The sequence below is a fragment of the Herpailurus yagouaroundi genome, unplaced genomic scaffold (assembly GCF_014898765.1).
Source record: "Herpailurus yagouaroundi ecotype Mexico unplaced genomic scaffold, PumYag 159, whole genome shotgun sequence".
Taxonomy (NCBI): domain Eukaryota; kingdom Metazoa; phylum Chordata; class Mammalia; order Carnivora; family Felidae; genus Herpailurus; species Herpailurus yagouaroundi.
Genome location: NW_024412400.1, coordinates 44,151,135 through 44,223,223, shown reverse-complemented (window position 1 = coordinate 44,223,223; position 72,089 = coordinate 44,151,135). Strand labels below are relative to the sequence as shown.

The 72,089-nt window shown below is 38.5% G+C and overlaps 2 protein-coding genes and 1 non-coding gene across 5 annotated transcripts in view; 2 read left to right on the top strand and 1 right to left on the bottom strand.

The window, feature by feature from the left end:
* The window catches only part of TM4SF18 (transmembrane 4 L six family member 18), a 26,668-nt gene extending 4,395 nt beyond the window's left edge, over positions 1-22,273 (top strand). For 2 of the 3 annotated variants that reach the window (XM_040480455.1, XM_040480453.1), the window contains 3 exons: positions 15,126-15,268; positions 19,300-19,480; positions 20,239-20,950. In XM_040480455.1, coding sequence (XP_040336389.1) covers positions 15,126-15,268; positions 19,300-19,480; positions 20,239-20,253 — 339 coding nt within the window. In that variant the 3' untranslated portion in view covers positions 20,254-20,950. Of the gene's footprint in view, positions 1-15,125; positions 15,269-19,299; positions 19,481-20,238; positions 20,951-22,020 lie in introns of those variants that run through there. The other variant, XM_040480454.1, reaches the window with a different exon arrangement.
* Positions 22,274-32,145: 9,872 nt separating this feature from the next.
* On the bottom strand, positions 32,146-32,218 carry TRNAK-CUU (transfer RNA lysine (anticodon CUU)). The gene has a single exon. It is a non-coding gene; the product is annotated as a tRNA-Lys (tRNA).
* Positions 32,219-40,862: 8,644 nt separating this feature from the next.
* On the top strand, positions 40,863-70,677 carry LOC121033815 (ceruloplasmin-like). The gene is made up of 19 exons (XM_040480452.1): positions 40,863-41,051; positions 42,407-42,657; positions 44,087-44,299; positions 44,807-44,977; positions 45,791-46,033; positions 48,675-48,840; positions 50,623-50,753; positions 51,110-51,250; positions 51,763-51,974; positions 53,655-53,805; positions 54,440-54,652; positions 55,761-55,968; positions 56,994-57,127; positions 58,741-58,869; positions 60,721-60,827; positions 61,777-61,978; positions 64,509-64,648; positions 69,653-69,815; positions 70,517-70,677. The coding sequence occupies exons 1-18, from the start codon at positions 40,897-40,899 to the stop codon at positions 69,809-69,811; spliced, it is 3,126 nt and encodes a 1,041-aa protein (XP_040336386.1). The 5' UTR covers positions 40,863-40,896; the 3' UTR covers positions 69,812-69,815; positions 70,517-70,677.
* Positions 70,678-72,089: the final 1,412 nt, after the last annotated feature.

The window sequence follows — 72,089 nt, the reverse complement described above, 5'->3', positions numbered from 1 at the left end:
AGTGAATTAGATGATTGTTATCCATACTTTCTATGAGTTATCTGTGGCTCAAAGGGCACATGTGATGTATTAACTAAAAAGAACTTTACTAGAGGCCTGGCAGGCATATCTTGCAATGGCAGTTGCCCACCTTGGCTGAACATTGCAATCATCTGAGGGCTTGGAGTTGGAATCCAACCTCCAGACACCCTGACCTAGTTGGTCCGAGGTGCAATCAGATTTTAAAGTGCAGTCAAGATGGCATGGCCGGCTTTCTTTGACAGATGTCTTTGGATGACTAAAGTAGCTGCTAAATTTAGAACTGTGCTCCTGGTGGAGAAGAATTGAAAACTTGAAATGCACTCTGTGCACGTGCATGCACATATGCACTGTGTGTATGTGTTTTCTTAACCAACTGACTCGGCATCCCCCTGTAGCTGCTGGTATTGTGCTTATGGAAACGCTTGCAAAATGGCTTAGGTGAAGCAGTAGATTCAGGTAAACATTAACCTATGATACTCAGGGAATCTCTAGAAAACAAACCATGTGCCATTAAGTTTGTAATAAAAATAAATGTGTCCATTTTGCCTTGACTCACTTTTAGCATTTCCGGCACAAATGGATGCTATAAACAGTGTGGAGTCTGGACAAGGTCTTAAAATGAAATTGAATGAGATGACTGGCATCTCAAAGGGCAGAGCACGGGGAAGGGAGGAAGCATTCCCTGGATTCTCTGCTTAGCTCTTTCAAGGTAGGCTCTCGAATAGGGTCCCAGTTTATATGCCCCCGGGAGTCAATACCTGATGGAAAAGAGAGAAGTTAGCCTGGTAGCCATTAGAGCAAGATTTCTATTTAAGGAAGAGAGGAAGCTGCTACTGAAGTCCAGCCAAAGTTATCACGACGACACTGGGCAACGTTTCTCCATTGTCAATAGAAAGTAGAAATACAGAGTTTTATGTGAAACTTCTCAGTTATGTTGGTAATTAATTGTCATTTAAATTAAATAAAGCACATCTTGGAGGCTAAATGTGAGTCTGCACCAGTTTGCAACTGCTGAAGTTCTGTGATGGAAATTGATTCACTTTACAGTGGAGAAAAAGTTTTCCTCAAGTTTCCTTCCTCCTTAACAAAAACATACCTCCATTACTCTTTATTTATTAACCAAAACACATGCCTGTTTTTATTTATTTATTTTTTTAAATTTTTTTTTTTCAACGTTTATTTATTTTTGGGACAGAGAGAGACAGAGCATGAACGGGGGAGGGGCAGAGAGAGAGGGAGACACAGAATCGGAAACAGGCTCCAGGCTCTGAGCCATCAGCCCAGAGCCCGACGCGGGGCTCGAACTCACGGACCGTGAGATCGTGACCTGGCTGAAGTCGGACGCCCAACTGACTGCGCCACCCAGGCGCCCTCACATGCCTGTTTTTAAAAACAAAATAAAACACATCCTTCCTTTTTTGTATACAGAGTTGTATACTACTACTTATAGTAGTTTTTTTTTCGTGGTTTTAATTACATATATTCACTAGAATTCTTAACTCTTAGAAACCTTAATTGCAAGGGAAAACCAAGAAGTAAGCAATTGTGAAGTGTTGTATATCAACATTCAGTTGATTGGCAAATTCATGAATATGCTATTTCATAATTCCTTTAGTTTGCCATTAATAAAACATATGCTTTGATTTTTATTTTATTTTATCTTTGGCAAAGGGCTGGCATAAACTTGTGGTCGTGATTTGATTAGCATTATTTTTTAAAATTTAATTTATTTTTTTAAATTTATATCGAAGTTAGTTAGCATATAGTGCAATAAAGATTTCAGGATAGATTCCTTAATGCCCCTTACCCGTTTAGCCCATCCCCCCTCCCACAACCCCTCCAGTAACCCTCTGTTTGTTCTCCATATTTAAGAGTCTCTTCTGTTTTGTCCCCCTCCCTGTCTTTATATTATTTTTGCTTCCTTTCCCTTATGTTCATCTGTTTTGTATCTTAAAGTTCTTGTATAAGTGAAGTCATATGATACTTGTCTTTCTCTAATTTCACTTAGCATAATACCCCCTAGTTCCAACAACATAGTTGCCAATGGCAAGATTATATTCCTTTTGATTGCCAAGAAATACTCCATTGTGTATATATACTACCTCTTCTTCATCCATTCATCCATTCAATGGACATTTGGGCTCTTTCCGTACTTTGGCTATTGTTGATAGTGCTGCTATAAATATGGGGGTGCATGTGTCCCTTCAAAACAGCACACCTGTATCCTTTGGATAAATATCTAGTAGTGCAATTGCTGGGTCATAGGGTTGTTCTATTTTTAATTTTTTGAGGAAACTCCATACTATTTTCCAGAGTGGCTGGACCAATTTGCATTCCCACCAGCAGGGCAAGAGAAATCCTCTTTCTCCGCATCCTTGCCAACATCTGTGGTTGCCTGGGTTGTTAATGTTAGCCATTCTGATAGGTGTGAGGTGGTATCTCATTGTGGTGTTGATTTGTATTTCCCTGATGATGAATGATGTGAACCATTTTTACATGTGTCAGTTGGCCATCTGGATGTCTTCTTTGGAGAATTGTCTATTTATGTCTTTTGCCCATTTCCGCACTGGATTATTTGATTTTTGGGTGTTGAGTTCAAGAAGTTCTTTATAGATTTCAGATACTAACCCTTTATCTGATATGTTGTTTGCAAATATCTTCTCTCATTCTGTCGGTTGCCTTCTAGTTATGCTGATTATTTCCTTCGCTGTGCAGAAGCTTTTTATTTTGATGAGGTCCCAATAGTTCACTTTTGCTTTTGTTTCCCTTGCTGCTGGAGATGTGTTGAGTAAGAAGTTCCTACAGCCAAAAAGAGGTTTTTGCCTGCTTTCTCCTTGAGGGTTCTGATGGCTTCCTGTCTTACATTTAGGTCTTTCACCGATTTGAGTTTACTTTTGTGTATGGTGTAAGAAAGTGGTCCAGGTTCATTCTTCTGCATGTAGCTGTCCAGTTTTCCCAGTCCCACTTGCTGAACAGACTGTCTTTATTCCATTGGATATTCTTTCCTGCTTTGTCAAAGATTAGTTGGCCATACATTTGTGGGTCCATTTCTGGGTTCTCTATTCTGTTCCATTGATCTGAGTGTCTGTTTTTGTGCCCATACCATACTGTCTTGATGATTACAGCTTTGTAATACATCTTGAAGTCTGGGACTGTGATGCCTCCTGCTTTGGTTTTCTTTTTCAAGATTGCTTTGGCTATTTGGGTCTTTTCTGGTTCCCTACAATTTTTAGGATTGTTTGTTCTAGCTCTGTGAAGAATGCTGGTGTTATTTTGATAGGGATTGCATTGAATATGTAGATTGCTTTGGGTAGTATTGACATTTTAACAATATTTGTTCTTCCTATTCAGAAGCATGAATCTTTTTCCATTTTTTTGTGTCTTCTTCAATTTCTTTCATAAGCTTTCTATAGTTATTCAGTGTATAGATTTTCCACCTGTTTGGTTAGATTTATTCCTAGGTATTTTATGGTCTTTTGTGCAACTGTAAATGGGACCAATTCCTTGATTTCTCTTTCTGTTGCTTCATTACTGGTGTATAGGAATGCAACCGATTTCTGTGCATTGATTTTATATACTGCAACTTTGCTGAATTCATGAAATTGATTCTAGCAGTTTTTTGGTCGAATCTTTTGGGTTTTCCCTATAGAGTATCATGTCATCTGAGAAGAGTGAAGGCTGACCTTCTCCTGGCCGATTTGGATGCCTTTTATTTCTTTGTGTTGTCTGATTGCTGAGGCTAAGACTTCCAATACTGTGTAGAATAACAATGGTGAGAGTGGACATCCCTGTCTTGCTCCTGACCTTAGGGGGAAAGCGCTCAGTTTTTCCCCATTGAGGATGATATTAGCATTGGGTCTTTCATGTATGGCTTTTATGATCTTGAGGTATGATCCTTCTACCCCTTCTTTCTTAAAAGTTTTTTTTTATCAAGAAAGGATGCTGTATTTTGTTAAATGCTTTCTCTGCATCTTTTGAGAGGATCATGTGTTTCTTTTCCTTTCTTTTATTGATATGATGAATCACATTGATTGTTTTGTGGATATTGAACCAGCCCTGCATGCCAGGTATAAATTCCACTTGGTTGTGGGATTTTTTTAATGTATTGTTGGAGCCAGTTGGCTAATATCTTGTTGAGGATTTTTGCATCCATGTTCATAAGGGAAATTGGTCTATAGTTCTCCTTTTTAGTGGGGTCTGTGTCTGGTTTTGGAATCAAGGTAATGTTGGCTTCATAGAAAGAGTTTGGAAGTTTTCCTTCCATTTCTGTTTTTTGGAACAGCTTCAAGAGAATAGGTGTTAACTCTTCCTTAAATATTTAGTAGAATTCCCCTGGAAAGCCATCTGGCCCTGGACTCTTGTTTTATGGGAGATTTTTGATTACTAATTGATTTCTTTGCTGGTTATGGGTCTAGTCAAATTTTCTATTTCTTCCTGTTTCAGTTTTGGTAGTGTATATGTTTCTAGGAATTTGTCCATTTTTTCCAGATTGCCCATTTATTGGCATATAACTGCAAATAGTATTCTCTTATTATTGTTTTTATTTCTGCTGTGTTGGTTGTGATCTTTCCTCTTTCATTCTTGATTTTATTTGTTTGTGTCCTTTTCTTTCTCTTTTTGATCAAACTGGCTAGTGGTTTATCAGTTTTGTTAATTCTTTCAAAGAACGAGCTCTTGGTTTCATTGATCTGTTCTGGGTTTGTTTGTTTGTTTTTATTTTGATAGCATTGATTTCTGCTGTAATCTTTATTATTTCCTGACTTATGCTGGTTTTGGGTTTTATATGCTGTTCTTTTCTCATCTCTTTAAGGTGTAAGGTTACGTTGTGTATGTGAGACCTTTCTTCCTTCTTTAGGAAGACCTGGATTGCTATATACTTCCCTCTTATGACTGCCTTTTTTGTGTCACATAGGTTTTGGGATGTGGTGTTATCATTTTCGTTGGTTTCCATGTACTTTTCCATTTCCTCTTTAATTTCTTGTTTAGCCCATTCTTTCTTTAGTAGGATGTTATTTAGTCTCCAAGTATTTGTTATCTTTCCAAATTTTTCTTGTAGTTGATTTCAAGTTTCACAGCATTGTGGTCTGAAAATATGCATGGTACAATCTCGTTCTTTTTGTACTTGTTGAGGGATGATTTGTGTCCAGTATGTGATCTATTCCGGAGAAGGTTGCATGTGCACTGGAGAAAATTGTATATTTTGCTGCTTTAGGATGAAATGTTCTGAATATTTCTGTTCAGTCCATCTGGTCCAGTGTGTCATTCAAAGCCATTGTTTCCTTGTTGATTTCCTGTTTAGATGATCTGCCCATTGCTATAAGTGGGGTGTTGAAGTCCCCTACTATTATGGTATTATTATCAATGAGTTTCTTCATGTTTGTGATTAATTGATGTATATATTTGGGTGTGCCACATTTGGAGCATAAATGTTTACAATTGCTAGGTCTTGGTGGCTAGACCCCTTAACTATGATACAATGTTCTTCTTCACCTTTTGTTACACTCTTTATTTTAAAGTCTAGATTGTCTGATGTAAGTATGGTACTCCGGCTTTCTTTTGTTGACCATTAGCACAATAGATGGCTCTCCATCCCCTTACTTTCAATCTGAAGGTGTCATTAGGTCTAAAGTGGGTCTCTTGTAAACAGCATATAAATGGATCTTCCTTTCTTATCCATTCTGTTACCCTATGTCTTTTAACTGGAGCATTTAGTCCATTGATGTTTAGAGTGAGTACTGAAAAATATGAATTTATTGCCATTATGTTGCTTGTAGAGTTGGAGTGTCTGGTGGTGTCTCTGGTACTTTCTAGTCTTTGTTGCTTTTGGTCTTTTTCTTTTCCTATCCTTTCTTTTCTCTTATTTTCTTTCTTTCTTTCTTTCTTTCTTTCTTTCTTTCTTTCTTTCTTTCTCTCTTTCTTTCTTTTTTTTCTGTCTTCTCTCCCCTCAGAGATTCACCCTTAAATTTTCTTTCAGGGATGGTTTAGTGGCCATGAAGTCCTTTAATTTTCATTTGTCTGGGAAACTTTTAATCTCTCCTTCTATTTGGAATGACATCCTTACTGGAGAAAGAATTCTTGGCTACATATTTTTCCAATTCAGCACATTGAATATATCCTGCCATTCCTTTCTGGCCTGCCAAGTTTTTGTGGATAGGTCTGCTGCAAACCTGATCTGTCTTCCCTTGTAGATTAAGGACTTTTTTCCTTTTGCTGCTTTCATGATTCTTTCCTTGCCTGAGTCTTTTGTAAATTTGACTATGATATGCCTTGCTGATGGTCTTTTTTGTTGAATCTTATGGGAGTCCTCTGTGCTTCCTGGATTTTGATGTCTATGTCTTTCCCCAGGTTTGGAAAGTTTTCTGCTATGATTTGCTCATATAACCTTTCTACCCCTTTTTCTCTTCATCTTCTGTTACCCCTGTGATTCTGATGATGTTCCTTTCTAATGAGTCACTGATTTCTCTAATTGTCAAATCGTGCTCTTTTGCCTTAGTCTCCCTCTTTTTTCCACTTCATTGTTCTCCATAAGTTTGTCCTCTATATCACTGTTTCACTGTTCTGCCTCATGCATCCTACTGCTGTGGCATCCATTCGAGATTACAGCTCACTTAGAGCTATTTTTTTATTTCATCCTGACTAGATTTTACTTCTTTTGTCACTGTAGACAGGGATTTTAATCCATTTTTGACCCCAGCTAGTATTCTTATTGTTGTGATTCTAAATTCTGGTTCAGACATCTTGCTTGTATCTGTGTTGGTTAAGTGCCTGGCTGCCATTTCTTCCTGCTCTTTCTTTTGGGATGAATTCCTTCATTTCATCATTTTGAAGGAAGAAAAGGAATTAATAAGGTAAAAAAATAAAATTAAAAAAAAAACACCTGCCCCCCCCACACACAAAAGAATCAAATAAACAATGTTAGATCCTAGGTGTGTTTTGGTATGGTTATTAAAAGGAGTTTTATCAATTAGAGAAAAAAGGGGGTGGGAGGAGGAAAAACGTTTGAAAATTTGAAAAAAATGAATACACTGAAAGAAAATGAAATGATGGAAGTAAAATAGAATTTGAAAAATTCACAAAAAAGTAAAGAATATAGTGAAAAAAAATAAAGAAAATATCTTTAATGAAAATTAAAAATAAAAATTTTTTTTTCTCTTTCTGTATTCAAGAAAAAGAAAACAAATGAAAAAGAGAAAAAAAATTGAATAGATGGACCAGTGAACATACTAAAATGCAATTGAAATTGCATCATTTTCCCCTAGAAGTCAAACTATGAAGCAATTTATAGTCCATGAACTAAGCAGGCAGAGAGATTTGTGTTCCTGAAGAGCGAGGTTTGCCCAGTTGTGTGGGGCTTAGTATAATGGCTCCATCCTCCACTAGATGGCGCTGCTTAGCTTACTGGGGTGGATTGTTGTCGTGGGCTTGTAGGTGTATATGCCCATGCGTATGAGGGGTGAAAATGGCATCACCCATCCAGCCAGACTTCGGGGATAAGTCTGTTCTCCCCAATCAGCAATCGCACACCTGTCCTTTGTCTCCGGCTTCCATTCACTCCCTGCTTTTACACTGTCCGTAACCAAGCGCGGTCAGGTTTCCAGGAGGCACCTCCCTCCTGAATTTTATCTCAGATGCAGCTGTGTCTCCCGACACCTCACTTCTGAGGGACCGTGGCTTTGACCTGCTCAGACCTTGTGGGGGAACGTTCACGGAGCAATGGCCAGGTGCCGACCCCACCCAGGAACGTTCATGGACCATGCTTCTGCCAATGCCCAGAGACTGCAGCTGGGTGCCAGCCCGCCCTAGAAAGTGTTCACGCAACCATGTAGCAGCAGCGTTTCAGGGATTATGGAAAATCTCAACACATGGCTGGCACCAGGCTTCACTGTTAACGACCTTGTTCCAGCACCAGCGAATGTAGTTGCTCTCCAGGGTCTCCCGACACCTTTGCCTGTGAGGCCATGGGGGAAGGCACACAGCCTCCACCATATGTCCTCCTAGCAGGGGAACCGCCTCTTTTCTATGGCCTGAGGACCTTGCTCTCTGCTCCTGGGGATTCGTCCTTCCCACCAGAGCACCACGTGGTATCCACTGCGGAGTTTCAAACTCTGTGCTCCCCTTGTTTATAGAGTCTTAGTGGAATTTAAACCCTCTCCTTTCTCCTTTCTCCCTTTTTAGTTCAGTCCCTGCAGCTGTTTCCACTTTTTCTCCTGCTGCTTTTCACGGGCGGTGCTTTTCCCATACTCCCTCCCCCTCCCTCTGGAAGCAAAAACAGCTCCCTGCCCTCCATGGCCTCTATCTCCCCCAGTTTACCTCTCCATGCAGCGTACCTGCTGAGTTCTGTGGTTTGGGTTGTGCAGATTGTTGTGTTAAACCTCAAATCAGTTTTCTAGATGTGCAGGGTGGTTTAGTATTGATCTGTCTGTATTTCATGGATGCAAGATGCAAAAAAAACCTTCCATGCTGTTCCCCCATCTTGGCTCCTCCTCTGCTATTTTATAATGTCTAAAGCATATGTTTCCTCATAGTGTGATTTTTCAGTGTGGCACAAGACATTTACTAACAGACCCAAATATCTTTAGTTCCTCCCTAATAGAAAGAGAAAAGTAGGTAAACTTATGTTCAGTAAGCAATGTTTCAGTAACTTATTTTGTTTGCAAGTGATGTACCTATTCAATGAATTACCATCATTTAACTTGACTTAGTGTAACTTTAAGGTTTTAAGTTAGCAAAAAGATTTTGGAAGCTAATTTAAAACCGATGTACTTTATAAAACCTAATCATTATTGAAAAATTCAGTATTAAACTTTTATCACATATGTATTTAACTTGCTCTGAACACTTAGGTTACTTAGATTACTCATGAAGATTTCCTGACACAATAGACAAAGTTAGCTATCATTTTAAGTTATTTTCTGGTTGACAAATTTTGTGAATTATATATATATTAGGCAAGCTTCAAACACCATAGAAATGAAACACCTAAAAAGTTGAACATGCATTTTCTCTCTTTCTCTCAACTGCTGTGCTTGACATACATTCAGCAATTTATTTTTACTGTAGGCTTTTGTTTTAGGTTGAATTTATGGTTCTATATTCTTAAACACACAGTAGAAATAACATAAGTTTCTTTGACTAGTAATCCTAGATAGAAAAAAATTGTATGACTGTGTTATGTTTAATGATGACAAGTCTAAAGATATGCTTGTTAGGTTTTGTCCCCAACAATTTTTAAACTAGCTTTATTTACCAAGGATTATCCCAGATCTTGTGAACTTAAATTTTTTTTAGATTAGTCTCTGTGTTTCTGAGAGTTTTAAGAATACTTAATTTATATGAGAACTCATTTATCTCTACTCCAATTAGAATAGAACACTTTTGAGAGATTTTATAAATTGTTTTGGTAATATCATCTGAAGGTAGGAAAATATCACACATCTGTAACATACACATATAGACATAAAGAAACATATAGACAGACACAGAGATTGTACAGCCTTTGTTTTGATACAAAACTCACTAGTTTATAAAAGAGTCCATATTGTGTTTCTGGTAGAAGAAATCATGGCTACCAGCTCAGTTAGCTATAGCTTTTTACTAACATTTGTGGAGAAGACCGTTAAGATTTTTATCTGCCCTTGACAAATCATTTTATGAAGTCTGCGGACTAGATTTGGGGTGAAGGAATTTCTATAGCAGTTTTTTTTTTTTTAAACTCCTCCCCTACCTCCAGGCCCTCTCTCCCCCACCCCTTCAGTCCCAGGCAATTGTGAGCAGTGTTTTAATTATCTCCTGGGATGTTTACATTTCAAAGACATGGTAAGAGTTATAGCTCCCAGGGATAGAGAATATAGAATCCCTTTCAGAAGGAGTTTGGGGGCATATTTGTCTATTATTAAGAGGTCTAGAAAAATTACTATTTAGATTTTTTCCTCTTTTACTGAAGCTTGGGGCAATTCTGTTTCCAGTGTCCTGATCTTTTACAACATCTACAGGCATTTCGAGATGAATAGGTTTGGGAATTGGTAAGGATAGATAGGTGGAACTTTGAATTGCTTTTAGCTTCTAGTTCCATAAAGACTAGATTTGTAGGGCAAGGAGAGTTGGTTTTTAATTACTGAAGGAACTGGGCCACAGCCTGAATGTTATCAAGGGACTGGCCCACCCATCCAACTACATTATCTTCAATTTGCTTCTTTATATCAGGCAGACAAATTTCAACTAAGGTGGAAGTAAAAAAATTTCTGTGTTCTAGATTTACAGTGGTGTATCTTTCTAATATTTTCAAAATTATTTCACAAAGCCTTCAGCATCCTTTCTTTCCCTCTGAGGGCCCCATTTCAGCTTAGGAGAGACGGCCTTGATTCTAAGTGTCTATCAGGATCTGAATATGAATTTTCAGTTTGGCCAACTTCTGACCATAGAGCCCCTTAAAAAAATTGTTTCAAATATTTAAACCGAAAGTAAGTCCATCACGTGACTCAAAACCGAAAGTAAGTCTATCAAGTGACTCAAAACCAAAACCAATACTTAACCATGAATATAAAAGATGTCCCCAAAGAGGATGCAAAAGATATAGTCCTCGCAAGATCCAGAACCACTCCCAAAGGCAGCAATAGCAAAGACATAGACACCTCCTCCTGAGAGCTGGTGGACAGTTGGTAGAATGCTAGCCACAAGGGGGGTGCAACCCAATTTCTTTATGGTGTATTCTTGGGGGCCCGATCTGACAGTTGATCATCTCCAAGGACTGACACTTGCCTGCCTGACAGGCAGAAAGCCAAGCCAAGTTCTCAGAACTCAAATAAGAGACAAACAGGAAAGTGATAGCTGTTCCTGGGAGGGAAAGGATCAATAACTAATGGATGACTTGAAACCAGATTTTAACCAGAGTTACAATCCAAAGAACCAATTCTGACTATGTTTTTCTCCTGCCAATCTGAGTCTGAAAAGGAAAAGACTCCTACCACCTTTGCTTGACCAGTCCCCCACAGGCAGAGATCCAAACAACTGACATGGCAAGAATTCTTCTGTGGATTTTGTCAGAGATCCAGGATCTCTAACTGTAGCTCCTGAACTGAGCAAGGTGTCCCTGGCCAGTGTGCCCTGTGTTGGGTGCCAGAAACTGTGGGGGAGAAAAGTTTTACTCAGCTCTCTTACGGTTCCCGGCTCAGTCTGAAAATTAAAACTGACAGATTAACCAGAGAAAGGCATACACATTTTATTAAGATTTTACATGTACATGGGAGCCTTCACAAGAGAACGAAGACCTGAAGAAGTCAGAGTAGCAAGTTTCTATGCCTTTTACATAAAGAAACAGCAATGAATTTGTGAAGAATTGGTAGGGGCACCTGGGTGGCTCAGTCGGTTGGGCAACTGACTTCGGCTCAGGTCATGAGCTCACGATTTGTGGGTTTGAGCCCCGTGTCGGGCTCTGTGCTGACAGCTCAGAGCCTGGAGCCGCTTCAGATTCTGTGTCTCCCTCTCTCTCTTCCTCCCCTGCTCGTTCTCTGTCTCTCTCTGTCTCTCAAAAATAAATGTTTAAAAAAAATTTTTTTTAAAGAATTGGCAAGAGTGAGGGGTTTGGGCTAGGGGTAGTAAGTGGTGAAGAAGTAACTAGGAAGATAAGGTTTAGTTTATCAAGGTTTGTTTATACAGGTTTCTTGGCCCCAAATTCCCTGTCTCTGCTGATAAGAATGTCTTCCTTCCTCCTGGTACAGAGAGGGTAATAAAACATGGCAGTTTTATGACCTGTTTCAGCGAAGAAGGGCAAAGAGGTTAGGAGCGGTCAGAGTGACCATCCTGCTTCCGTCATTTTCTTGAACTCCTTCAGTTTAAGGTATTCACTATGCTAAGGTGCCATATTTTGGGGGTGATTTGAGCCCTATTAACTTATTGCTTGCTCTTCATTCTTCTGTGGAGCCTCATTTTCTACCAAAATGCTGTAGGTTGTTATCCCTGGAAGCAACTATCAGCTAAATCAAGGTACTTGGAATAATAGATAATATTTTAATTCTATTTACACTTTTCAAATAATTTTTATATCCACTCTGTCCTTTAATTTTGAAACAGTCCTGTTACGGAGTTACTATAATCATCTATATCATTTACATTTTATAGAAGATGAAACTGTAACTCAGAGAGATTCTAATTCTGGATTTATTTTGAGGCTTATCTGGGTTGTGTAATGGTATGCACTCATTAGACTGTACCTTATATATGTACACACACATACGTATTATTCTATGGTTGCCAGTTTCCCCAAATGAAAAAATTCTTCACTGATCTTTCCAGTGAATGTCTTAAGAGCACATTTGGTAAACAAGGAGCTCAATCTTTTCAAAACATCCTTCTTCCTTTTTGGAAGACTGCATCAGTGAATAGGTAAATTTTCTTTATAAAGTTTAACAAACAGTAATCTACTGTTAAAAAAAAGGGTAAGTGTGTTTATCGCATCCCATGATGGGGCAACATTCTATTAAAGTCAATATGAGGGGCGCCTGGGTGGCGCAGTCGGTTAAGCGTCCGACTTCAGCCAGGTCACGATCTCGCGGTCCGTGAGTTTTCGAGCCCCGCGTCAGGCTCTGGGCTGATGGCTCAGAGCCTGGAGCCTGTTTCCGATTCTGTGTCTCCCTCTCTCTCTGCCCCTCCCCCGTTCATGCTCTGTCTCTCTCTGTCCCAAAAATAAATGTTGAAAAAAAAAATTAAAGTCAATATGAAAAATATAATTTGAAAGATATTTTAATCATATGTGAAGACATCAGTGAAATAATACCAAATAGGTAAAAAAGCAGAATTGTTCTTTTCTTATGTTTTTAAAGTATATTTTTCTGATTTTCCATAATGAGCATGTATTAATGTTATTAATCGGTAAAATAATGCTAACTTACTTGAAATATATATGATTTGAGATTACTTTTGTTCCAAAAAAATCACAGGGTTGTTTTGCTCAGTTTTCCTGGTTTTCAGTTTTTGAGTTTATTGTTAACTAGCTTGGCTGTTCTACTCTCACTTGAAAGCAACATTTCTAAAACTAGATTAAATTGTCTCCCAAACCAAACTACCCTTCTTGGCATCCCTATTTCTGTCCTTTTTGTTCAAGTTCCAAACTCTGGAATTTTTTTTTTTTTCAGTCCATCTCCAGCTACCTATTTCCATCCCAATGTCTTTTCTTTAGCTCATCTCTTTGTCACCTTAATTTAAAGTTGTCTCCACATGGAATCCTTATCTTCGGCTCTGTCACTTCCAGCTAGCATGCTGTCACTGCCAGAGCCATCTTTCAAAATTATGTATTTGCTCACGTCACTTCCTTGCTCAAAAACCAAGTACATGGCTTGTTGGAAAAAGAGCTATTCTGGGTCTTTATCAATTCAAAATGAACTTGGTACATTTTGTTTCAGGAAGCAAGGAGGTGCTCAAGGAATGATAGGGGTATCTCAAAGGATACAGGAATTGACTTAATAAGATGTTCCCACTGCCATACTTGGACCAAATGAGCATCTAAAAGAATAATAACAGTTATGAATTAAACACATTGAATTAGAAAATCCATGAGTCCACAATAATAGGAAGTTAAAAATGCAGAAGAAACGATAGAATTAGAGAAGCAGCACCCTGCAATCAATCACTGTGATAACTGGTAATCAGTGGATATGAGGATCATCAGTGGATGGTAAATCCATTAGTTGAAATGTCCTTAGGGAATAGCATATGACACAGTCTCAAAGTATTACCGCACAAATTACTAATTGCAAGGTGGCATATGTTTATAGATCTGAAAAACATCACCTTAACCAACAGATCAAAAGCATCACCAATTGTAGTGAGAGGCCCATAATGTATGCACATCCATTAGGTGTTCTTGACAAAATGTTGAACCTAAGTTTGGTTGTGAGGAAGCAATCAGAAAACCCCAGGTTGTGGGACATTCTCTAAGGCAACTTGCTGGTATTCTTCAAAAACAGTTTAATATTCTAAAAAACTAAAAGGCAGCAAGACTAATGTAGATTAAAGGAAACTAAAGAGATGTAATCCTGTGTGTAAATTTTCATTGGGTCCTGTACAAAAAAGTAAAAAACAGTTGCAGAATAGTAGAATATCTTTATTTTGGGGAGATATGTACTGATGTGTTTAGGTGTGAGATATCACAATATCCACAACCTATTTTCAAGGGGTAAAGCAACAAAAATGTGTAAATAAATAAAGATATGTGCATGTATATGTGCATATACATACAGAAAAAGGGAGAGCAAGCAAAAATGGTAAAATATTCACAGAAGGTGAGTCTAGATAAAGAGTATACAGAGGTATATTGACTATGCATTCAGCCTTTTGGTAGATTAAAAAAAATTAATGAAATGCCACTGGATATAACAAGTTGCACTCATTTTGTAAGCAACTCAAGGGCTGAGTCATGTCCAATAACCTCATTTCCCCAGCATTAGCACCCCATGTCAATCTGGTCTTCATAAACTTCTCCCCTGTGATGCTTGATAGGAGCCCTCTCTTAGGTCAGACCAGTCTACTTACGCTTACAACTCTGCTTGTACCCATCCGCCTATGAATACTGCTCATTCTCTCTACTCAAATGAAAACGTTCTCCTCCTCATCAATACCATCCTCATCTGAACATAAATATGGTCACCTAGGCTGACACCTGCTGTTTCCCCCTCATATTTGCATAAGTGAAGATATTCACATATCATCCTCACATGAGAAAAGCAATGGTCATAGCTTGATTCTTAGAGAACCCACCCTACCTAGAAAATAACATCTTCAATAAAGAAATACAGGTTGATTGATCACACACCTTCACTGCATTAATGTACGATCATAATTTTGATATCGAAATTCCATAAGAAAGGAACAAATTTACTAAATTAACTAGTTTCCTCTGTGGAATGCCGAGCAAAAAGTCATTTTAAAAACTTATTTTAAACATTAGGTGCTTTTGAATTAAGTGTTTCCATTTTTATGTGGACATTTGGTATTACACAGTCTGCAGTAGGCATGGATGAGTAGGGGAAGGTACCTATCTGATCATTTATCCACAATATCTCCTTGTCTCATCCTATAGCATTAACCGTCTTCTTCTATGTTTAATTTAGACACTGCTGTCAATGATTTTTTCTTCCCTTGGAATTGCTTTCTCTGGATACTGCCTGGTCATATCTGCTCTGGGCCTTGTTCAGGGTCCATACTGCCGCACTCTCGATGGCTGGGAGTACGCCTTTGAAGGCACTGCTGGACGGTAAGGAATAATTCTCCAAATCAAGAGGCTCAGAAAACCAGAAACACCTGGCTTCATGCTCCTGCTCCCTTTCCATGATAACTTTGGGGTTCCATGTGGGTACGTTAGGGCAGAATTTTCCTATTAGGTTAATAACACACAGACCAATTTCCTCCTACACAGATCTCTGGTTAGATGGAGGGGTTTTTTTTGCCAGTCTTTTAATGTCCTATGCATTCACTATTTTGAGGCTGATGTGGAGATATCCAAATGAAATGTGTGTTTTTCCTATACTTCAGAACAAAGCTTTGTGGTTATTGTGGTCTGGCAACTGCTGGAGCCTGGGACTTGAGTGGTTGTAGCAACTCAATCTTGTTTTGTGGCCAATTTGTATGTGTGGTCCGTTAGAGATGGGAAGGGGCTTGGCTGGGAAAGAATCACAGTACCCATGGATGATGTTACCCATGCTATGCCATCAAGGACAACACAGAGATAGAACTGGGCATGGTGAGCAGCAAAGTGCAGAATGAGATCCAGGGACATGACCAGGTGCAGGAGTTTATGGAGTAGCCAGGAGATTATCTAGCATGTATTGAAGAAGAGTCTAGGGCGGTAGCCTTACTTAGAGGGCTGGTGGTTCAGTCAGGTGTTGAGGAACCCAATCCTAGATCGAAGAACACCTCACACTGACATTGAGCCTACCAGCACCTGGTTTATTGACCTGCCAGCACCTGTAGAAACAGCTCTAGAGGAAGCAGGCCCCAGTCGGAGATATAGGAGAGGTTCATTGAATCTCTCCCTGTCTCATCTTGTGCTCAGAATTCTAATGGTATAAATTGAGGGAGTGTCAGTATCACTCCATAGGGAAGTTACAGTTTCTTCTCAACACCATGTGACTGGGTCTATTGTTCAAGGCCCACATTCATTTGAAGGCTTACATGCTCACCTAGGCCTGCATTGCAAAGCTACTTCTGTGCCCATAGTCGCCTTCATTCATTCTGAAGCTTCTAGTGCCACGTGCTTGAGCAGAGCTCTCTTTCAGGTCAGGGGAACTAGAAAATAACTCTGAGCACTCTTGTGGGACACAAGGGGCTTAGGAAAGGGGACCTAATGTAGAAAGTCCCACTGGGTGCAAAAAATCATTTTTTGTGCCGTCATCCCCTGAACTTTCCTCCACACCCAAACCAACGAAGACTTCCCTTTCAAAACAAGAACCTCAGACTTCTCACATGCCTCTCCATTACTCTTTAAAGTTGCCCTTGATAGTCATATTCATCCAATCCCAACTATATACAAATATTTGGAGGTAAAACATCGGCAGCCATGAAGGGAACTTAAGTCTCTGGTCTCCTAAAGAAATTTACAAGGCTTGGCAAATTCTGGGTGAAACAAGTGTTAATGTTGAAATTCTACAAATCAGTTATTGATTTGCACATTTATGCAACAAATATTTATTGAGCACCTACTATGTTCAGGTCTTGAATTAGGTGCTAGAGAGTCAAAGATAAATTACATGGGTTTACTTCCCTCTAGGAGCTCAGACAGACCTTACCGAATAGAATGCTAAGATGGGAGCTTTTTTGTAGCAGACGGTCTTCAATGCTTATACATCTGGGTTCAAGTCTTCTATATGCTACTTACAAAATCTATGACTTAAACAAATATCCCTAAGCCTCTGTAAATGGGAGATCATGATCATTTCTATCTCATAGAACTCACAATTAAATGGAAGGAAAGCACAAATTAGATTTCATAAATGCTTAAGACATGCCAGCTTTTATTACTAACATCATTACCCTGTGTAATCTTTTATGCCACATGAGGTCCTCCACCTGCCCAGGTGGGGTGGGGTGGGGGGCAGTAGATACAACCACTGACATGGTGACTGGTAAGGACCCTGAATCAGTTTCATTCAACAGGTATTTGTTGATCTTTGCCATATACCAGGCACTGCTTTAGGTCTTAGACCTGGCTATTCAGGGGTGCATAAATCACAATGAGGCTCTCAGAGTACACAGTTTAGTGAGGGAATAGATATAGATACAGATAAGATAAAATTACAATATAATAAAGTAAAAGTTGTGATAGAGTCGTATATGGAGGTTGTGGAGGAAAGGACTATCAGAAAAAGTGTCTCTATTCCTTCCAGACCCTGCTAATGCACTTACGAGCCTGTGGTTTACACAAAGAATAAATAGCACCATAGTCCGGGAGAAAAGTCAAAGCCCTGCAAATCATCTTGCTTAAAAGTGTTGGGTGATCTGTGCATAGCATATACTGGGAACAGTCTAGAGTAAGGATCTTGAAGGGATTAGCTTCTCTAGTGGCTGAGACTGAGTTAAGAGTATGAGGGTGTATGAAATGGGTCTAGGGTAATAGTAACAGAAAATTACATCTGTACCATGCTTTACAGGCTCCAAAGCATTTTTTACACACTTTTCAACAAATATTCATAATAACCCTAGGGTTAGATATATTAAGCCCATTGTCCAAATAAGCCTCTAGAGGTCAGAGAGGTAAAGTCTCTTGCTCAAGATCCTACAGATTCAGGAGTTCCATATTGAATACTCTTTGCCACTTGAGACCTAAGGGCCATTAGCAACATCAGGAAATTCTCAGAGTGCTTCTGAGTGTCCTGGAGCATAGAGAGTAGGAAATAAAGAGAGGAAACAGAGAACGAAAGAAATAGGAGAGAAATGGAGGGGGGAGAAGGAAAAACTAAGAGAAGAGAGAAGTCATGGTGGTAGTGTTCCTCAAAATGCAGAATTCATCTCTTTCTACCACAGATGCTAATGGTCACGGCCACTTGTCCAGTACCCAGGTTGCCTTAGTTGCTGTCTTAAGGAAAAGCATATTGCTGTTGACAAGACATTTATAAACAACTCTGTCATATAAATAGGTTTGATTATTTTTGTTTGGGGAATTTTCTGAGGAGGCCAGTTTTCCACTTTGATTCAGTTGAACAGTGTCACCCTTAGGACAAGTGCTGATAGCCATAGCATATCTGGAAGTGAGCAAAAGTCAGCAGGGTAGATTCAGCATGGTTTTAAGATTATCTTCATAGTGGTTTAATTCTCATAATCTAGTGCAAAACTAAACTAATTGAACCTTTCAATCTTTTGCATTCCCACCTCAGAATCTAAATCTTAGCAGCAGTCAAGCAGCAATGTTCTAAAGTCACCCTGTGGACTCCAAACCAGGAACAGTAGTATCACTGGGAACTTAAAAAATCTTGGGCGCCTGGATGGCTCAGTCAGTTAGGTGTCTGACTCTTGATTTCAGCTCAGGGCATGATTTCATGGTTTGTGAGATCGAATGCTTTGTTGGGCTCTGCTGGGACAGTGTGGAACTCTCTACTTCTCATTGCCCCTCCCCCACTCGCTGCCTTTCACAAGTGCACGCTCGCTCTCAAAATAAATAAAAACCAAATAAAAAAAGAAAAAAGAAAAAAGAAAAAGAAATGACAAATCTTAAGCCCCATCCAGACCTTCCGAATCAGAAATTCTGGGGTGTATCTCTGTAACCTGCATTTTCAGAAGCCCTCCAGATAATCCTGATCTATGCTCAAGTTTGAAAACCAGTTTGAAAGGTCTTTGGGACAGAGTCTAGGAATTTCTAGCAGCATTTACCTTTGCTATTTTGCCACATGTGTGATTTTTGTATCTAGCACAAGCTCAGCTTTGTCTCTGACAGCCCAGGCTAACTTCTGGACTTTTAGGGAAATGAACGATCTTCAACTTTCTTGGTATTGACACATGCTGCCTTTTGTTACTAGTGAACTTATCCATATGTGCTTGCCTTCTAACTGAACTAAAATGGTCTCTGAGGCAGGCATCATGTTTAAATAAGCATAGCCCAATGCTATGCATACTATATATTCAATATATATGTGTGTGTGTGTATATATATATATATGAATGATTTTTTAAATGTATTAACATTTAATAATATTATATATTTCAATCATATATATTAATTTCCCAAACAGACCAAACATCTGTGGCCTTCTTGCTTGGACCAATCTTGCTGACCATATCCCTCCTCTCTGTCAGTTTCCTTACAGATTCCAGCATCTGGATTCAGTGCCTGGAACCTGCACATGTAGTGGAGTGGAATATCATTTTATTTTCCATTCTCATAGCACTCAGTGGGCTTCAGGTGATTGTTTGCCTCATCAGAGTAGTCACTCAGTTATCCAAGATACTGTGTGGAAACTATTCAGTCATCATCCAGGTAACAGATCATTAGTGACACCTGTACGTCTTCCATTTTACCCCCACTGTCCAAGATTCAGTGACTCTTGTTAAATGGTTTTTAGACTCCCATCATTTTCTTTCCCTTCCTACTGCCCTCATCTTTACTCAAACTTTAATATTTCATTTTTTTTATATTCCAATGTGTCTCTTGGCTTGCCTGTATGAAATGAATCAATGGAATAGTTATAAAATCTGCACTCAGTGTTTAGTGGTGAAAACAGCAGAAGTGTTTTGCATGAGCAACATTTCAGTGTTCTGTGTAGAAATAACCCAAAGCACAGAGAAGTCTTACTGTTTATTGAGAATTTCCCTGTTCATAAGATAACTGAAGGCTCATAACATTATCCCATTGAAATAATTTCTCTTCTGAATGCTGCTACATAACCTAATAACTATTCTTTATACTGAATCATTAGCAATTGATTTTAAAGGAGAGAAATCTGTTTTTATCCCTTCAAAACTGCTTCTGCTTCATCTACTAAAATATTGATGTTAATTTAGTTTGGTTGAAACTGCTAAAACTACCCGGCAAGTCCCAAGTGAACAGAAATCATGAGTGAGTAATCTTGCGTCTTATTTAAAAATAACTATACCTTCCTGGTAGTTTCAAATAGATATTTTCCAAATTCATCATGTTTTGAATATAAACTATAATTTTAAGTTGCTACCTGGATTATGGATCATTAATCAAGCCAAATTTACTACTTTACTCACTTTATTTTTCTTTTTTCATAGCCTGGAATTATTTGAATAAGGACAAGAATGTTTTCCATTATCAAGATATGCCATCTGTTTTTCTCATATCTACTGTATAGACTTAAGGGCAATATTCCAGTGATGATGTTTTCTCCATTTGGTGTTTGTTGTGCCTGCTTATGAAATTTACATTCCTCACTGAATGTGCCAACTATGCTACCTTTCCATTTAGAATATTTTTCTAAGCAATACGTGTCAGGATCTTCAGAAATGTTTATACCCTTTGGTCAAACAAATCCATTTCCAATAATCCATACTATGGAAATAAATAAGAATAGAAGATAAAACTTTATGCAAATATAAATAATACAAAATTATTTAATATTCTGGAAAATTAGAAATATCCAACAGTCTAACTTTAGGGGAAGAATTAAATAAAGAGTAGTATATTAGTTGTAATATTATAAAGTCATTACAAAATATGTCACACAATCATTACAAATTACATTTTTAAGATTATGAATACTGTTAATTTACAAAACAGATTATAAATTCATGTTTATAGTATACGTATAACCACCTAAAGTAAACACCAAATAATCAAAATTTACAATAAAAACTAAATCTAGAAGGATTTTCAGAAAAATGTTAGCTGTCATTGACTTGGATCATAGGTGACCCTTCCTACTTTTCTATATTTTCCAAATTTTCTTTATTATGTTTTATCATTAAAATACATTTTTAAAACTCATATTTTTACTATTAAGATTTTTTGCTTTTTTCTGTTTAAAGATACTGCGTTTTTCATGTTTTCCTACCTTGAGTATCTACAATATATCATAAAGTAGTACTTAATGTTCAGTAAGGAAAGTAGTGAGGTAGAAAAGACAAAAAAAGTTTTATATAAGCCTATATAATCTTACTGAGCTGTTAGCCTAATTTTCTCATTCCTGATGATGAGTGTGGTGGGCTACAAGAGGTAGCCTTGAAATAAATGATCAGTTGAGGATATGCTCAGTGGGTTAAAGAAAGTGACCATTGATCAGTTGATACCTATATTATGGGCAGTTACCACTACTTGCATTTATAGAAAAAAAATTAAGTAAAACATTTAGAAACTTTCTACCTATACTTACCATGACTTCTTGGAGAACAGCAGCCATGTTTTATATTTCCCATCATCCATAGGACATAGCATAAAGTGGGCATAGTAGACACTCAGTGTTGGATATTCATGTCAGGCCCTTCTGCCCTTCATCGTTGCTCTGCTGAACACCTGTCTCCAACATAGGCCCACCAGGCCATAACACTTCTGCCACTTGCCCATTGCTCTCCTCCATGAACACTGTCAACAATACTCTGTCAACACTTGCTCTGTGCCAAAGCTGGGCAGTAGCCTGGAGCAAAGGGGAAAATGCTTCTCTCTTTGGTGCCTGCTCTGCCTACATCCTCCTTTGAGGGCAGCCACCCTGTCCACAGCCTTTGCTGATGTAAGTAAGCCTCCTGAAAGCAAGCCATGTTGTTTATCAGATGACCTCCATGCCCTGGACCCAGCAGAAGGAATTGGGATGGGCACCCAAGCCGTGGGCAGCCTGTTGTTACCATACTGGCTTTGACTGAGCCACGAGTGAAACACTATCCAAATGAGATTGGTGGCCATTCTTGCTTGAGAATCTCAACTAGGAAGCCAAGAATGAAGCAACCCAGTCACTGCTTTCAGGAAAATAATTAAAGGATGAGAAAGGATGCCAAAATACTGAGAGTATCTGATTACTCCACCAAGCCCATAAACTTGTCATATCCAGCACGCTCTTTTCTTAGGTCTCCCAATGACTCCTCAGTCCTCTTGTAAACAGACTTCTGGAAGGTCAACCCCACCAGTTTGTCAGACACGTTCAGACTGTCTCAGTCTTATTCAGATTCAATACAGCATCATACCTTGAGTGGACCATGAGTAGACAGACGTCAGCTGAACGACTCCACCACAGAACTGGAAACATTGTCTAAGAACAGGGGTGCAGCCAAATGCAGTACAGTGTATGTATTATTAAATTATTAACACAGCCATCCAAAATTTTGTTTTTATTTATTTTTTTAATGTTTTATTTATATTTGAGAGAGCACAAGCAGGGGAGGGGCAGAGAGAGGGGGACAGAGGATCTGAAGCAGGCTCTGCTCTGACAGCAATGAGGCGATGTGGGGCTTGAACTCACGAACTGTGAGATCTTGGCCTGAGACAAAGTCGGATGCTCAACCAACTGAGCCACCCAGGTGCCTCCCCCAGTTTTGTTTTTAAAGAGCATTTGCTAATGACGTACTTTCAAAGGAAAAAGCTGGATACAAATCTATGTGGGAAGTTTGAGCTCAAATTTTTAAATAACCATCTGATTACATGCAGACATGTATAAAATTTCAGATACAGACCAAAAAAGACAGGAACAATACCTAAATGTTAACAGTTAAGAATTATCCCCTAATGATGGGATTATGATTTATGTTTTTTTTATTTGAAATTTTCATTTGAAAATGTATTTCTTAAATAATGAGAAAAAAAATCTCATTTGAAAAGAAAGTATCCTCTCATCCTATCTGTAAAATCTGTTTAAGGAGCTGAGAATAGAGAAACCCTAAACATGAAGGCATGTGTGTGATAGCCTTTTTTTTTTTTTTAACTCTTTTCATTTTTCTAATTCTCAGAGAGACTGACTATTGCTAGCTGATTTTAATTAGGAATGAATTCTGTTTTATACATTTATGCTTTTATATTTGCAATTTCTTATTTCCTTTGCTTCAATCTCAATGTAATTTTTCTAACTTCTTAAATTCAATGCCTAGCTTATCAATTTTCAATCTTTCTTTTTCTCTTCTTAAAATAAGCATCTAAGACTTCGTACTTTTTCTGTACCACTTTGGTTGCATCTTCCAAGTTTTGAAATGTTGTATTTTCCTTATTACTTAGTTATAAATATTTTCTACTTTTCTTTATGATCTTTCCCTGTCTATGTGTTTTTAAATGTGCTTTTAAAATTTCCAATTATGTGAGTTTGGGCTTTTTTTTTTTTAATTGATTTCCAGCTTAGTTATATTGTGATTGTACAATGTGGTGTATATTATTCTGATACTTTGAACATTTTAAAAATATGTTTTATGGTTACTATTTGTAAATATTTTATTTACTTTTTTTAATTTTATTTTTTAAAATTTACATCCAAATTAGTTAGTGTATGGTGCAACAATGATTTCAGGAGTAGATTCCTTTATGTACTTTAAAAGTATATGTTTATCCAAATATTGGGTTCAAGATTCAATAGTGTCCATTAGGAGAAGTTGTTAATTTTGTCGTTCAGATCCTTGGTTTCTTTTCGGCTGTTTGCTTGATCTATAGTATCTATGAAGATTAAATGGGTGTATGTATGTATACTAATTTGTATAATCTTATTTGCATATTATATATAATATAAATATAGAATCTATTTAATATATATTATTTATCATATATTATATTATAATTAATTATATATTAATACATTAGTATATTATAATTGATATATATTTATTATATGATTATATATTATTATGTTCTATATTACTAATATATTATCTATATACTATATATTATATTATTATATATAACAATTATATCTATTATATATTATTATATAGATATATAATTAAATATATAAATACATACATATCTCAGAAAACAGTGTTTGGCACATGGATACAATTTATAAGTAGTCTATAACGTAGTGGTTTAAAAAATTTTTTTTAATGTTTATTCATTTTTGAGAGACAGAGTGTGAGTGGGGCAAGGGGCAGACAGAAATAGGGAGACACAGAATCTGAAGCAGGCTCCAGGCTCCAAGCTGTCAGCACAGAGACCAGCACTGGGCTCAAACTCATGAACTGCGAGATCATGACCTGAGCCAAAGTCAGACGCTTAACCAACTGAGCCAACCAGGCGCCACTATAATGTAGTGGTTTCAAGATGTACTCTGGAGTCAGAATGCTCAGATTCAAATCTGGGCTCTGCCTTATTAGCTGTGTGATCCTGGTCAGGTTTATTTAAGGCATTTGTGCCTCTGTTTCTGAATTTGTAAGGTAGGAATAAGAACAGAGCTGTGTACATTTTGAGTTGGTACATATAAAGCTCTTAGAACCAGGGTGACTCAGAACCCAGTGTAGTTGGAGCAGATTTGCAATGGCTAGGATATGGAAATACCACAGATACAACAGAATGGGAAGGGAGTGAAGAAAGGTCCTAAGGTTCTAGGGAGAGAATAGGGTCAGAAGTCTGGGGAGGGAAAGGTAAAGTAGGCAAAGGTAAGAGGCAGGCATTGTTAGGCTAGAGAAAGTGCAAGAGAGGCGAGCACTTCATTTTGTCGTTTTGACGCATGTTTGGAGAGTATAAACATAATAGCCATCAGAATCTGATTCCTAAAACCCTAATCTCTTGTGTATATACTTCCATCCCACTGAAAAGGTACAAGGAGGGGGTGTCTGGGTGGCTCAGTAGGTTAAACATCTACTCTTTATCTCAGCTCAGGTCTTTATTTCAGCTCAAGTCTTGATCTCAGGGTTGTGAGTTCAAGCCCCACGTTGGGTTCCATGCTGGGCATAAAGCCTACTTAAAAAAAAAAAAAAGCTACAAGGAAAGGGTACAACTATGAAAACTACAACTATTTATATTTAGAATGACTCCTGCTAGTTCTGCTTCCTGCTTTGTGAGATGAAGCTGGGAATTAGGGACAAGATTCCAGTCCCAGAGGAACTGGGATACCTGTAGGAAACCAAGGTAAGAAGTCAAGGTTGAGTGTGTGTAATTGGGCAGATAGGGCAGGACACACAAACCTGGCTACTAAAATCCTTTTACTAGATGTGGTGCCTGGCTACCCTGGCCAGAGCCAGCCCATGTCTGACCCAAGGAACAAAACCAGTTCAAATCAAATTTTTTTTATGCATTAATATGAAAACACACACATGCGCACACACACACACACACACACACACACACACACACAGAATCTGATTTCACTCCTGCCTGAAATCACACTAAATTTATAATAAAGGTTTTTTTAAAGACATAAACCAACAAATGTCAGAGATTAGGGGAGACAACAGCAGTAAAATTACAGAAGCTACAAAGCATACTGATAAAACATAACTGACAAAACCACCTTAAAAAAACATGAAAATGGGGCGCCTGGGTGGCGCAGTCGGTTAAGCGTCCGACTTCAGCCAGGTCACGATCTCGCGGTCCGTGAGTTCGAGCCCCACGTCGGGCTCTGGGCTGATGGCTCAGAGCCTGGAGCCTGTTTCCGATTCTGTGTCTCCCTCTCTCTCTGACCCTCCCCCGTTCATGCTCTGTCTCTCTCTGTCCCAAAAAGTAAATAAACGTTGAAAAAAAAATTAAAAAAAAAAAAAAACATGAAAATCCCAAGCATTAGGAGTAGGGGTGGTAAGCTGAGAGCCAGCATAATTTACATGTCAGAATCTTCAAAAGACTCCCAGATGGATAGCACCAGATACATCTGGAACTGGGAGTAAAGGAAGACCAACGAGAAGGATTGGTTGAGTCCCTGTATCCCTCTCTATGTCACTGGAAAATGGCAGACACTTGAAAGTTTATCCTCTGGAAAGGGTACAATAGAGGGTCTCTGAGTTCACCAAAGAGATGGATATTACACCCAAACTAGAGAGATTAAGTGACTGTTACATCCTGAATGAGGGATATTGAGACACACCTGCCCCAAAGCCCTTTTAATCCACTCAGATCTCAGAATAACTATTAGCCAGAACTTTCCCTTCCAAGTTGGAGCCTCTTGTAGGGAGTCTGGCCAGTGCAAGAGGAAAACTTAGATACTAACTGTGGTAGGCTGAATAATAACCCCCCAGAGTGTCCATGTCCAAATCCAGGGGACTGTGAATATGTTACCCAGAAATGGACTTTGAAGATGTCATTAAATTAAGGATTTTAAAAAGGGGAGATTATCCTGGATTACCCAGGTAAACCCAACATAATCACAAAGGTCATTATAAGAGGGAGACAAGTATCACTTTCAGAGAAAGAAGATACAAGGACAGAAACAGGAATCGGAGAGGAGAGAAGCTGCCAGGAGGGGGTCAATCAAGGAATGCAGGTAGCCTGCAGAAGCTGGAAAGGTCGAGGAAATGGATTCTCACCTAGACCTCCAGAAGGAACTTGGGCCTGCTAACCTCTTGATTTTATAACAGTGAAACTGATTTTGGACTGTTATTCCCCAGACTTGTATGATAATAAACTTATATTGTTTTATGTTACTATGTTTGGAGTTATTTGTCACCACAGCTATATGAAATAATATAGTGGCATTTGCAATGCTTCAATAAATGGCTCACCCAGTTTACCCAACAATGAAGTTCAGAGTCAATAAGCACACACTCAACTTCCAATTAGCTCTTCCCTTCCTTCATAATCATGAGCAGATAGGCAAGGGCCCTCACACATCTGAGGAACACGTCTTACATGAAAGATAGAGACTTTTGTTTTGGTCTCTATCTCTATCTAAATGAGGACCGATTCAGAGGAAACCAATTTGGAAAGAAGAAAACTTTAAAAATATATATATAATGCATTCCTCAGGAAGATGAGAAGATTTTGTGTTCATGAAGGAAGACAAGAATTACATATTTTTTATTTTTTATTTATTTTATTTTATTAAAAAAAAATTTTTTTTTCAACGTTTATTTTTTTGGGGACAGAGAGAGACAGAGCATGAACGGGGGAGGGGCAGAGAGAGAGGGAGACACAGAATCGGAAACAGGCTCCAGGCTCTGAGCCATCAGCCCAGAGCCTGATGCGGGGCCCGAACCCACGGACCGCGAGATCGTGACCTGGCTGAAGTCGGATGCTTAACCGACTGCGCCACCCAGGCGCCCCAAGAATTATATATTTTTTAAAAGCATTCAACGAACAACAACAAAACTCTTAGAAATTAAAAATAAGATAAGCATAAATGAAAAACTCAGTATAAGATTTGGAAAATGAAGTCAAGGAATCAGAGACTAGAACAAAAAGAATAAGATTTTTTTAAGTGAGCAAAAACTAAGGAAAATTAGAAAACTAGTCAGTGTAAGAAGTCAACACCAACTGATAGAAATTTCTGGAAAGAAAGAACAGACAAGATGGAAGACAAAAATAACAATGCAAGAAAATTTCATGAAACGGAAGAGCATGACTATCCAGATAGAAAAGTTATTCCAAATAGAGTTTTAAAACCCCTGATTGAAAGAGGATATTCTACAAGCTTTCAGAGGAAAAACGGAACAGGTCACATAGAAAGTATAGGGAATCATATTGGCTTTAAATTTATATAGCTAAATTAGAGAACAACTGGAGCAATGCCTTTAAAAGGAAGGAAATAATTTTGAAGGAAATTATTTCCATGATACATGACATTTTCTATGAGTAACTTCTCAAAATATCACCTTCCTGGAGAATGCACTCCACCAAAATGAGAGAATTCTTCCTCCTTGAAGAGGAAGAATTAAGATTCAGGAAACAGGAGATAGAACATAGAATAAAAGTGAGGGGAATTCCCAGAAAGGAGGAAAAGTGTGTTCCAAAATAACACCTGTTCACCAGGTGTAGAGCAATAGTCCCCTGGAGCAGTATGACTTGAGACACAAATATACATCAAGGGCAGTGATCACAAAGAGCCCTGATGCAAACATACTATCCTTTAACTTGAGGACAGTATGCCCGAGTGAAATTTGTATCTATACCTGGTCTGGCTTACCCATGTGCGGATGATGTTCCTGCTCTCCCTTCTGTTGTCCACTCTTTCAATCAGCTGAGGACCCTCAGCACTTCTGCAGAGTGCTCCTCTGCCAGCTCCTAAGAACTGAGAGGCCATGGGACTGTTCCACTTATCTTCTCCCAAGAGCCTTCAGCCAAAAGTTACACAGTTGCCCTTTTTGAACACAAATGGGTTTATGTTTGCTATTAATTTTTTTCTTCAAAAAGAAACAATATATTGTTTAAGAAATAGATATCTTAAATAAAATGATTACAGAAAAGAGCAGCTTACTTTCCAGAGAATGAGCTGTGTTCACCTAGGCCAATTCAAACCTCTCCCTGCCTGTTCCTGGGTCTTTGACAATAAGTTCTGGATTTCATACAAAATGGTTTTTTGGAAGTCGGGGGAATTTTAGTTCGAGGAAAGTCTCAAGCACAGCAGGGCAGGAACTTGCATTAATATTGAGGTTTGGTGGCCTTTCCCACTTTCTCCAAATTTGTAAGCAATCATACGTGCAACCTAGATCTTGTCCTCCATATTCTTCCATGTGCCCTGAGGTATTTGGGCACCCTTAGGAACTCTGGTTCTGGTGGAGTTCATAACTTGCCCTCTCGGCACTAAGGTTAATATATTTGAGTGATTCTCAAGATTTTTATAAAAACTTATTTTTATTTATAGACAAAGTTGGGAGCCTGAGATCTTTAGAGAACAACTCAATATAGCTTCTGGACTACCCTTCATCCCTTTTATTTTCTGTGAGAATCTGGTTCTCTGTTTCCAGAACCACTGTATCTAATGTCGAGATACAACAGAAGATACTCAATGGAAATTGGAACTCCTTTAGGCTGGGAGCTGTGGTTTCGTCTGCAGACCACGGACATAGATCCCTGCCGAATGAGTACCACTGAGCAATCTTGGCCTCAGGGCATCCAGGTAAAGCTATTCCTGAAGGGCCTAGAAAAAAGAACCCTGGAAAATCAGCAAAATGTGAAAGCTTCCATTCCAGGGAGCAGGAAGAGGTACTCTAGCTGAGTCCTGCAGCTCTAGGGAATCCATCGGGTCCACCGTGGTGGAAATCTCCAGGAGTACAAGTGCTGACTGTCATGGAGGAGTCTTCCATCAGCTTCTCCAAACTGGAAAATGAAGCTCCTAGGAGTCATTTGGTGTTCGTGCATACGACAGGGCACATCTCACTGCTTAACCTCTAAGTTTAAAGCCTACTCTTCCCCTATTTTGGCAGAGGCAGCAGTATCCAGCCTAGGGGAAAGACAGGAAGATGGAAGAGGAACATTTGCAGGAATCCTGGAGGCAGTACCTTGCGTCAGCTTTTATAATACGACAACCCCCGAAGGATGAGTTCTTTTGTACCTGAAGATCTAAAAGGAGAGCCAAGGGGAAAGACTATGGCTGACTCAGAGTTCAGGGGCCCAGATTATAGCTTTTTTTGGAGCTCAGTGATCAGCAATAGGGTTTGATCCCTTATGTTAAAGAGTCATAGTAAAATCATTGAGTAAAAAGTATGTTTGGGGAATATGATAATTATTTGATCTCAAAAAGCACTTTTGAAATTGTAAATTACAAAGGGGTAAAGATACCTTTTTTAATGGAGATATCTGACATCACTTTCTCTAAGTGACCCAACTGAATGTAGGAGGCACGTCGGTGCCTCTTGCATTTCCCCTAAGTTCACCCCATAGGGCCTCTGCAGATAGTTCCAGTATAGGCAGACAACTTTCTGCATCTAACTGAATATATTCTCTGGATGAAGGGACGTGCTTATACAGGAAACAGGGAGGCCAGAAGTGCCTGGGAGTTAATACCCCAGCAGTGACCTTCAGGTGAGTAAATTTCATAACCTCCATGCTTTTCGATCTGATAGTTCTGAGGGGGTACTATTCAGTTTTTCAAAGAATCCCCAGCCCACTGAATCCCAGCTACCCACAGCATTAACTCACTTTTTGGCTTCTTTCCCTTCTTTGATTCACTTCCCAGTGCCAATTAAATGTAAATATTGCAGGATTTTAAAGTCATTGAAAGTAATGGAGAACTGCTCAAATCACACACAAGGTTTTGACAAATAAGGATTTGGCAGGTTAGGTTAGCAGATGTTTGAAGAAAAGTAAAAAAAAATTATGACAGGTTATATGTGTCAAAAGAATGATTTGAATATGATAGATTAAGAGATGCCCTTAGGGGGCGCTTGGGTGGCTCAGTTGGTTAAGCGTCCGACTCTTGGTTTCAGCTCAGGTCATGATCTCATGTTTGTAAGTTCAAGCCCCACATCGGGCTCTGTGCTGACAGCATAGAGCCTGCCTGGTATTCTCTCTTTCCCTCTCTCTCTGCTCCTCCTCTGCTCTGTCTCTCAAAATAAATAAACTTAAAAAAAATTTTTTAAAGGATGCCCTTAGTATTCCCTTCAATATTTAGCAAAATTACCCTATTTGTAAAGGTACTACATATATCGAAAGTGAAATGAAAGAATCTATATTGTGCTCTCTTAAAGCTTTGTTGACAAAAATTATAACATTTAAATCCAAATAACACTTGATTTGCTTTTGCCTCATCCTAAGATTTTGTCCAGACTTACAGGCCTAATCAAAATTGTGTGTTAGTGCCAGGGTGCAGGTCATGATCCCAGGGTCATAGGATTGAGCCCCTACATCGGGCTCCAATGAGCATGGAACCTGCTTAAGATTCTCCTTCTCTCTCTCTCTCACTCTCTCTCTCTACCCCTCTCCCCCAGTCATACTCTTTTTAAAATAAAAAATAAATAATTTTAAAAATTGTGTTAAATATTAGATTAAACCATGTAAAACTTATTTTTAGAAATAAAAAAGTAACATTTAAACTGATATAAAATAAAATAAGCTTATTTTCCCAATTGGTTTCATTTCTTTTTTTAAAAAAATTAATGTTTATTTATTTTTGAGAGAGAGAGAGAGATTGAGAAAAAGAGAGCGTGTGTGAACAGGGGAGGGGCAGAGAGAGAGAAGGGGACACAGGATCTGAAGCAGGCCCCAGGCTCTGAGCTGTCAGCACAGAATCCAACATGGGGCTCAAACCCATGAACCATGAGATCATGACCTGAGCCAAAGTCAGATGCTTAACCAAGTGAGCCACACAGGTGCCCCTATAATGTAGTGGTTTAAAGATGTACTCTGTTTTCTTTGAAGAATTCTGATCTACAAAATCACAGTTTGCTCATTCTTAAAGATATTAGGGGAACCTGGATAGACAGGACTAGCCAACATTGTACTGTTGTGGGAGGGAAAAAAGTTTTCTCATGCACAGTTGTGTCATAGTTGCACCTGAAAGTAGGAAGTAGGAACATTATGAAGGATATGCAATGTGATGTCCCCAGAGCCATCAGTTCCTGGTTCCTTCAAGTCACTATCTTATATCTTAGTCTGAAAACCATGAGCGAAGTAGGTAAAACAGTGAGTCAAAGTGACATACAGTTTTATGAATATGGAAGGATCCTTTAAAATACTGTGGCACAATAATTTGTAATGAAGAGGAAAATGCTTGAAGTACAGAGAGGATAATCTGATTTTTCAGCATAGCACGTTGCTTATGAACTTGAGCCCTGGAGCCTGAATGGCTGGGTGTTCAAATTCTGGCTCCGTCTCTAATTGGCTGTGCAACCTTGGGTGGGAGTCTTACCTTCTTCCTTCTGCTTTACTTGTCTCACTCTTGAGGTGGTAGAGATTAAATGAGTTAAATTCCTCAAGTGCTTAACACATGTAGAAAGCAGTCCAAAATTGTCATTATTGTCACTCCTATTGTTTTTCCAGGTCACAAAGCCAGTTTCAGGGTATTCTACAATGCGTTCATTCAACAAACATTCATTAGGCACATACTGTGTGCAAAACACTGTTCTGGATGCTGAGGATACATCAACAAACAAAACCAACAAAAATTTATGCCCTAATGGAGTTTACATTTTGGTAAGAAGAGACAGACAACAAACCTGATAAATAAGATTTGATAGTAAATTGGAAGATAAGTGCTATGGACAAAAGGAAAAGTAGGGGGAAATCCCACGTGCTGGGGAGAGGGGAGGTGGAGCAGGTGTTGATATTAAATCATATGGTCAGGGTAGACCCCACTGAGAGGGTGACATACATACATACATACATACATTTATTTATATTTTAAGTAGGCTCCACACCTAACGTGAGGCTTGAACTCATGATCTTGAGATCAAGAATCACATGCTCTACCAACTGAGCCAGCCAGGCATCCCAAGAGGGTGACACTTAAATTAAAACCTAGTGGATGTGAAGAAAGGAGCTATGAGGATACTTGAGGGGATGCATTCAGGCAGAGGAAGTGTCAGCGCAAGAGGCTTCTGTTGCAGGTGTGGCTGGTAAGGCTGAGGAGCAGCAAAGAAGCAAGCCTGGTCAGAGCAGAGCAAGCGAAGCAGAGAAGAGTGGAGGTGGGAGAAAAGAGGTAACAGGAGGTGAAATCCTTAAGGAGCTTTGAAAGTCATAGAAGGGACTATGGATTTTATCCTGCAGGAAATGGAGAGCCATTGCAAGGCTTTGAGAAGAGGAGTGACCTGATGGAATTTATATTTTTAAAGGGTCACTCGGGCTGTGTTAAGAACAGACTGGAGGGAGGCTAGAGTAGAAGCAGGAAACTATTTTGGAGGCTGTTACAGTTCCCAAGAGGGACACAATGAATGGCTTGAACCAGGGAAATGTTAGGAGAGGTGGTGAGAAGTGGCCGGATTTTAGATTAAGTAAAACCTTGGATTGCAAGTAAGTTGTTCTATGAGTGTTCCACAAGATGAGCAAACATTTCTAATACATTTTAACTTGATAAATGAGTGGTGTCTTGGAATACAAGTAGTATGTGACATGGAACATCACATGATCACGGATGAGCCAATGATTCTTCTCTCTCTCTTTCTCTCTCGCTGCAGGATTGTGGGTGATCATCTCCCATGCTCAGATGCTTGGTCTCAGGCTGCGGCGTTTGGCAGAAATCAGTGATTTTTTGGAACATTGGAAGGTGCCCACTACTGGTACTAGTGTTTTTCTGTTTGTTTGTGGGTTTTTTTTTTTGTTTGTTTGTTTGTTTTGTCACTTCAGAGCACCTATGGAAAGTCCTTTGCTTTTCCATGCAAGAGTAAGCTTAGAAAGGCTTTGCTTCATTCTAGGTCAGGCTGCCTGCAGGTAGACCCTTTCTTCTGCTGCCTCATTGCCAGTTACATTAAATACAGTATATGACAAGAGTTTATGAATACTGTACTGTAGTCAACATCTGTGCGAACGCATACAATGGCTCTATGCAGAAAAAGGTTGAAAAGAAAGGAGGTAAAAAGATGGAGCTGATTACAGTGGAAGTTAAGAAGGAAATCATCAACAAGTGTTAACAGGGTATGCGAGTGGCCGAAACTGCAAGATTTTATAAGAAGTCTACCTCTTGCATCTCGTCTGCAGAGGAGGGGGAGGAAAAGGCAGAGGAATACCTCACTTCAAATGAGATTAGGGAGATGTGTAAAATGTAGGAAGCAGTGCAAAATTTTGTAAGAAAGCATCACCCCAGTAAGGCTGTAGCAGTGAGAGCGATGAATCTGTTTAACGACAATGCAATGTCACATTTACGTGAAATCCTCAAAAGGAGGCAAAATCAAGTGTCATTGGATAGGTTCCTTGTTAAAGTGGCACGAAAAGGGAAAGATTCCATTAAGCCAATCGATAGCAGTGATTCCGTTAGTGATAGTGAAAGTCGTCCTACACAATAACCCTCCTCTCTTTTGTCTCCTTCATACCAGCCATGAAGGTTTTCAAAGGTAAGTGCAGGTTAATTTTTCTTCATCTTTTGCATTTGCTTTATTATTTTGTATTATATTAAATTATTGTATCATTTTTATAAGAATATTTTGGGGTTGTAGAATAAATCATCTGAGTTTCCTTTATTTCATGTGGGGAAATTCGCTTTGATAGGCAAGTGCTTTGGATTACAAGCATGTTTCTGGAATGAATTAGGCTCACAAACCAAGGTTTTACTGTGTACTTTGAACAGGTGACAAACTGAATGTGAAATGTGAAGAGGAGAGGAGATAAGGCTGAATCCAACGTTTCTGACCTGGCTTAGAAGGCTGAAAGTGCCATGAACTGAGATGAAGAAGGCAGTGAATAAAATGGTTTTTGCAGGATGAGCAAGATCGGTTCAGTTTTGTGATTCTTCTTCTTGTTTCTCTACAGGTAAGATATTCTCCTCTTTCTGTCTTCTTTCAAGATGTTCTCTGTAGATTGAGTATGATATGCTTAAGTATAGGGTTTTGTTTTTGTTTTTTGGTATTTATTCTAGCATTTGTTTTCTGAGCCATTCGGATTTGTAGCTTAGTAGTGTCTGTCACTAAATTTGGAAACTTCTTGGTCCATATTACTTTAAATATTTATTTTAGTCCATTTCTTTCATTCTTCTTCTGGCCCTCCAATTTTGTTACATTTAAAAATTATCTCATAGTCCTGGAATATTCTCTGTGTGTATGTGTGTGATTTGTTTTTTTGTTTTCATTCTTTTTTCCTCTTTGCATTTCAGTTTTGGAAGTTTCTATTGACTGATCTTTAAGCTCACTGATTCTCTCCTTGGCTGTGTCCAGTCTAATGAAGCATCAGAAGCACTTTTATTTCTGTTATAGTATTTTTGATTTCTAGTATTTTCTTCTTCTTCTTCTTCTTCTTCTTCTTCTTCTTCTTCTTCTTCTTTTTCTTCTTCTTCTTCTTCTTGTTATTATTATTATTTAGAATTTTCATCTCCCTGCTTGCATTACTTCTCTAATGGGTTCAGGAAAAGTTGTTGATTTCCAGTTTGTCCAGTGTTTCTTATTGTAAGGATGGTAGTGATGACATCCAAGCTCTTAACATGTTGGAGCTAAAAATGAAAGTCTTAGAAATTCATATTTGGGCATATTGATATCGAGATGTCTATGAGGTTGTTGTTACTCAAAGTATGGTTCATGAATCTGCAGCACTGGCATCCCCAGAGAGCCAGCACAGAAATGCAGAATATTGAGCTCTACCCCAGACCTACAGAAGCAAAATTTACATTTTGAAAGATCTTCAGATTTTTATGGAGATTCATCTGCATGTTTGAGAAGTGCTGTATTAAACAATTAGGCAGAGAGGTCCAGGTTGGAGACATAAATTTCTGAATTTTAGTCATGTTGACAATATTTTATTTTATTTGGAAATTTTTTTCTTAATGTTTATTTTTGAAAGAGAAACAGAGCATGAGGGGGGAAGGGGCAGAGAGAAGAAGACACAGAATCTGAAGCAGACTCCAGGCTCTGAGCTGTCAGCACAGAGCCCCACACAGGGCTTGAACTCACCAACCGTGAGATCATGACCTGAGCTGAAGTTGGTCACTCAACCAACTGAGCCATCTAGGCACCCCTATAATATTTTAATAGTAGCTTTGTCATAGACTTTTTTTCTAAGGGAGATTAGCCTCAATGTACTCCAACCAAACCACAGGAATTTACCTATAATTGAATAAGTCGTGTTTATTGCTCATTGCAATGTAAGACAACACATACCATGGAGAACCACGGAGTATCTCAGACAGAAAGTGTTACAAAGGACTTATAGGATTGGTGCTTGTGTTAGGTGATTTAAGGGATGTTTAAAGAAGTAGGGCTTTAGGGGCACCTAAGTGGCTCAGTCGGTTGAGCATCCAATTCTTGATTTCAGCTCAGATCATGATCTCACGACTGAGATTGAGCTCTGCACCTAGCTGAGGGTGGAGCCTGCTTAGGATTCTCTCTCTCCCTCTCTCTCTGCCCCTCCTCTATCTCTCTCAGAATAAATAAATAAGCATTAAAAAAAAAAAAAAAAGAAGCAGGGCGTCTGGGTGGCTCAGTCAGTTAAGCATCTGACTTCGGTTCAGGGCATGATTTCATGGTTCATGAGTTTGAGTCCCATATTGGGTGAGCTCGAGTCCCACTTTGGGTGAACAAGAGCCCCACTTCAGGTGAGCCTTGCTTCTCTCTCTCTCTTCCTTTCTCTCTCTCTCTCTTTCTCTGTCCCTTGTGATATTCTTTCTCTCCCTCTCTCTCTGTCCCTCTCTCACTTGTGCCCTCTCACTCTCAAAAAAAAAAAAAAGAAAGAAAGAAAGAAAGAAAGAAAGAAAAGAAAAAGAAAAGGAATCAGGGCTTTGCTCTATATTGGATGCAGTATTGGTTCTATGATTCAATATCTTAACAAAGCAGTCAGTTATAGCCAGGATAAGAGAATACTTGGTTATTTTAAAGGTTTGGGCAATGTTTGTGTTTTTCATGTGTGTTCAGACATTACTTTGGAGTGGACTTGTTTTTGTCTTGATCCATCATAATCACAGTAGTGTTGTCTGATGTACTTTTCTCTTTTTTCTTCATTTTCAACATCTTCCCACTATTTCATTCTATGCCTTATTTTGTGGGCGTCTAGTCCCTCATGGTGTCTACCCCATACACTGAAAGCTTGTGGTTTACGTATTTTTAACCTGAGAAGGACACAGGGCTCTAGCCTAAGTGTACCTCTCTGACCCAGCTACCAGTTGCTCTACTTATTTAACTCTTATCTGGTTGATAGTTGCCCTGAGTTGCCCAGAGTACCAGGCGGGGGGACGGGGGGGGGGGGGTGGTTAGTAGTGAGAGCATCCATTAGGCTTTAAGGGCTGGGTTTAACTGACAATAACACCTACTTGCTTTGGTAAGTTCCTTACTAGAACCAAGTTCTAGTTTTCTCAATTACAAGGAGCCTAACAACTTTCCTTTCAGGATTTGCTGACACAATTAGAGTTACTGTTTAGAAAGTGACTGAGGTTGTGACATTCAACAAATGGTGGCTATTGGTAGAAGAAACAGAAAGAATGGAAATGGGTGGAAAAGTTGCTAACATCTACCCCATTGTCTTTAAACTCCCCATCCTGCCCCCACATCATTTACATCCCATTGGTCTACCTTGTTGGAAGATACAATTAGAGTTTTATATTCTGAGCAAAACTTAGCATTTATTGATTAATGTAGAAGTACATATGCTTAAACTACTGAAGCCAATTCATAAGGTCACATGGAAGAAATATTTGACTTAGAATCCCGTGATTTCTATTTGAACCCTGCCTGGCACCATAACTTGGAAGTGTAAATTCTGTGGCAAATTACTAGGCCCTCTGAACTTTAGATGCTTCATGTATTAAACAGGTATAAGGGTTGGGTTGAGGGAGAGTGTTTTGAAGATAACATTTTGAGGAATACTTTTAAAGGTATTTTATATATTGTAAAGCTTTTAAAACATAAGGTGCTATTATCATTAGGTCCCTGTGCATATTTTCATGTGCTCTATTTATTCTTAGACTTATTTTTAGCTGTGGAATAGAAAAACCAGGAAGGAATCCAAATTTTCCTCCGAGGTGTTTGAGCTTATACATTTGAGCCAAATTCAATAAAGCTTAGCTAAGTAAGTTGCCTTATGTTCTTGGGATACAAACCAAGAATATAATCAAATAATGGTTACCAACTTCAAATACTGCTGTATCAAGACGGATATATTGAGGACTATGCAGGAAGAGAAGGGCAGAAATTTTTATTTTGCCAATCCATAAAATATAACATTATCTAAGAAAAAGTACCTCCTTCCAACCTCCTGCCTACCCAACCACCACCACTACCACCACAAAAAAAAAAAAAAAAAAAAAAAAAAAAAGCCAGTTTCCCTATTCATTTGTTGAGAAGAAGAAGAAAAAAGAATATTTACCAACACCATTTTCATTGTCTGAGGGGAGGATGTTTAACTTTCTTTGACAGACTAGAAGCTACGTCCTCACTGGACCACCAAACTTTGATTATTATTACCCTCATGTTACAGATAAGGGGACTTGGGTTCAGTATGATTATGCAACTCATTCCAAATCACACAGGTAATAAATGGTGGAGTTGGGAACTGGAGATAGATTTATTTGATTTGAATACACTAGACTTTTCATTTCTTAGGATACTTACTGAGTTAAAAAAAAAACAACAAAAAAAAAACAGTCAGCTGAATGGGTCTTCTATTATCCACCTTCCAGAATAAAATTAATGTTTCTGGGAGGATGAGGAAAGAAGTCACAGAATTTCAGGATAAAGAGACATTAGAAAAACCATTTAAGGGATCTTGCCACCCCTACGTGATGGGTAGATTCTTCCACAGCAACTGGTCTAGACCACAGGGAAGGTCCTAAGGTTCTTCCATATCCAGAGCTAAATATGTGAACCAACTATTCCAACCCATGGATTTCCTCCTTGAAACCATAGAGCCTATCTTAAACTCTTCTCTCTCATAAGACCCACGTGTCTGACCCATGTCTGGATCTTCTCTTCAACCCTTTCAACTGTTTCTCAAAGGGTGCCACTTGTGAATCCTTTCCTCTTGATTTTTCTATGGGCAGTTTCTCCACACACCGAGGTCCCACCAGGCCCAGCTTTTCTGAATTCCTTCCAATGTCTTCTGGTGACCTTAAAACCTACCAAAGCAGTGGACTGTTTACCCAACTTCCTTTTAATGTTTGTTTATTTATTTCTGAGAAAGAGAAAGAGAGAGACAGAGCTCAGGCAGGGCAGGGGCAGAGAGAGAGGGAGACACAGAATCTGAAGCAGGATCCAGGCTTTGAGCTGTTAGCACAGAGCCTGACATGAGGCCCCAAACCCATGAGCCATGAGATCATGACATGGGCCAAAGTTAGGTGCTTAACCAACTGAGCCGCCCAAGCGTCCCAGCCCAACTTTCTTTTAAAACTCACCTAAGAATTCACAAATGTGAATAAGTTTTGTGATACAACAACATAGAAGTTTTGATTTTGGTAGAATTTAGCAACTGTTGCTTGTGAGGAAGATTGATAGCCTCTTTAAAAAAAATTTTTTTTAATGTTTATTTGTTTTTGAGAAAGACAGAGCATGAGTGGGGGAGGGGTAGAGAGAGAGGGAGATACAGAATCTAAAGCAGGCTCCAGGCTCTGAGCTGTCAGCACAGAGCCTGATGTGGGGCTCAAACTCCTGAACCATGAGATCATGACCTGAGTTGAAGTTGGACGCTTAACTGACTGAGCCACCCAGGTGCCCCTATAGCCTCATTATTTTTTAATGCAAGAAAGAAAAAATGCAAATAGTTTGATTTTTAAAATCAAGTAATATAGAAATGCATTCTCCTTGTAAGAAATAAATATAATAATCCTATCTCTTCTCAGTGCTGTATGTGTGTTTGATATGTACCCCTCCCCCCCTTTTTTTTTGGCACTTTCTTAAGTTAGTATAGACATCAGTCTGCACACCCAGGAAAAATATACTTTGATCTTGTATGTTTTAAAAAATAAAGAAATTACATTCATGATAAAAACATGTTGCACTTAAAATGAAAGAGTATACTTCTAGGCAGTGATATGTAAAGGTGTCTCAAACATGTAGTTGAGAAATAAGAGCAAGCTGCAAAATAATACATGTTATATGATTGCAGTGCCTTAATATTCCTAAGTGTGCGTTTCTAAACCTAAGTCAGAATACCACTCTAACTGTTGAAAGGGATTGTGGCTTTCTAAATGGAAAGTCTCAAACAAGGTCTAATAGTAACAGATATCCCAATATATGATGACACATAAATCAATGGCAAAGACTCCTGTTCCTTTCCTTACTTACTGTAACTGTGGCAAAGGCACTCTATTTATTTGTTCCAAAAAAATTTAGCATTTATTCCTTGACATTTCTAGAGGATATACAGAATAATAAGAAGAAATCTGTACAATTTACAATCTGTTGGGAGTAAAGAAAGTACATGAAAATTTAAACAACAGTACAAAACTGTGTGGTTAACTACCAGGCCTGGACACTGTAGCTGGTGAATTCAGAAAGAGAGAGGTGTCTATAGGCTGAAATAATCATGGCAGTCTTCACTGAGGAGGTAAAATCTCAGGAGGCTTGAAAAATGGGAAAAATTTGGATAAGACGAGGAAGGGAGAGGGGAGGGAGGAAATATCAGGCTGGGGAATGGGTGTGCATATTATCAGATGAATTCAGAAAGCCCACTCTAACAATGGGGAGGAAGAAGGTAAATAACATTTGCTAAAGGCTGACTGTGTACCAGGCTCCTCATGTGTCCCCAAGGTCCTCTATAATGTGTGCTGTTTTGTCTAATTTTCACAACTTCCTAATTGGGAAAGTAATTGTTACTATCATTTGATAAGTGAAGAAATTGAGCTCCACAATTACACACAGGTTACACAGCGGGTAAGTGGCAGAGTTAAGTAAAATGCAAACTCAGAGCTGTCTGATCGCGGTGCTCAGGTATTCCTCCTCACCCTGCTCTGTGTCCCTACTCAGTCAACTTCCCAGAGAGAAGGGATACTGAAGTCGAATTATGGAGACGAACTTGGAATATCAGATTGGGAGCTAGATTATGGATAGTCTTCAATCTTAAGAAATTTGAGAATGATGTAAAGTATTAAATGACAAGGAATTTAAATTAGCATCTAGAGGAACAAATTATTAAAATTAACGTATAATGAAGAATCGGGGAATGGTACATAGATGGACTGGAACAGTGGGAAAGTGGAGGCTGGAGAGTAAACTGCAGATAATTCCAGTAATTTAGGAATAGATAACAATTGTCCCGGGATGATAGATGATCTGGGTAGCCTATGTACCCAGTAATTCAAGCAAGCTCTAATACTGGCCAAGAATCAGTATTCTCTGTTGGTTGTGCAACATTTCACCCAGCCTGACTAATGAAAACTAAATGCATTTAGAACCAAAATGACGTATGTGTAGATGAAACACATGATGGACTCTTATGCAACCCTGATTTATGTAAATGGATACAAATAAAGGAAGAAAGCCTGGATTATAAAAGAAAGGCAGGCATCACTCATTTAGCCTCTCCAGGCTTCGGGTTTGAAAATGAAGGCCCTTTTACCATTAATGTTTCTGTTTTTTGTTAGTTCTCCAGGTTGGGCAAAAGATAGGCACTACAGCATAGGCATCAAAGAAACTACTTGGAACTATGCTCCTACTGGTAAAAATATGCTCAATGGGAAGCCTTTTTCAGAAGATGAGTAAGTAATACCTTTGCAGGGAAAAGTTGCTATCAGAAACAAAAGTTGATAATTGTTATTCACTGATAAAATGCTGATGAAAAATTTCCCATGTTTGACCCTTTACGGGCACATTTGTTATTAGAACCACTTCCTTTTGTTCCTTTGTTTGCTTGTTTTTTGTTTTTGCATTTATTTATTTATTTAGCTAAGCATGGCACGGAAGACAGATATTGATAGAAATCAAAAATCATTCCTTTAAAAATTTTTTTTAACCTTTACTTATTTTTTTTTAATTTTTTTTTTCAACGTTTGTTTATTTTTGGGACAGAGAGAGACAGAGCATGAACGGGGGAGGGGCAGAGAGAGAGGGAGACACAGAATCGGAAACAGGCTCCAGGCTCTGAGCCATCAGCCCAGAGCCTGACGCGGGGCTCGAACTCCCGGACCGCGAGATCGTGACCTGGCTGAAGTCGGACGCTTAACCGACTGCGCCACCCAGGCGCCCCAACCTTTACTTATTTTTGAGAGACGAGAGAGACAGAGCACGAGGAGGGAGAGGGGCAGAGAGAGAGGGAGACACACAATCTGAAGCAGGCTCCAGACTCTGAGCTGTCAGCACAGTGCCCGACACGAGGCCAAACCCACAAGCTGTGAGATCATGACCTGAGCCGAAGTCAGACGCTCAACTGACTGAGCCACCCAGGCACTCCGAAATTATTCCTTTTAGAATTGTCACCACTCTTGCCATCATGGAACATTATTTCAGGGATCATCTCTAATTCTGTGATTATCATCAACTTTGTGTGGTGCTCAAGATACGAAACAACATTCTTTCTTCTGATATGGAGGGTGTGATGGAGATTGTAAAAATTGCAGCTGTCTTCTTGACTTCTCTTTTCAAATAATTGGGAGGAAGAAATCTAGAGGTTATGGACGGGGTTCTGATTTACCATGTTTGTTGGCGAAATGACCCTAAGTCTACCAACAAATATACAAATCCATTTAAACATGTAAATAATTCTAAGTCATAAGAATTGATCTAATGCTCGAGATCTAAATTACCCTTCAAGTGAGGTTAGACACCTTCTTGTGGCTTAGTACAAAAAATTTGGTAAGTCCCTCAAACCAAAATGCCATGTATATTACTTGCTACATTTGTATTTGATCTCTTCATCACATACTCCAAACGTTCTCCTTGCCTACAGTACCTTTTTTTTTTTAAACTTCCTTAGCATTTTCTCTAGTGTCTTGAATTTTGTCTATCAAAATCAGACTGCAAATCTTCTTACTTCTAGTTTCAGTTGATTTAACATTTTTTCTTTCCTGTCAAAATATGTTAAAGTTCTTGCTTTTTGTTTCTTTATTTTTTACAGAGAGTTTCAGTCCTATGTATATCTACAGCGAGGCCCAAACAGGATAGGATCTGTTTATAAAAAGGCTTTGTATTTTCAGTATACTAATGACACATTTCAAACGATCATTGAAAAACCATCCTGGTTGGGATTTTTAGGTCCAATAATTAAGGCAGAGACTGGAGACTTCATTTATGTACATGTAAAAAATTTTGCTTCAAGAATCTATAGTTTCCATCCTCATGGACTCAGCTACACTAAAGAAAATGAAGGTAAGTGGATTCTCTTACCTTACATTTCTGAGTTGTTGTTTATGGAAAGTATGAGCCCATTACATCAGGGAAAGCAGGGTAATTATCAACTAGGGGTCGTTTGGGATGAATGCAGACTCTTACTTTTGATGTCTTTAAAAAAATTTTTTTTAATGTTTATTCATTTTTTGAGAGAGAAAGAGAGCACAAGTTGGGGAGGAACAGTTGGGGAGGGGCAGACGGAGAGGGAGACACAGAATCCAAACAGGCTCCAGCCTCTCAGCTGTCAGCACAGAGCCTGATGCAGGGCTCGAACTCACGAACCGTGAGATCATGACCTGAGCTGAAGTCGGACGCTTAACTGACTGAGCCACCCAGGGGCCCCTGATGTTTATATCCAAGACAATCCTTTTTCATTTTCTCATCTTGAATAAGTGACTACTCTTCTGCAATTCCTGGGAAAGAAAACATACTTTTCACTAATAATAATAACACAAACTAACTATATTCATGGCTTAATGGAGAAAGCATGGGTCATGTTCAATTTTTTTTTTTTTTTTTTTTGGGTAGGAGACACTCATGAGCAAATGTTAGGTGAGCAGAAATACTATTCTACCCCCACCTCACTTCACTTCCTAATGGATGAGGATTAGCCTCTTGAAAACATCAGCATCAAGAGCAATCATTATTTTCCAGACAGTATCTTGTCTCCCAAACATCAACACTCACAGTTGCCTAATGGTGCTGGAAAAAGGAAGGGAAGAAAAAGCCAACAAAGAAGGTTTTGTGTTCAGCGTGGAGAAAGGAGGGTCTTGAAAGACGGGTAAATGTGTGAGCGGTTGACCATGCTTCCAAATCTTCTATTGAATGGAGGAATTTTATTCATAGTTATGAGGGCTCCAGCCTCAAGAGATAAAGATCTGAGGCAAAATTCTAGAAAAAGAAGAAAGAAAGAAGAGAAAGCCTCCAGATTCAGAACTGGGGTGATAGCTCAGGGTAATGTAAGCTATGCAAAGGGCCAATTTTGCACTCTAGTGGACTGCTTGGAGGACACATGGATGCTTCTCGATGCCTGGGGTCCCAAGTCTAATTTGCAGTGAAGAGAATAGGGAAGGCAACTCAGGAGCCCAGACTTCTGTATCGAAGGTCTAGGCATATAGTAGATGCACAGTAAATATTTCTGGAATTCATAATAATGGTGATAATGGTGTGCAATTATGCTGCTTGCCTCATTCCACTTTAGTCCAGAAACTGGACAAGCCGGACATTCAGGTGGATGCCAGTTAAAGAAGAAGAGACAGGAAGCAGGAAAGAGGAGGGGAGAAATGCTCACTTGATTCTAAAAATGCAAATTAACATACATTTATGGCTTAACAGAGAAGCATGAGTCACATTCAAAACAGTGCTGCCCAATAGTTATTGTGACCACAGTGCAGATTATGTTTTCTAGGTGCTCTCTATCCTGATAATACTACGGGCCGGCAAAAGGAAGATGATCGCCTGGAGCCAGGGGCACAATATACTTACAAGTGGTATGTAGAAGAAAAACAGGGGCCTGGCCCCAATGACAGTAACTGTGTGACACGGATTTACCACTCCCATGTAGACACTCCAAAAGATGTGGCTTCCGGTCTTATTGGACCAATTCTGACTTGTAAAAGAGGTAACATATTTTTTCAAATCTCATTGTAGCAATAGAACCAGAATAAGCGGGATCTCCCTCGCTCTCCTAGTGGAATTTTTCTATCAAATGAGCTCCCTTTTCCTGCTTTGACCTTGATTCTCCCTCCAGTCGAGAAAGTAAAGCTGCCCTCTCAGACTCTGAGCACTAGATGGCGATGGTGAGTCCGAGGCCTCAGTTCAAGTTCAGTGACGCAAGTTGGTCACTAGATGGTAGTCAAACCCGGTAAACTTCACTTGGTGCCACCTTTTCACAAAATGACTGACCCCTTTCTCCTACAGAAATATGTTGAATCAGCAGAGTGGAAGAAAGTAGGAAGATGAGAAGCTGTCTGCCTATTCCTTGCATGCTTTGTTCCTTACGGTTCTGTCTGTAGATGTGCAAGATTTTACTTTTATATTTTAAGTTGAATCAGTTAGAATCACCAGTTTATCTCACAGCAAAAATAATTATTGCAAAGAGCAAGTTTTGTTGTTCTTTATGTTTCAGGCACACTGGATGGAGACACCGAAAAAAATATCGACAGGTCTTATGTTTTGATGTTATCTATAACTAATGAAAACAATAGCTGGTATATGGATGAAAACATTAAGAAGTATACTGAATCCGGCAAAGTAAATACTAGTGATCCTGACTTCCAGGAGAGCAATCAGATGCACTGTAAGATTAAAGAAAACTTCCTTATTCATAATATCCTGTGATTCTAACTTCTGTGGTTCTATTTAGTGATTTCCTTTTGTTCAAGTTTGTGTGGTTGAGTCTACATTTTCCAGTTTTTCGCCCAGGGCACACTGGTTGATATGCAAGAATCATCTAGTAAGTCTTGCTGGTTTGCAAAGTGTCGTAGCACATAAAGTTAGGTAGGTGCATATGTCTTCTATAGTCTGATATTGATCAAAAGTGCATGGGAAATACATAGGAAGGATGTAATTTTAAGGTAATAAAATATTATGAAAGAACAAAAACATAACTGACCAGATATTTTACGAAAATGTGTTTCTACATAGGATTTTTCAGAAAAGATGCTCTCGTTATCTCAGTCACCTCTATCCTTGTTCTCTTCCTTCTGGGACTTAGCTTCTTTCTATTCTTTTCTCCTCAGCTGTACTCTCTGCCTTCCAGCTTACCTTCCTCCTCTTTCCTCTAATCTCTGTGCTTCTAACACTTCTGATTATATAGATATATAGATATTGATAGCCTCTTTGTGTGTAAAACATAAATCAAATCCTCTGGTAGATTATGTGTGAGAAGAACGCTGACATGGTGAGGTTTGTGTAATGAGGAAATGTGCAGAATGTACAGCATGTGGTCCTGATCTACCATGTGTGATAGACCAAGGCACATTTGTTTTCCTGGCTTAGTTGGTAGAGCACGTGACTCTTGATAATCGGGGTCGTGAGTTTGAGCCCTGAGTTGGGAGTAGAGTTTACTTAAAAACAGATCAAGTAAAATAAAGTATATGTTGGTTTTCAGCAATAAACGGATACATGTATGGAAATCTGCCCAATCTCACCATGTGCTCAGAGGACAGGGTCAAGTGGTATATTGTTGGCATGGGTGGTGTGCTGGACACACACCCCCTCTATCTGCATGGACAAACTCTGATATCTCGGAATCACAGGAAGGACACCATCACCGTCTTCCCTGCCTCGCTGGAAGATGCCTTCATGGTGGCCAAGGGCCCTGGAGTATGGAAGCTGGGATGCCAGATATATGGTAGGGATTTATTACCTTTAAGTAATATAGGTTCAGAGAACTTTCAAGGTTACAACCCACCACGAATGCCTTATCTTCCAAATGGAGAAACTGATTTCTAGGGAGGTGATGGCATTGCCTTTTGGAAAGTCGGTGAAGGGATTAGAACTGGAACAAAGGTGTCTGACACTTAACTCCATAAAAACGAACCCTTTTAGATAGACTAGGATGTTTTGTTTTGTTTTTACAAAAAAAAAAGTTTTGTATTTATTCATTGGTGAGCCTTATGAAAAGCCTGAATGTCATAGCACATATTACCGTTTGTCTGTTTGTTTTTTAGTTGAGAAAACAAGTTTCAAGAAGTTAAAACACTTGCACAAAACCCTATAAGAAGAATTGCCAGGAATTATGTAGGATCAAATGATTCTAACCCAGAACTCAGGAAACCTACATATTTTCATTTATTTACCTCTTCATTCACAGTCTCCATTGAATAACACGATGGCCAGTTATGATGTTATTAATCTTTTCTATTCTTAAATAGGATCAAACTGTACACATAATCTTGCAAATGTTTTGTTTTACCTTTCAATCAAAAAACATTGTTGTTATTAGAACTGAAGAATTTCACTTTTCTTTTTTTGTACAAAAATGGGGTTTACTTCTCTGATAAAAACCCATCTTTTTCTAAGTCTCATCCTTTGGTTAGCATCATGCTTCAATTAATTACTTAAAGAAGTATTTATCAGGATTTGTTATATGCTGTGGCCTTCCTAGGGCTATGGGAAAGAGAACCCCATGAAGTTCCTGTAACTCAAGGATCAACTTTAATGATTAGAAGTTTCTCACTTAGAGGGGCACCTGGGTGGCTCAGTTGTTTGAGCATCTGATCTCGGCTCAGGTCATGATCTCACAGTTCGTGAGTTCGAGCCCCACATCGGGCTCTGGCTCTGCTGACAGCTCGGAGCCTGGAGGCTGCTTCAGATTCTGTGTCTCTCACTCTCTCTGCCCCTCCCTGGCTCACACTCTTTTTATCTCTTTGTTTCTCAAAAATAAATGAAAGTTTAAAGAAATTAAAAAAAAAGTTTCTCACTTAGAAAGGAATATCATTTTCAGGTGAAAATGTACACTCAGCCCCACTCTTCCTAGTTATTTACTTTGCAGACGGTGTCTTCAAGTCAGGTCTGGCCCTCAACTCTGCTGAAAGAATAGGGTTGGCCCTAAGCACAACTGAAGAAATTTCTTAGAGTTCTTTGTCTGATTTGATTGACTCTATAGCTTTTCATGTGTTTAATCAATCTCTTTCTGAGTCCTAGAATTATGTGTGGTTTTAAAATTTTACCTCCACTCTTTTAAAAGTGTTTAAAATTTATTTAAAATTTTACTTTATGTTATTAGTAATTACAAGGATACATGGGTAGACTTTTGCTGGAAAGAAAGGAAGGACAGAAAGGGGAAGGAAAGAGGTGGGGTGAGGATTAGGTGGGAGACAGCAGGCAGAAAGAGTGAAAGTCTAATGTGATGTATGTGGGCCAGCTCGTGCTAGCTCAAGAGGGCTGAGAGTTAAGTCAGCCAACTGGTAAACTCTTGGTAACTTCAGACTGCCCACAGTGGGAGTGTTTAGACCACAAAAATTAGCAAATAGATCAAATGTTGTGTTTTTTGTCTGTAGAGCGTTTAAGAACACACCGTTAGTCCAACCCTCCCATCACCATCCTTGTCCCTCCCAGACATTACACCCTGGGTACAAATACTTGGAAACCTGTTTCCTATGCATTTTCACATAATGTATATGAACATGTAGAAACAAAAATACATAGCTATATTTTGTGTTTTGTTTGACATAAATAGTTCATATTGCATATAATTTTCTACTATTTGCAATCTTTTCTATGACATTTCTTGAAATTTTCCTATGACGTTCCCCATACATCTAACTTATTCTTTTAAATTGTTGTATAGTTTTCCATACTGGGAATGTATCCTGAATTGTTTAACCATTTACCTACTGATTGGCATTTGAATTGCTTCCACTTTTTTGGCTTATCACCAATTTTATAATTTACACATTTTATTTGTATCTTTTTATGTATATGCAAATATTTTTCTTAGTTGGCTACCAATAAGTGAAATTATATACTGGAAAGTGTTTAATTTCAACAAATTCTGTCAGATTGCCTTCCAAAAAGTTACCCTAATTTACACTGCCACTGACAGTGCTCTGAAATCAAAGCACAGGACTGATGCCTTCATGGAAATGTTCCTGCCTTGATTTTCTTTCTGCCTGCCAACTAGTTAATCTAATAAATCAACTAATTCATTCGTGACTGATGGTAGTAATTTTATACCCATGAGGAAAGATGTTTTTGGCCAAATAGACTCTCAAATTCTTCTTGGTACACAGGTGCCATCTTCTTCTAGGGTTTGGTCCAATGGTGATTATTATTCTTTGGTAATATATGTTCCTCTAACATTCATCTTTGCATCCTGCTTTTTGTACTTGCTTCATACATTTTAGGTTTTTACACAGAGTCTGGAAGTAAAATGCCTTGAGTTTCTCAAAAAAGGAGATGTTGCAATATTGTTGACTAAAATACAAAATATATATGGAATAAGAAAAATGTTTTAATAACATTCTCTACTTGGGCTTACTGTTTTTCAGATAGCATGCAGGCCTTTTTCAATGTAATGAATTGCCACAAACCTTCAATAGATGTTACTGGGACACATATTATACGTTACTATATTGCTGCTGAAGAAATTGTTTGGAACTATGCTCCATCTGGTATAAATCTCTTCACTAAAAAAAATTTAACAGCCGCTGGAAGGTAATCATTCAGGGATTAAAATATTTATGATTAAATAAAGATAATTGAACTTTTTCATAACCAGCTACTCTTAAAAAGGATTTAAGTAAGTTATAATAAAAAGGTACTGATAAAATAAAAGTAGACAAATAATTATATGGGTAATTAGAAAATATTGAGTCGAAGGATCACTACTACACAAAATAGTTCTCTATTTTGCCTGTGCCTTGACAGCCAGTGCAAAGTAAAACATACTTGCTCATTGTTTTTTCTTAGCACTAAATTTTAAAATAGATTTATTATGTATAATTATGAGACATAGTGGATAATGTCATCAATAACAATTTTACAAAGATTCAAAAAGTTGCCATGTATAATTTATACTTTCTTGCTAAGGTCTAAAGGCATAATTAAATAATTTCCTGTGAAATTATTTTTTTAATTCTTTTAAAATTAAGAATTTAATTTCTTAATTAAAAGAAGAAATGAAATTCTTTTTTAAATTATTTTTTAAAAATTCTTTCCTGTGACATTCTTAAGTCACATTTTATAAATATTTGCTATTTAATAACACCTAAGACTATATTATCAGTTGCTTTTTTAATGACCCAAACTAAGACCAAAATACATTACTGTGGCATCAGCATTTAAAAGTACACAAAAAGTCTTTCTGACTTTTATATTTACCAATTCAAAGATTACAGGAGCTTTATTTATTTAAAAAAAGTTTTTTTAAGGTTTACTCATTTTTGAGAGACAGAGTGACAGAACATGAGAAGGAGTGGGGCAGAGAAAGAGGGAGACACAGAATCTGAAGCAGATTCCAGGCTCTGAGCTGTCAGCACAGAGCCTGACGTGGGGCTCAAACTCATGAATCACGAGATCATGACCTGAGCTGAAGTTGGATGCTCAACCAACTGAACCACCTAGGCACCCCAAAGATTATAGGAGTTTTAACCCTTCTGGTCTGTTGAATGAGTTATATGTCAGAAAATATCAAGTTCTAAAGCCACCAAGAAATATTTCCCATTATATTTATTTTTCTCCAACGTGCTTACAGAAAATTTGAGAAAACTACGAATGTTATATCAAGTGAATATTTTTTGTTACATTTTAAATGCTCATCAACAAATTACTCAATCTGTGTAATGGAAATTTTATATTAATTGTTAGAAAGATATCTGGGTTTAGAGAAAAAATTAGATTCAGAGTTAGGTCCAACTCTCATTATATATTAACTAAAATAGGTATGAATTAGTAGATTTCTCTCTTTTTTTTTTTCAGCTTGCTTGATCGTCCTGGCTATGAAATTCTCTGATGTCTTAGTATGACAAGTCACTACTTCACTGCTAGGGAATACTTTTTCTCAGGGGACCCAACTTAATTTTATCATAATAACATTTAAAAATAAGAATGACATCTCTCATCTTAATATTCTAGCATCTCTGCACATAGTTGTTTAAAAAGTAGTGTTTGTTACTACCTGACTGAAAAAGAATGTCTTTTATTCCAGGAGAAAGTGTGAACTACCAGGTAGACAAAAATACCCATGTATAGATAAAAGGCTGAAAAGAAATGCATGGAAAATGTTGACAGTGATTATATGTACATAATGGGATTATGAAGATTTTAAAAATTTTCATTGTATTTCTTCTCATTTTTCAAATTTTCTAAAATTAACATATGTTGCTTTTATAAATAAGTTGCAAGTACTTTAAACCAGATATATGTAGATTCTTACTTTCTTTTCACATGATCACTGTTAATTTGAAAGGTCTTTGTGTATCTATTTTCTCTGCACAGTGAATCCCAGGTATATTTTGAAAAAAGCCCAACCAGAATTGGAGGATCTTACAAAAAAATAGTTTACCGTGAATACACAGATGCTTCCTTCCGAACACAGAAGGCAAGAGAAAAGCACCTTGGAATCCTTGGTAAAATTCTGTTCATAGTTTGCAGGGTTATAAACACTGTTTGTACATATTCTGTGTAATCAAAATAGAAATTTTAGCTGTCATCTTATAACCTTATGAAAACAGTACATTCTGATTCACGCAATTCTAAACTATATTCTTTTGTTTCTATACATCCAGTAAGTTAATATATTCATATGATCCAAAGTGACTTTCTAAAAAGACCCTGCATCATCTAGAGCTCTTGAAGTTGGAAGCGTTTCTGGTTCATGACATCATCTCTTTAATTTGTTCCTAAAAGAAACTTACTCAAGTAACATACCTGACAATTGTGTTTGTGAAAACCGAGGACGACTACTAATTCTGTTGGTTTCTAGGCCCTGTCATTAAGGCAGAGGTGGGACAGACCATCAAGATCACTTTTTATAACAATGCTTCCCTGCCACTCAGCATTCATCCTCATGGACTCCGTTACAACAAGAGCAACGAGGGCTCATTCTACGAAACGCCTGGGGGAGGCAAGTATAGCTCAAGGGAGGTCCAAGCAAGCCATACTGCAGTAGAGCGTCATTTGGAAAATAAAACTCCTCCTGGGCTCCTGGGTGCCTCAGTTGGTTGAGCCTCGAACTTTTGACTTCTGCTAGAGTCTTGAGATTGAGCCCCGCAGCAGGCTCTGCACTGAGCATGGAGCCTGCCTGGGATTCTCTCTCTCTCTCTCTCTCTCTCTCTCTCTCTGCCCCTCTGCTCACTCACACAAGTGCGTGCGCACGTGCACTCTCTCTCAAGTAAATTTGAAAAATAAGATAAAAAGAAAAGAAAAATTTTCCTGAAATCATTATGAGCCCACTTTTCACATCGTAACAGCTCTGTGTCCTTATTATGGCAGTAATCCATCCCTAACACCTTTCACCTGCCACCCAAGGTGCTATGAGGTGAGCAAGATATGGTCTTTGCTCACAGAGATCTCACAGTCTAGACCAGGGTCCTTCTGGTGTTAGGTCCTATTTCACAAATATTTATTTCTTACTAGGTATCCCTCCACCCTCCTCACATGTAAATCCTGGCATGACATTTGTCTATACATGGGAAGTTCCAAGAGATGTAGGTCCTACCTCCATGGATCCCAACTGCCTGACTTGGTTATACTATTCCTCAGTAAATATGACAATAGACATCAACACTGGCCTTGTAGGGCCTCTTGTTGTGTGCAGAAATGGAAGTCTCGGAGAGGACGGCAAACAGGTGTGTCACGGAATTATGTCTGGATATGCCTTGGTGAGAGGTTGCTTGAGACAGAACTGCAGGGGAAAAGCAATGTGGCAATCAACAGTTTCAATTTCTTCTGTGTGCTGATTCTCCCAATTCTATCCTTTTCTTAACTCCAGACCTGTATCTTCCCCTGGCCGATGAACACCCACCCTACCATGTTCCAGATACCTCTAATTCCACTTGACTGTTTTAACTCTTTATCTCACTCTGGACAACCACTACCTGCCCCTCTCTCCTGTAAATCAGCCTTTTTTCCTCTACTCTGTCTCTTAGTTAATGACATCACCCAGCCCAGGACTTCCATCAACAACTCCTTTCTCACCTTCAGTATTAGTCACCAAACTCCCAATACCCCCGCCTTTTTGGAGGCACCATCTCCTCTTTCTGAATTTCTTTAACCTCCTGGCTCCTGTTTCCACTCTCATTCTGCTTCAAATTAGCTCCACAACCCTTCCTTCCAAATCCAGCTATAGCAGTCTCCACACGAAAAATCATTCTATAGTTTGTTGCCTCAGAAGTCAACATACGAGGCCCTGTTGATCCCTCCAAATCCATGCCTCCTTCCCTGCCACCGGCACACACAATTCTGGCTCCACTGCAAAATTAGCTTGCTAGTTCCTGGGGAAGAGAGTCTAATTCACATCTCTTTGATTTTGCCCTCTTCCTTTACCTGCTGAAACGGGAGACATTTTTAAAACTCAGACTGAAGGTCTCTTCCTTCCCTTCACACAATATTCACTAACTAATGCACTAATTCACTGCAGGTTACCATAGTTCCTTGTGTATGTTTCTGTTGGAACATTTATCTAGGCAATTATGTTTACTGGGTTTTCTGTCCCACTAGACTATAACTTTCTTGAAATCATAACAAGGTTTTATTAATTTTTTTGGAACAACCACAGCCCCTCTCTGACATTGTAGCAGGTGCTCAATAAATGCTTGAGGAATGAATTTCCCTTGTTCCTCACTCAAAGTGAACTAATATCCAATTTCTTTTTTGCATTTTTCTGCATTTTTTATTGTAGTATCTTCTCTTATAATTTATAAGGTAATAAAGCCTAATAAATCCCTCCAAATAAATATATGTATAATTGAATTATATTTTACTTAAAAATGAGACTATATATTAATAGGCATCCACATAATGAAAGTGTTTCAAGTCTCATAATTCTTACCATACATATAATTTTTCTATTTATACAAAAATATAAATATGTGTACAAATTTAATTTCTTCATAAATGCTAAGAATGCAGACTTCTTCATAAACTTCATAAACTTCTTCATAAATGCTAATTCAGACGTTCCAGAATTGAAAACATTTTACTTACTTTCTACAAAGCATCTCATGAAAAGCCACTATACACATCTATGATTACACAGTTTAATTTTATGAAGTTCAGATGTAGGGCTTTATAAGTTCAGAGAAAAAGCTTTAAATGCAAATAGCTGTAGATAATTCTCAACTTCTTAGTTCTGTGATAAATCCATTCACTGGGATTCATGCTTTTATATAAAATGTCCATAAGTGGATTTTTTCAGAAGTATACAAATCCCTTTATATAGGATATCCTATGTACAGATCAACTATTTGACTAGACTTTGTATATAGACTATATTTCACATCTATTCCTTTTTCTATTCTCATCCACAGAAGGGAAAAGACAAAGAGTTTTACCTGCTCGCCACAATATTTGATGAAAATAAAAGCTATCTCTTAGATGAAAATATCAGAACATTCACTACAGAGCCTGAAAATGTGGATAAAGAGGATCAAGACTTCCAAGAGTCTAACCAGATGCACTGTAAGGGAGCATTCAGTTTATAAGACAAATGTATTAAGAGTTGTTTAATTTCATTGAGCCTAAAGGATTATGGATTGTTTAAGAGAGACAAACTTTTTCCCCCCAGAGTTTTGGCTACTATGTTTCATGTTTCTTTTAAAGTTAATTTCCCCACAAAAATATTAACTATTAAAATGATTATGTTAAATTCAATTTACTAAATATTTAACAATGCCTTTTTGGTGCACTATATTGTTTAGCTATTACTAGATGTGAGACAGAAAATTCGTGTATTTTTCTACTGCCAAATTAGTGGTATAGGTGGGTGGAATGTTTATTGAATTGGTTAGTTAGTTGATTGGTTGGTTGGTTGGTTGGTTGGTTTTTGAAGACTGCAGGTATAGGGGGAAAGGACTGGTCTAGAATCTAGAGACGTAGACTCTGATCTTAACTGCTCTCAATATTAGCTTAATGACACTGGACAAATGATCGCCTCTTTGGCATTAGTTGCCTTAAGTCTAAAAGAAGGGGTTTAACTCAATCTTGAGATTCTTACATGAATGAGCTGCTTTATGATTAGTCCTTCACTGAATTTCAAGAGATGGCAAGTTACAATAAGTTAAATATTCTTTTCTTTGTCACAAATGTCTTATAGCCATAAATGGATACATGTACGGAAATCTGCCTGGACTGGATATGTGCTTAGGAGACAACATTTCATGGCATGTTCTTAGTGTGGGATCAGAAAAAGACTTACATGGAATATATTTTTCAGGAAATACCTTCACTTCCTTAGGATCAAGGGATGACACCATCCCTCTGTTTCCCCACATTTCCCAGACACTTTCTATGACACCAGATTCCTTAGGTAAGTAGTGGATATTCTCTTTCAGACAGAAACATGTCCAAATTTTGAAAAACAGTGTCTTTATATGAAGTGAATATTGTTTGTACAGAAAAAAATGAAGGTATACAAATGCTTAAAAAACCTTTCCCCTGCTCCATTTAATTTATAGGAGCAGTAGTATATCATTTTCCAGGACATAAAAATAGCCTTCACCCCTCTCAGCTTTCTCTTCTTGGGCGCCAGACTCCTCCTCAAAATCAACCTACGCTCCTCAAAAGCAATGAAGATGCCTTGAAGAATTTGAACTTGTTTTCATTCTATTCTATTCTCCATTTCTTACTCTTCTGTGCATTTGTTTCCCAGGCCTCCCTTCTGTTCCTGTCTTCTCTCTGCCTTTGCTCTGTAGGGAAATGTTTTCACTTCAGTGAGGTTGATTGTTGACGGCAAAAAAAAAAATTTTTTTTTAATAATTTTTTTTTCGTTTATTTTTGAGACAGAGAGAGACAGAGCATGAATGGGGGAGGGTCAGAGAGAGGGAGACACAGAATCTGAAGCAGGCTCCAGGCTCTGAGCTGTCAGCACAGAGCCCAACGCGGGGCTCGAACTCACGGACTGCGAGATCATGACCTGAGCCGAAGTCGGACGCTCAACCGAGTGAGCCACCCAGGCGCCCCCAAAAATTTTTTAAGTCACCCCATATCAGAAAGTTGTTAGGGGTGTCATGGCCGACCCTTGATCATCCTATGGAATAATGCTAATTTCACTCTTGAGCTCCCCCCTGCCCCTCTCTGCCTCACCCAGGATTCTCATTCCTCTTTACACTGTTCTGCCTTCTTCTTTAATCCATAGCTCTTATCAGCTTCCAACTCCATCAAAGTTACCTGCTGTGTTTATTGCTTACCACCCTCCCAGCAAAATAAACCCTAAGGACAAGGATTTTTAACTGTTTTGTTCATTGATGTTTAGAACTATGCCTGGCATCAAGATAAATAAGTATCTGTGAAATTAATGGAAAACAAATAAGTGGACTGTTTTACTATATTATGTTTGGGGGTCTATATCCTATAGATGACTTCACAGAGAAATCTGAACGCAGAGCTTTACCCACTCATTTCTTACTTGCCTCTAGGAACTTTTAATGTGGTTTGCATGACAACAGAGCACTATCTAGGAGGCATGAAACATAAATACCACGTGAGGCAGTGTTCGGAGGCAAACCCTGATCAAACACAGTATGAGGAAGAGAAAACCATTTATATCGCAGCCAAGGAAACTGAGTGGGATTATTCTCCCAGCAGGAAGTGGGAGAAACAACTGCTGCATTTACAAGGAGAGAAGTATGAACCCAGAAGGGTTCATTCTGGAGTCCCCCAACCTTACTTTTTCTGTCTCACACATGTGCGTGTGTGTGCATGCATTGTGTGTTTGTCTGGTGTGCTTTGTGCGTATGGTGTGCATGTGTGTTACAGGTGTGTGTGTGTGGTATGTGTGAGGCATGCATGTGCTTAGGATGTGTTCCACTGCAAATAACTTCACAGACTATCCGTGTGTCATTCCTTCAATTATAAGTGGCTTCGGGGCGCCTGGGTGGTTAAGCGTCCGACTTCAGCTCAGGTCACGATCTCGCGGTCCGTGAGTTCGAGCCTCGCGTCGGGCTCTGGGCTGATGGCTCAGAGCCTGGAGCCTGTTTCCGATTCTGTGTCTCCCTCTCTCTCTGCCCCTCCCCCGTTCATGCTCTGTCTCTCTCTGTCCCAAAAATAAATAAACGTTGAAAAAAAAATTAAAAAAAAAATTATAAGTGGCTTCAAGTCCTCCTAAATATCTGCATCACTTACTTCTTTCTATGCTCTGTTTCTTCCTGTCTTTCTTTTCACTTCTTGCTTCCAATCTTCCTCAGGTGTGTTACCATCCAATCTCACCACATTGAGGTGTCATAAACATAACTTCAACTACATTTAACCTTTGGCAGATTTTCTTTTTGTCTTCATTTGTTTCTGTCAATCTCTCTTCTTTTGGGAACCTCAAACTGAAGACTCTCATTTTGTGTGTGTGTGTGTGTGTGTGTGTGTGTGTGTGTAAAATTTGATTTCTTTCTCTGACTTTCACTTACACTATTTATTCATTTATCAAAACTAAAATTTCATCCTGAAAATATGTTTTGAAGTACAGAGTGAATAACCAACAACCTTACCAGAGGTAATTTTTTTTTAAGGAGAATTACTTTCCATGATAAAGTAGCCTCTAGACATTAATCAGTTGTGCTAGTTCAATAAGGAGTCCTTCCACATGAGAATTTGTCTACTTTAATGGTTAAATTAACTATCTTTGTGTGTTTTTTGTTTTTGTTTCTATTTCCATAAAGCAAAACAAACATATATTTGGATAAAATATATCTTGGGTCCAAATACAAGAAAGTCATATACCGTCAGTATGATGATATCACATTTACGAATCAAACAAAAAGAAGTGAAGATGAAAAACATCTGGATATACTAGGTATTGACACATAAGATTGGTCTTCAGGTTTTTCTTCTTGTCTTCAGCCACTAGAGACTGTTGCAAATGTGAGGATATTGTCAACCTCCACCTTTACAGAGGAAAGTGCCTATAATTCAAACTCTGATTTGTTGATAGGCAGTTTTTTAATCAAGCAAATTGATTCAAGTGCTGTTTCACAGAAAATGAAGAGACCCATAGAAAATTAATGTGGTCAGTTTCAGATTACCTGACTTCTTACCCTGAGAACCCAAGAATTCTAGAGAGACCTTGTAAGTAGCATTAGGGATCATTTCACTGATACTAAACTGAAGCCCAGAAGCCCTACAATAGTGAGGAAGGGACCTCTTTGTTTAAGTGTTTAACTTACACACTTAAAGTGTTAATATTTAGTTTCATCTTCTGTCCAAGAGTGAGGAAAATTACAGCCCTTTCTTCTACCCTTGACAGGTAAGCTAAGGAAATTATAAGTCATCCCAATGCATGTACATGTAATATCTCCCAAAGTCACACAGCATTTCCAGAGGTCACATGATGTTTTCATATGTCCAAAGACATTTCCATATGTTGCACAGTATTTCCAAAAGTCACATGGCATTTCCATATGCCCAAATTTTATTTGGGTCTTGATATCTGTGTGACTGTCTATTGGAGGCTATTTTCTGGTGTGGGACCCTGAGAAGATGGATTTACATGCAGTTATAGAAACTATTACTGTTCTTGGCTCCTCATTGGCCTCATTAACTTCCCTCTTTGTGACCCCAAGAAAGAGGTCTATGCTATCCAGTTCCTACTGCTATTGGGTGGGCTCCTATCTTTAGTAATAGCAGGTTGTTAGTTTTCACTAGGATTCTGGCTGAGTGCATCAAGATAAATAACATAATGTGACCCTCTAGATTCCATTATTATTTATACAAAAAAGGAAAAAACTTTATGGAAAAGAGAAAACAAGCATAGTGTTTGAGAAAGTGGGATGGCCATGGGGACAAAGAAAGGATGTCCCTAGGTGCCATCTAGTATCCACCAGGTATCTTCAGGGCCCTGATTTCAATAATTATAGCACAAGTTTGAAGAGAATTCTTACCACTTAGTTCATCTCAAAACCAGAATTTTTAGTCACTGATATAATCTGCTCTAAATAGAAAGATTTAAAAGAAATTTTTTACCTCCAGTTCTTGACCTGGATGGAAGGGAGAGAGAGTACAATGAAGGGATCTTCAGTCTGTGAGAAAAGAAATCACCCTTGGTCAATAAAAAGGCCTTCCAGCTCCTCCTAATTCTCCACTAAAGGGGGAAAGAATAAAAGGTTTCAATGATAAGGTTGGTCAAGAAAGAATATAAAAGATTTCACTTCTAAATTGTGTGTTTTTGTAGGCATTAACTGATGCTCACCAAAATAAGTTTTCTAGAGACTTAAATTTTCCAGGCAAAAACATGTTTCATAAATCAGCAATGATCCGTTTGTTGAAAGTGTGTTTTATTTGGCTGCGTGTTAAGGAAAAAGGATAAAAATAAGTCACTGTATAAATACTTAAGGGGACAGATGACTCATAATTTAAAATAAATAACAATTTATTGTAACATTATAACATTTTCCTTTTTATATTCCCTAGGTCCTATAATATTTCTCACTCCTGGTCAAAAACTCCGAATTATCTTTAAAAATGAAGCCTCAAGACCATATTCAATTCATGCTCATGGAGTGAAAACAAACTATTCCACTGTTGTTCCAACACAGCCAGGTAACTGCTTTGGGAGAAAGAACAGTTTCAAAGCTTTTATGCAGGACTATATGCTAATGTTCTTTCTTAAATACTGGTGTAGTTCTAGATGAGAGAGACCAGTGAACTAGTAACAAGATTCTAAAGGAGTTTAGGAGCAAGTTCCTTTCACAAGTCTTGAGTTGGCTTCCAGGATGGGTGCCATGGGCAAAACTCCCCAGTTTACACAATTCTGTCCTAGAACCACCTTCCTTCCCAGCTCCCCACCAGTCTAGCTGCCAGGTATTCTCATTCTATGCTCCACCTCTCCAATTCAATTGCTAAAGTAGGAGTTGAATATAAGATGTAGTGTGTGAAGGAGGGGGCAAGGGAGAGAATTGAACCGCCAAGAGGAAGTAATGAACCTCATGTGCTAACGTTTCTGAGGCATCATCACTATACAGCATGCCATTCCATATGCCTCATACAAAAACAAATGCTTTTTAATATAAATGCCCAAGGAGCAGACTCTGAAATGAAAATTTGTGTGCAGATAGTGCTCTTGGGATCAAAGGCAATGGAGAGAAAGAGAAGGAAACAGAATTGGGTAGGGGGAGAGGTTAGGCAGAGATGCAGCCTCAACAGAAATCACAGCCAACCCAGAAGTTCTGAAGATAGGGTGGCATTCAGCTGTCCTGAGGTAGGGTGAGAAAACTGGGCTTTTCTGTCCCTGCATCTGTCATTGCATGCAAGTTTGGGTGAGGTGGCTCTCTTCCCCCAAGTCTATCCTGAAGGGGGTAGACAGCCTGTGGAGCAAACGTTCCTTCATTCTTAAAGGGGATCTGAGTGGGGCATCTGGAGTGTCTACCATATTTGCCGACCAAAACAAGTAATTCTGGGAATTGAAGGTATCACCTAAAGAGCCAAATTCAGAAAGGGAAGATATGTGGGACAGAGGGATGAAAGACAGATTTTGATGGCGGGTGGAATATTCCCTTTTGATTTTAAAAAAGAGATGATCCCATAGTGGTGTCAACATGAATCTCCTATTAAGGGAGTTCCCAAGTCAGCACTCTTCTCATTAGTCAGAGAAGGATCACATTACCTACTTTCCACAAACACTTATGAGTACCTGCTGTGCCCAGGCACTGTGTGGTGCTTTGGAAGGGGAGGGTTGGTACTAAGTAGATTGATTGTTAACAATTTGGGAGCAGGGAGGCTAGGGAATAGGAGTGGACGTGCTTGGGAAAATTAATTTAAGCCTCTGGAAGTGGCAGATGCAAGATCATTCAACAAGGGGCAGGGGTGGGAAGAGAGGTCCAAAAGAACTTTGCTGAAATAGGCAAGAATATAGGATTCAGAGTCAGTAGGGCTAATGCAAATGCTTTGGGAGCAGGGAAGAGCCACATTTGATCTATAAATTGGAAGGTTCAGAGCTGGAATTCAGAACAAGTCGGTCACATTTCAAACCCCGAGTTATCTTCACTATGGTAAATATTTGCAGAATGAATGAGTTAGATATTTAATGACTGCTATTTTTCAATGACAAAATCACTATAAGGTTTTGCTTCAGTAACCCTGAGACTGTAATGGCTAGCAGTGATGGTTACATCAACTTCACCCTGTGGCCCAAGTAATGCAACACCAATGGCTTCATTTTGCATCATCTTGTCTAATCCCTAAATTCCCATTTTATGTGCATGAGAAAACAGAAGCTCAGAAAGTGTAAACACATTGGCTAAGACCAAAAAGAACAGTAGACCCAGGAGTAGAAAACTCGGACTACACTGCCTAATATTTGTATAGCTTTAGGGTTTGCTCATTATCTGGGTTCCCATAAAAACATATGCTTTAAAAGATTCTGTTTATATACACCGTATTTGTCTGTTTTAGGAGAGATCCAAACATACATTTGGCAGATTCCTGAAAGAGCTGGTCCTGCCTCAGAAGACTTTGAGTGCATACCTTGGTTTTACTATTCAACTGTGGATGTGGTTAAGGTAAACTTTAAATCAGGTCGTGCTTTTCCTCCTATCTCCTCTTAGAAATTATAATGGAAGAAAGAAGGAATTTGTTTGTGTTAAAAAAAAATCTTAGTTCTATGTAATCTTTCTTTTTAAGTAACCTAAATGCTGCTCAGCTTTTATTCTACATAGTTTGCATTTTTCACGAGCAAAATCATTGCATTATGATTACTTAGATTCTTGATACTTTCTGAAATGCCACTGTGAGTTGAAAATATAATAATATCCTCCTCTTTGTTTCATTGGCTAGGATTTGGATTACAGAAAACAAAGTATGGAATTTAAAATTCTCTGATTTAATGAGAAATAGACACATACACATGTATATTTTTTTAAAACCATCAACTCTGGAGTTCAGTTTATTTGCATTTAACAACAACAACAAAAGTTTCCTCTCCAAACTTTTAGTTATTTTGGCCCTCTCTCTGCCTAGCACAAGAATCTATGCAGACATTCAACCCAAAACCAAAATGAGTATAAACAAACCAAGGCTCCCAGCTGAAAGCGGCTGTGGGGGCAGAGGCATCACAGGAGAAAGGATCCAAGACCTTTATACTGTCAATCAACTCCAATGCCAAGAAATTCTAATTAAAATCAAAGCTCTGGGTTTTGTTTTTGTGGGTTTTTTTTTTTAATTAAAATTTCAAAAATAGAGCTAAATCCACTGAGGAATGTGTCTGAAATCCCTTTTAGGAATTAGCTATTCTCTTTAGACTTCAACTCGAATGAGTGGGATGACAATTTTTCCTTAATCAAGGATTTAACATGTCAAACATTTTACTCTTTACTCTCAGGCTTAGAATCCTAATAACTAAAAACTCAGCATCTGACCTCACTAGAACTAACCTTTGATTCTACTCGTTTCACTGGTTGGGGGAAATTTTTAGTTCTGGGCACAGTTAATAATCTTGCTTTCCCTCTTCAGGATCTTAACAGTGGACTGGTAGGTCCTTTGATAGTATGTCGCAAAAACGCCAATGCCACCTTAGTTCACCGTGTTCTCCACTTCATGATTTTTGATGAGAACAGATCCTGGTACTTTGAAGAAAACATCAATACCTATTCTTCAGAACCAAACGAAGTAGACAGGAATGATGAAACTTTTTCCCTCAGCAACCAAATGCACGGTAATGTTCACTCACTGACTCATCATCTGTGGTCCATAGGTTGTTTTCCACAAAGGAACAAATGAAGGTTCACATTTGTCAAACTCAGCACCTCAGAGAAGATAGTCACGTAGAGCTGTTGTGCAGATCATGTGGATCAGGGGTTGACAAACTATTTTTCAGAAACGGCCAGATAGTAAAGAATTTAAGCTTGGAAACTGTACAGTCTCTACCATAAGCTATTTTCTACTCTGCCACGGAGCACAGAGTTACCCGTAGACAGGATGTCAACAAATGGATGTGGCTATGAGCCAACAAAACTTCATTTATGGACACTGAAATTTGTATTCCATATAATTTTCCCATGTCAGGAAATATTCTTTTTTGTTTTTGTTTTCAACCATTTAGAACTTTAAACCTATTACTCATGGGCCATAGAAAAACAGGCAGTGAGTGGGCTGGATCTGGCCTAAGGGCTGTAGACTTAACAGCGTGGTAAATTCCAGTGCCTCTGGAGCCATGTGGGCGGGTGATGTAAAACCAAGAATACCAGTTATAATTTCTGAAGGGCTTTACTACCCACATTTCTAAGTATTTTACTGGGATGAACACAAGTAGAGGTGGGGCTTGAGGCACACTGGAGAGCACATGGCCCCACCTGATTTTCCCACCAGGCAGAACTTTCAAACACCCCACGCTCATCAACCAAAATTCTTCTATAGTTTGGTTATGATTAGGCATGTCCAGTTTATGTCTTCCCTCCCATCTAGAATCATAGTAATGAGACAATTATTCAAATAAAAAGCACATATACAATCTCAATCACAGTCATACTCAGACTTCTGGTCCCAGTCCTTCCACCTGAGGAAACTAGGGGGTACGACTAGATAAGGGATTGTCAAGTAAGGCAAACCCAAATGTGATCTTTTTCAATTTCTTCATCCCCCCCCGACCCCAAACATATATAGAAAATTTAAAATTAACTCAAGGACTGCATCCTTGCTACCCATAATCGTCTAATAAGCCTCATAGAGGGCTTGGAGTTCCCTACTGAGTGCTAAGGAGATACAAAGGCCCATAAGATGAGGCATCTTCTTTCGAGTTGTTCACAGCACAGGGGCAGCAGACTTGTGCATTGTTACAACACAAGGCTGACCTTGGGGGGATGCTGAAACAGAAATATAAACACAGTGCTGTGTTTTAAATTCCAATTTGGAAGAAAGGCTTCATGAAAGGGAGGGGACTTTCTAGTTGAGTATTTAAAGATGCACGGGAGTCTGTTGAGTAGAAAGGCAGGGGAATGACATTCCCTGTAGATGGAAGAATAGGAACTAAGAAAGAAAGAAAAGAGAAAGCCAACAGGATTGTGCAAGACCTTGAATAGCCTGTTAAGAATTTAGACTCCATCTAAACTGGGGTTTCTCAAGCTTGCCACTATTCATATTTTCTGTCTGATAACTATTGGGGGTGCTCTCCTGTGTATCGTGAGATGTTTAGCAGCATCCATACCCTTTGCCCCTGGGAAGCCAGTAACACCTTCCCGCAAGTTGTGCAACACAAAATGTCCCCAGACATTGCCAAATGTTCCCTGCAGGACAAAATCCTCTTAAGAACCACTGTGCTAAAGGCAGCAAGGGCACTGAGTGAGGGAACAATAGAAATAGTTGTGTACCACAGGGACAGCTCTGGCAGTCAGCTAGGAGTGTGTGTTCCAGGTATAGTCCACGGAATAGCAGCATCAGCATCACTTGGGAGCTTGTTAGAAATGCAGAATTTCAAGCTAAACAGACCTAGTAAATCATAATCTGAATTTTAACAAGATAGGCCAGGCCACATACACATTAAAGTCTGAGAAGCACTGTCTAAAGCAGAGTCTCCTAGTTGTTTCTAGAATATCCCTCCATCAGCTAAAAGGATTAGAACCCAACCTCCATAGATATATGGTTATAAATTATGTATTTGTACCTTTGTATTAATGCATTTTTGGCATTTCAAAAGATGAACACAAAATAGAAGGGTAAAAAAGGAGGATATATTTATAAAACACATATAACTAAATTAATATTTTCTTCCTATTACCCTTTGGAAACCACACCTATAGAGGATTAGACAGAGGGAAAGACGAAGGGCCTGGACCTCAGTCAATGGACATTCTAGTCATACCAGTGACAGATCACAAAAGTCTGACTTGGAGCAGTTAAAGAGGAACACACTCAATTTCAAAGCATCTTGTGATCATCTTAAATATATTTTAAATATGTAGACATCTTTAAGTATCCATCAATTCAAGTATTCTTAGTTGTGAAATATTCTAGTTCAACCTAATTATGTTAAAGCAAAGTCAATGCCTCATTTCTTCAGGCAAGGAAAACTCTAGAGTTAGACTTATCCATGAATGGATGGCTTGGTCACATTTAACAGCTTCCTTAGGCTGACTTTAAAATCCTCATGGCCTCTGAAAACATCCGTGATACTTCTATGAGGTGTTTTTAAAAGAAGCCTACATTATTTAAAACCTTTGTTGAATATAATAAATTGTGTCCCTCCACAGCAATTAATGGAAGAATGTATGGAAACAACCAAGGTCTGACGTTCCATGTTGGGGATGAAGTGAATTGGTATCTGATTGGCATGGGGAGTGAATTTGACCTGCACACGGTTCACTTTCATGGCCACAGCTTTGAATACACGGTAAGAATCCTGGACAGCTTCGTTTAATTATTGTGGTGTCTGGTAAAGTAGTCATTGGGGCAGCATGGCAGGATAACAGGACTAGAAAGGAAATGACTAAGCCAGAACTGAAATTCAATATCTACAATCTATACTATATCAGGTGCATGTAAATAATTATACATTCAGCTCTTTGTGCCCTACGAACACTCAATAAATGCTTGTGAATGCATGACGTGCCTTTATTACTCTAATCTGGTGTCACTTGTTAGGTAAATAAGACTTCTATAATCACCTTTAGTTTCACCCTTTATATCCCAACTCTTTTTTCAAACCCTCAGTAACATAAAAGAAAAACACTTTGAACACTCATACACATCTTATCATATTTTCTCTCTCTCTCTTAGTTTTCTGAACCAAACTTCAGAGCTTGCTTCAGATTCTGTCTCCCTCTCTCTCTTCCCCTCCCTCACTCATACTCTGTCTTTCTCTCTTTTTCTCTCAAAAATAAACATTAAAAAATAAAAGTATCACCTTCCTCTTGTAATTAATAAGTAATGTGTGAAGTGATTTTTTTTTTTACATATTTTATTCTCCAATCATATTTCACCTTGTAGCTTTAAGAAGGATTCATTGATGATTCTTGCTGGAATCAAATTTTACAGTGGGAGTTACAAATGGTAACTTTCTACATCTATCATTCCTTCACTAAGGTAAATTGCAAACATCATGACTCTTCACCCCTAAATACTAAAGCCATATGCATCCTAATACTAAGGAGAATCTCTGCCCCACCACAATAACACTATCACGCCTCCAATGTTAACATTAATTCAGTAATATAAGCTAACATATGGTCCATTCAAATATCCCCAATAGTCCCCAATATGCTCTTTATAACTTTTTTTTTTTTAAACCAGGATCTAATTATTTATACATAGCATTTGGTTGTCATTGTCTTATCTTTCCTAAAAGAAGAGACCTTTATTATTTTTTTTTTCTCAATCCTTCATGCCATTTCATTTTTGGAGGGTCCAGGCCAGTTTTATAAAATGTCCCATATTCTACTTTGGTATGATGGTTTCCTCATAATTGGATCCATGTTAAACAATCTTGACATGGACACTGCATATGTGATATTATGTGCTTCCCAGGCATCACATCAGGAGGTGCATGATGTCAATAGGTGCTGACACTGATGAGGCTTTTTTGATAACTTTATTATGGTGATGCCTACCCTTCTCTCCATTTTAAAAGTATTATCTTGGGGCATGGGTATCTCCGTTGGTTAAGCATCTGAACTCAGCTCAGGTCATGATCTCACAGTTCATGGGTTTGAGCCCTGCATCAGGCTCTGTGGTGACAGCTCAGGGCCTGGAGTCTGCTTCGGGTTCTCTGTCTCCCTCTCTCTCTTCCCCTCCCCCACTCACACTCTGTCTTTCTCTCTTTCTCTCTCAAAAATAAACATTAAAAAATAAGAGTATCACCTTCCTCTTGTAATTAATAAGTAATCTGTGAAGTGAATTTTTTTTACATATTTTATTCTCCAACTGTATTTCACCTTGTAGCTTTAAGAAGGATTCATTGATGATTCTTGCTGGAATCGAATTTTACAGTGGGAGTTACAAATGGTAACTACGTCTATCATTCCTTCGGCATTTGTTAAGAAAATAAAAATGTGGAATTAGGTGATAATTGACTTTATGGTAACTTGTTTTTTTATAATTATCTCCGTCTTTTTCTACTTTATGTAGTCTTAGTCTCTTTATATCTGTCAGAATTGCTTTCTCCCACCCCACAAGTCATCCTCTTTACAATTATTTCTTTACTGACCACTTTTGCCTGGCCATTTCTCTAATTTATTACATTTTGAGTTTTACCCTTCCCCTTTGCAGTGTCCAAGTCAGTGTCATGTATTTGCTTAGGGAGAATTTTCTTTAGCTCTTCATCCTTATCTCTTAGATAAATATTAATGCACAATTGAGGGCTAATTATGCATTTGACACCAGAAACATTTAGTCTAGCCACTTGGCATAACACAGTCCATTTTTTGGCATCGATAAAAGTTTCAGATAAAGCTTTCCTGGATTCCAGATGTGTATTATGTTTGTGGTTTCTTTATTGCTCAGGGCCTGTTAGACTAATTGAACGAATGCGCTTGACTTGATTTGCACAAAGCTTTATTGGTGTGCTGCTTTCTTTTCTGTCCTTTAATGAACAAATGTATTCCTCTCGAACCTATTTGTTTTGGCTTTAAAGCTATTTTTTTTTTTTATTCTGGGGGATTTTATATGACAAAGTAGACAGAATAATATAATGAATTCCTTTACCCACCACCCAGGCTCAACAATCATGACCTTCCTGTACTTCCATCTACATTCCCCATATTTTTGAAGGAAAAGCCTAGGTATTAGGGTTGTTATTCATAACTGTTTATATTAGACACTTTAAAAATTAGAACAAAAGAGAGAGATTTAAGCTCTGGTTATAGTTTTTTTTTTTTTTTTTTACAGTACATTTGATGTTCAGTTCAGATCAGTTCAGTTCAGCAAATGCCTCTGACATTTCTAGAACCATGCCGAGTGTTGTGTGGATAAGAGGAAATCAAAGAGTTAGCTTTTAGGGGCTAGCTCTACACAAATGATCGTACCATAAGGCATCAAATTAAGTGCAATTTATGGTAACATTCCTCTAATGATAATTAAAGCTAACCTTTATTAAGTGCTTCTTATGTGCCAAATACTATGCTTAGTTCTTTGCATGGATTGCTCATCCAACCTTCAGAGACAGGGACTATTTTGTCACCATTTTATAAGGGAATGAAATGAAGGATTAGCAAGGTAAAGAACTTTCCTATAAACAATAAGTGGTAGAAGTGGGACTTGAACCCCCATCTCTCACTCCAGAGTCCCTCACTCTTTTAAGTTTATTTATTATTTATTTTGAGAAAGGGCATGTGCACAGGAGAGGGGCAGAGTTGGGGGGGTGGGCGCGGCAGAGAATCCCAAGCTGTGCTGTCAGCACAGAGCCCAGCCCCATGCTTGATCCAACAACTGTGAGCTCGTGACCTGAGCTTTGAAATCAAGAGCCGATGCTTAACGACTGAGCTACCCAGGTGCCCCTAGAGTCCCTTATCCATACGCTTCACAAAACTGCTCTTTTCAGAACAATTCTATTAAATTGAAGAAACAAAATGAACAAAGAAAAAAAAAAGAAACAAACAAAAAATGAGACTCTTAACACAAAGAACAACTGGTGTTTGCCAGAGGGGAAATAGTTGGGAGGATAAGGGAAATCAAGGAGATTGAGACTACACGATGAGCACTGAGAAATGTAGAGAATTGTTGAATCACTATATTGTACACCTCAAACTAATATAACCCCCTACGTTAATTATACTTGAGTTAAAAAAAAAGAGACTAATCCTATTACCTAATCCTATTAAAAGAGTAATAATACCACAAAGCTTAGTACCAGCTGCTGTCAGCTCTAGCCATTCACCCTAAACCTATCACAGATGATCACATGTAGCCTTCCCCTCCCTGGAGGTGGAATTTAGTTATTCCAGCATTAATGCAGCCTCTGAGCTTTACTCCCTGGAACTCCTGGGTATAGCAAAGCAGCCCTCTGGGGTTACTCACTTGGTCTTGGAACAGCCAGTCAGTCACCTGTTTCCTAAGAATATGGTCTCCCTTGGTGCCAGGGCTCCAGGTACATAGTGCACACTTACTGGTGCCTAGGACATTGTCCATTCGTAGTTAAAATTGGTTCATATCGTTCTCTGCATTTTCTAACATCTTAGAAATGTATCCATGTGACCCATATTGTCACCATAGATGCCAAATTAATCTTCTTAAATAACAATGACTCAGGCCCCCACTTTGCAGCCAGGGGGAGACAGCTTTGCCTCCTCCTCTCTATTCTCCAATATCTCCAGGGACTTTTGAGAGCCTAAGTTTCTAGTCACCTCCCACTCTCACTCCCTGCTTCCATTCATCTCCCTTGCCTCTCTCCTCCCTCCTGTGGCTGATATTTTCTCATCTCTGTGCAGCTCCAGAGTGGGACACATCTCCATTTCCTCTGACTCCCCTTAACAACCACAAAAACTAGGCCCTTATGGGTCATAGACTCTTAGTGAAAGTTTAGAGATAGATGAATTCTTTTTTTTCCCCAATACTCCACAATAAAACATTTACCATGTGACATCAGACACCCCTGTCTTCAGTCATCCCTCTGCTATGCATCATTGAGAAATACTGGCCCTGCAGCTCTTTCTCTCACCCTCAGGACTTCTTTCCCCACACTCTTCCTCTCCAGACTTGCTTGACATCTGTTCTCTCCTCAAATTATTCCAGACTCCATCTTGAACTGCATTCTTCAACATGCCCCCATCCTTCAAATACCTTTCATTGCATTGTAGAGAGCACTTCATCTCCTTCCTAGGCTCTTCCAAATCCATCCTAATCCAGCCAGGCCAGGCCCCAGGGCTTTATCTTTCAAAATCAAAGTAGCTCACAGAGGAGGTGGTCTCCTAAACATCCGGTTCTCTGCTTAGGAGAAAAAGGAGCCCCTAAGGCCCTTAGTCTTCAGCCCCTGGGCCCAGAAAGCAGATGAGCTCCTCTCCTTCCTGTAGCCCTGAGGTTTCCTGATTAGCTACACCTCAAGGAATGATCATCATGTCACTAATGTCCTTAGTTAGAAATATTTCTCTGAAAACCTTTGGTATTTCTAAGACCAGATGTTGTCTGAAATCTAAAGCATTCTTCTGCAGGAAATGCTGACAAGGTATCTGACACTGATAATGACACGAGGTCCCTTCAGACTGAGATATTTCTCTGTGGCCTGTCCCTGAAATGTTCTCAGACTTGCTTTTCCTCTAAACCCTCAATTGTACTCAGAGGAAAAATGCAATGTCACCTAATGCTTTCCAATTGTCATCTAACAAAGTATATTAGAATTGATCAAATGTGTAAGTGACTAATCTCTTTTATATGTTATTTAATGGTGTTTTGTCTCCTTATTGAGGATGCGGGACTGTATCGCTCTGATGTTTATGACCTTCCTCCTGGAGTATATCAGACTGTAAAAATGTATCCAAGAGATGTTGGCACCTGGTTATTTCATTGCCATGTTAGTGTTCACATTGAGGCTGGAATGGAAAGCACTTACACTGTAATCAGATGAAAAGGTAAGCCAACTTAATTTGAAGCGATCATGTTTAAATAAATTCTATGTTTATATAAGGATATCTTATCCGTTGAACATTTACATGATGTGAAATGCTACTCATTCATTCAAAGGTTACTGTTTTGAGATGACCAAGAAATTCTAGTTTTATCCTCTTCTCAAATTTAGATACCTGTTTCTGATCTGATTAAAGGTACTCTAGAGTTAAATATACTATTTCCAGATTCATGTAATATATGCATAAGGATTGGAACACACACAATTTATAGAAAATTAAACACAAGTGACTATTGAGCTTATAAAGATATGTAACTTTGCTAATAATCAATATAACTTAAAATTGCATTTAACAACACTAAGATACATTTTTCAAATAAGAAAGTTATTGATATTAGGCTATATATACATATATAGCCTATACTTTGTATATGTGTGAAGGCTTTTGACGGCTCTTGAAAAAAACTAAATAATGATTATATATTATTTCATATTCCAGTAATACTTTATTTCTTCTCATTCCCATCTTCCCCTTTCTCCAACACATTTTACTAGCAACTTAAGGATTAAAATATTATCTTTGTTTCTGATTTTTCATCAGCTCCTTGGTTACTTAGGCCATTACCCATTGGTCTCTCGATAGAATGATTGTAATATTTCAATGCAGTTACTTCTTAGAACATTATGAAACATTCTTTTCCACAGCATAAATATCCTTCTGATATGAAGATAGTCCATGAGCAGACCTACAGCGCCTGAAGAAGAAACACCAGGGATGAAGGAATCTAGAAGGGCCTGATTGAAGACTTTCATGGCAATCTACTAGGGAAACTGGCTGGAAATAAATTTTTTTGGCCAACTTTGTATGTGAGCTGTTTCCTCTTTTTTTTTTTTTTTTTTTAATTTTTATTTAATTTATTTTTTTTTTAATTTACATCTAAGTTAGTTACCATATAGTGCAATAATCATTTCAGGAGTAGATTACTTAATGCCCCTTACCCATTTAGCCCATCCCCCCTCCCACAACCCTTCCAGTAACCCTCTGTTTGTTCTCCATATTTATGAGTCTCTTCTGTTTTGTCCCCCTCCCTGTTTTTATATTATTTTTGCTTCCCTTCCCTTATGTTCATCTTTTTGTATCTTAAAGTCCTCATATGAGTGAAGTCATATGATACTTGTCTTTCTCTGACTGACTAATTTCACTTAGCATAATGCCCTCTAGTTTCATCCACATAGTTGCAAATGGCAAGATTTCATTCTTTTTGATTGCTGAGTAATACTTCATTGTATATACATACCAAATCTTCTTTATCCATTCATCCATTGATGAACATTTGGGCTCTTTCCATACTTTGGCTATTGTTGATAGTGCTACTATAAATATTGGGGTGCATGTGCCCCTTCAAAACAGCACACTTGTATCTCTTGGATAAATACCTAGTAGTGCAATTGCTGGGTCGTAGGGTAGTTCTACTTTTAATTTTTCAAGGAACCTTCATACTGTTTTCCCGAGTGGCTGTCCCAGTTTTCATTCCCACCAGCAGGGCAAAAGAGATCCTCTTTCTCCGCATCCTTGCCAACATCTGTGGTTGCCTGGGTTGTTAATGTTAGCCATTCTGATAGGTGTGAGGTGGTATCTCATTGGGCTTTTGATTTGTATTTCCCTGATGATGAGTGATGTGGAGCATTTTCTCATGTGTTGGTTGGCCATCTGGATGTCTTCTTGGGAGAAGTGTCTATTTATGTCTTTTGCCCATTTCTTCACTGGATTATTTGTTTTTTGAGTGTTGAGTTTGATATGTTCGTTATAGATTTTGGATACTAACCCTTTATCTGATATGTCATTTGCAAATACCTTCTCCCATTCTGTCAGTTGCCTTTTAGTTTTGCCTATTGTTTCCTTCACTGTGCAGAAGCTTTTTATTTTGATGAGGTCCCAGTAGTTCATTTTTGCTTTGGCTTCCCTTGCCTCCAGAGACGTGTTGAGTAAGAAGGTGCTGCAGCCGAGGTCAAAGAGGTTTTTGCCTGCTTTCTCCTCGAGGATTTTGATGGGTTCCTGTCTTCCATTTAGGTCTTTCATCCATTTTGAGTTTCTTTTTGTGTAAGGTGTAAGAAAGTGGTCCAGGTTTATTTTTCTGCATTATCTCAGAAAATTGCACCACTTGCTGAAAAGATTGTCTTTATTCCATTGGATATTCTTTCCTGCTTTGTCAAAGATTAGTTGGCCATACATTTGTGGGTCCATGTCTGGGTTCTCTATTCTGTTCCATTGATCTGA

Bases quoted from the DNA above. Each gene is read 5' to 3' on its own strand.
- LOC121033815 (XM_040480452.1), top strand. From the start codon at position 40,897: ATGAAGGCCCTTTTACCATTAATGTTTCTGTTTTTTGTTAGTTCTCCA. The intron at 54,653-55,760 runs GTAAGTAGTGGA...ACTTGCCTCTAG, and splicing joins TATGACACCAGATTCCTTAG to GAACTTTTAATGTGGTTTGC. The intron at 58,870-60,720 runs GTAACTGCTTTG...TGTCTGTTTTAG, and splicing joins TGTTGTTCCAACACAGCCAG to GAGAGATCCAAACATACATT.